Source organism: Aulostomus chinensis, chromosome 15 (genome assembly GCF_037954235.1).
Source record: "Aulostomus chinensis isolate RoL2024-O1b breed Wild chromosome 15, RoL_Achi_v1.0, whole genome shotgun sequence".
NCBI classification, from domain to species: domain Eukaryota; kingdom Metazoa; phylum Chordata; class Actinopteri; order Syngnathiformes; family Aulostomidae; genus Aulostomus; species Aulostomus chinensis.
Genome location: NC_141334.1, coordinates 23,885,166 through 23,957,254, shown reverse-complemented (window position 1 = coordinate 23,957,254; position 72,089 = coordinate 23,885,166). Strand labels below are relative to the sequence as shown.

The 72,089-nt window shown below is 42.4% G+C and overlaps 2 protein-coding genes and 1 long non-coding RNA gene across 3 annotated transcripts in view; all 3 read left to right on the top strand.

The window, feature by feature from the left end:
• Positions 1–21,001, top strand: part of LOC147249230 (uncharacterized) — a 24,593-nt gene extending 3,592 nt beyond the window's left edge. The window contains exons 2-3 of the long non-coding RNA XR_015109285.1: positions 7,617–7,821; positions 20,940–21,001. This is a non-coding gene — a long non-coding RNA (uncharacterized LOC147249230). The remainder of the gene's footprint in view (positions 1–7,616; positions 7,822–20,939) is intronic.
• A 5,312-nt stretch (positions 21,002–26,313) lies between these two features.
• zpld1a (zona pellucida-like domain containing 1a) lies at positions 26,314–37,103 on the top strand. The gene is made up of 10 exons (XM_086226712.1): positions 26,314–26,419; positions 26,799–27,019; positions 28,270–28,451; positions 28,820–28,892; positions 29,270–29,367; positions 31,283–31,363; positions 31,462–31,633; positions 35,237–35,339; positions 35,740–35,769; positions 36,845–37,103. Exons 1-10 carry the CDS (start codon positions 26,314–26,316, stop codon positions 37,018–37,020), a joined length of 1,242 nt encoding a protein of 413 aa, XP_086082838.1. The 3' UTR covers positions 37,021–37,103.
• Positions 37,104–46,003: 8,900 nt separating this feature from the next.
• LOC147249228 (zona pellucida-like domain-containing protein 1) lies at positions 46,004–50,371 on the top strand. The gene is made up of 10 exons (XM_086225762.1): positions 46,004–46,055; positions 46,262–46,482; positions 46,580–46,764; positions 47,922–47,994; positions 48,168–48,265; positions 48,395–48,475; positions 48,562–48,730; positions 48,820–48,922; positions 49,983–50,003; positions 50,262–50,371. Exons 1-10 carry the CDS (start codon positions 46,004–46,006, stop codon positions 50,369–50,371), a joined length of 1,113 nt encoding a protein of 370 aa, XP_086081888.1.
• The last annotated feature ends 21,718 nt before the right edge of the window (positions 50,372–72,089 follow it).

Sequence of the window (72,089 nt, the reverse complement as noted above, 5' to 3'; positions counted from 1 at the left end):
TATTATGAGCATATATGACATATATGTGCATATAAACACGCTATATAGGAGACCTACATGCCCTGTATGATGAGCATATATGACATATATGTGCAAATAAACACGCTATATAGGAGACCTACATGCCCTGTATTATGAGCATATATGACATATATGTGCATATAAACACGCTTTATAGGACACCTACATGCCCAGTATTATGAGTATATATGACATATATGTGGATATAAACACGCTATAGAGGAGACCTACATGCCCTGTATCATGAGTATATATGACATATATGTGGATATAAACAAGATATATAGGAGACATATGTGGCCTGTATATGGACATATATGCAACGGAATTGAACATGTAGTCAACCTATATGCGACATATTTGTAGCCTATTTGGGACCTATATGTGGCATATATGCGCACACATGCAGCATATAGGTTGCATACATGCAGCATATAGGTTGCATACATGCAGCATATAGGTGGTTGCATACATGCAGCATATAGGTGGTTGCATACATGCAGCATATAGGTTGCATACATGCAGCATATAGGTTCTTTCCATGTGGGGTGTCCTCCTCCTCCTGTAGCCTTGAACTGAGGTTAGGGTTGAATGAGGGGAGCGGCTAGAAGTGGTAAAAAGGCAAATCTTATTATTTATTGGCAAAATATCCTGCTTTGACTCGCTGTGTATGTTGATTTTTAATGCTACATTTAGCAGCATAATGTTTTGACAACATTTCAACAATTAACCTTAACATTTCAACCTTAAATTTGTACCTCAACATGAGTGAGGACTATTGGGACTGTTTGCCAGTTCACCACTTCAGTTGGTCTTCGTAGAATCGGCTGATTCAGGCTGTTATATGATGGATAACAACAACCGCTTCAAAAGCATTCAGTAGGCTACACAATTCAGGATATCAGAGCGCTCAGAATGCAGCTTGAGCTGAAAAATAAGAGAAATTGTAGAATTCAAAAGATGGGAAGACAACTGCCCTGAAAATAATAGCCAGCAGTCTCGGGGTCATTAAGCTGTCCAGAAAAGATGATCAGCTCATTCTGCTCACTATGTACAACTCTCCTTCCTTCCCTCTCTCTTGTTAACTTAAACTCCACTTTCATTTTTATTCTGGGGATTATTAAGAGAGAAGAGTAGAATTAAGGACCAAAAGTTCCGCCGTCATCAAAAACAAAACATGCAAGGCTGAACCAAAGTCATCTGCTCTCTTCCTCTCCTTGGCTGCGTTCAGGACGAGGCTTGATGCAAGTATTTTAAATGTATCTCTCCATCTCTGAGGCGTTAAACCACACTGCTTTGCTGTTTTGTTTTTTTTCAATACTGCTTGTGCAGTGGCAGAGGAAATCAGATCAAAAACCAAGCTTCAAAACTCTTGTAAGGGAAAAAAAAATCTAAAAGATGGTAGATCATCACGGTCATCCACATCAGAGGCAGTTGTTCTTTCACATTTGTGTCGCACTGAAGGGGCACCAGAGTGTGGGGTATTCTTTTTCTGGTGAATGTTACGTCTGCTGGACTTCCCCAGCTCATACTCAAACTGATTCGATTAATCAGATTCCAGAAGATAATCAGCACTCATTTTCTCTTGGGGTGAATCCCATCCCAGACTTTCCCTGGCCCTGCTGGGGAAGAGAGAACAGTAAGGGAACTGTTTCCTGTGTGAGAAGGTGGGACCTGTTGCCTCCTGTAGGTCGTGACTAAGTTGGAGGTGAGCAGGTCACCACCACTTCCTGCTTCAGACCAGTAGGCTCACCTCACGCAAAATACAAGAACGCCCCGTTGCTCAGGTGCCGCCTCAGAGCATCACATGGTGCCTCCAGTGCAGACCCAGGTGGAGAAGCCTTGTCACCTCCACTGATTGAGTGGCATTTCAACACCCATACCACTCTGTCCTTGCTCACCTTGTCCTAAGATTGCTTTACATTGCTATTGTAATTTATTAAAAAAAAAAGTGAGCCAGAGGTGGCACGGTGTTGCAGTGGTCAGCACTGTCGCCTCACAGCAAGAGGGGTCCGGGTTCGAGTCCCGGCTCAGGCACCGGATCTTTCTGTGTGAAGTTTGCATGTTCTCCCTGTGCCTGTGTGGGTTCTCTCCGGTCCTCCAGCTTCCCCCCACTGTCCAAAGACATGCAACTGGAGAAGAGGCTGATTGACTGTAGGTGTGGCTGTGAGTGTGAATGGTCGTCTGTCTCTATGTGTTCACCCTGTGATAGACTGCCGATCTGTCCAGGGTGAACCCCGCCTCTCACCCGTAACCACTGGGATAGGCTCCAGCCCCCCCCCCCCCCCCCCCCCCCCCGCAACCCTCAACAGGAATAAGCGGACGACAATGGATGGAAAAAGTGAGCCAGCCAACACTCCTTCCTGGTTCGGACCAGTTGGGATCACTACTGTACACTGCAAAGATGCTCCATTGCTGTCATGCATTACATGAGTGTGGGGTTCTTTTTTTGTTGTTGTCACCTTGCAGCCTCAAAAGTTCCAGGGCAAAGGGCCTTATATAAAGGCTCACTACCAGGGGAAACACGAGGAATCTTGGGGGCCCATGACAGGACAACCTGCTGGGCTCCCATCGCCAAACAGGCCACACAGGCCTGCACTGACACCTGTAGAACTCAGGTGACTCACTGAAAGCTTTAAACAACTACCTTCATAGGCCTCAGGCTTCTTTGCCCATCACTTAATGTGAGATATTTGTTTACACTGGACTGTGAAAATATTACACTGCAACAATCTGCATACCACAGAAGTTGCTGTTTGATTCAACAACCGTAAACGGTTGAAGATAAATACTCTGTGTGTGTGTGTGTAAATAAATAAATGTATATATATATATATATATATATATATATATATATATATATATATATATATATATATATATATATATACTTTAGAGCAAGGGAACATTATTAATGGTTATTTAATCCTTCATTAACTACTGTTAGTTATGTTGTTTAACAATTAACTAATGTGCCAAGTCATCATTTAATCTAGTAGTCTTTATGTTAACTTTCTGGATGGACAGAAAAAGTGGGGGAGGTCAGTGAAGAGTTACTCAAGATATTCTTGTTCCTCACATTACCAAGGGCAACCAAGTACAATAGCAATTGATTAATTATGCATAAGTAATACTTATTCAGTAAGCCTAAGCATTACTTAACCATTACTACTGCTAATTATTACACCATTATTACTACTTTATTGTGAAGAATTACCCAAATTCCATCCATGGATGGAATCTCAAGAGTCATACACAGTGTTCCCCACGTCTCTGTCAGTGAATAATGATGAGCTAAAGTTTTCTAACTTCATTGCCCACTTGTATTATAATGATCATACAGTAATGAAATATGGGTCAGTGTCTTCTTGTCGCAGCCTCTGTGTGTGCGTCTGTGTGTGTGTGTGTGTGTGTGTGTGTGTGTGTGTGTGTGTGTGTGTTCTCACAATAACAAGCCATGTTGATTTAATTAGTTCTGGCACATAAGAAAGTCTGAGCTTTTGGGACGCTCCTGCCTCCAGTCTCTGTCCTCTTCATCTTATTTTGTCTCTGGGGCAGCCCTGTCCCCACTTAACGTCTTCAGAATGAACGTGGCACTTCCAAAACAGTCTGTGAACATGATGGCGTCTGAGAAATAACCTTCAGCTGCTTGTGGTCCCCTCTCTCTCATAGGCAAGAGATCCTCCAGGCAAACTTTTATTTACTTCTCCGACTTGCATGAGACAACAAGACAGGTACTTCGACCTTCATATCTTTTTATGGCGATGATTGACATAGACGTAATGAAGAGAGTTTTTTTGGTGCAGGAAAGAAGATGAAAGGCCTATCTTCTTGTGATTTCAAGCTTTATATTATCACCAGATGTAATACATCTGGAGCGTTGTGTATAAAACTCCATGCTATGATTCACTATAGGATATGAAGCTATGATTTACTGTTGTCATGTTAGAAATGCCTTTTCCTTCCAAGCGATGGCTATACTGCTCAGAGAGATAATACAGCGTCCTCTGAAGAATGTATTTGTCATGTATATAATGGCGATGTCAACAGGGAAGACAAGCTTATACAGGGATACTCTCTAAGGGACACTGAAAATGATGCAAAGACTTGGCCACTTGTATGCACGCCAAGTGATGACATTTTAGCCAACAAAAGCCAGGAGACATGCCCTTTCATTTCGTCAAAGACGCAAAATTATTTGTGTGCCACTCAAACAGCTAGATTGATTTCAGTCTAGATAAAGGATGCTTAGATCTGTTTCCACGGAGTGAGATGATCATTGGTTTATTTGCAGTTTGAACCAAATACCACAGTTTTGAAAAACAAGCTGATTCATTGTACTCAGCGACCTTATTAAGTTGTAAATATCCATCATAACTGATGTCACGGATACATTTGACCTACTAGCAGGAATACTTTTTTAAACTAATTTTGACAAACACAAGGAACTTGAACTTTGAACCGTTTCTCTCCTCACACACCTTCTGTGTCAAACACAGGATTCAGCAGCTGCAAAAGCTTGAATCTCAAAGGGTATGGATTCACCCACTCCATATAAACCCAAGTCATACAATTAAAACAATTAATCCAAATCCATTTTAAACTAGAACAATTCAAAATTGTGTCATTTCTACTTAAAATAACTCATACCTGGTCTAAATGACTCGTTTTGGTTTATTCAGTGCTGTACTTAAGCAATTTATTGTCAGGACACCAACTGAAAGGAGCATTTCCCACAAATTTTCACACATCTTTTTTCATCCAACCAAAGTAGGAATGAGACAGGAAGAAAGGGAATGACAGCAAAAAGAGTTATCCAGCACCAACAGTACATGAATATTTGAAATCATGACCCAATCTTACTAAATTCTTCTTCTTCTGTGGATACAGCCATGATCCTATGTTTGCTGCACTTCCCATAAATCTTTCCTTGAACTTCCATTCTGAATCATAGACGCAGGCAGAATGTCGGAAGAAAATTTGGTCTCCGGGGAGCTGGGATGTAATGGTACTGTCAGTTTTGCAGTATCGCAGTGACAAATTTGGCTCTCTTTCATCTGGGACATGTAATGGTTTCAAACTATGGGTATTCCGGACAAAAACTGAAGTTTTGCTCTTCCACAACAGTGCTGAGTGAAGTAGGAAATACAGTTACCATCATGCTTCGCTCTCTGCTTTTAGTCATATAAGGAAAATGACAGATGTTGCTTTTGTTTCATTTTGGTTTGCAAGATTAGACTCTGGTGCATAATGCACCTCAATACCAGTTGCCACCTGCCATAGAAGAAGAAGAAGAAGAAGACGACGATGGATGCTGTGAGTGCAGAGGCAGAACAGATGATCAACTGCTAAAGTTGCAGACGCTCCAGAGAGTTTTTATTCTGATGTGTGGAAGCCTTTTGGTTTCTCTGTTTCAAGAAATGAGAGAGTAGAAAAGTCGACAGACAGGCTACAACTTGCATGCAGACACTGGCAGATGGGGGGTAAAAGTAATAGTAGGAGTTGCTTGGCAAGTCATCACCCTGAAAAGATTGTGATGGTGCAAGAATGGACCATGACGGTTTTAGAAGGTTAGAAAACACACTGGAGCCAAAGAACTAAATCCTTCATGATCTTATGACTTTGTGTTTACACAGTGCAGCTGGTGCAAATACTTTTTTCATAAGAGGGACTGTGAGGCCTCTCTACTCCATACATTTTCCTTTATCCTCTAACTCCCATTAGAGCATTTGTAATGTTCAATGTTAAATCATTGTTTAGCCTATAACCTGCCTATGGCACTTAACTGAACATATTGTAATGTTTAGTGTCATATTGTTTGTTTTATTTTGATAAATGCATACAGAATTCACTTTTTGTTTTTTAGTATTGCAATAAATTTTGTATCATGGACCTGATACCAAGGTTCTATCGTACTGTGAGATTTTGATATCATTCCATCCCTGGTAGGAAATCAGTCTAAATGTGAATGGTCCTAAGTTCAAATGCCATCAATGCTGCACATACTAAATCCGTTAGCCATGGAACTCCTCCTGTTGGATTATGAGGAGAAGGGGGAATGGCTGACAAAGAGTCTCTGACGAGGGCCTCTTAGCCCTCCCTGTCTGTCCACTCTGAAGGGCGATGGTGAGGTTCTCCTGCCTCTTGCTATTGAGTAAGAGCTTAGAAGTGCTCATTGATGGTCCACCTGCTTAGAGCTGCATGCTACGCCATACCATTTGACTGGGGAAAATGGGGTTGTGGACACCACATGCTAAATTAGCAGCGAACCTCTTGATCAACTCTGCAGAGCTTTACAGGTCATTGTCCCAGGCTTCTTCTGGTACCCTCTAATGGCTGGAGGTGCTTACACACTTAGGCAGATTCCAGCCATCTTGAGAGACAGTCTCCTATGATAAGGTCAGTATGATGTTTGAACTCAGAGAACAAGAGATGCATTTTTCTGTAATGGCAGCCCCAGCAGTGTGGTAGTGAGTGAGGGATCTCTGTTTTGGCTGGGTGGGTTGATGTTGCAGAGTTGACATGACTATCAACTGTCAGATTATCAGGCCTTATGATGACACTGTCGTTGCACTGTATTGTTGAGCTTTTCTTCAGCCTCGAGTGTTGCTGATGGATCTTTGGGATAATGGTATCGTGTGCTGAGTGGGACAAGCATTTGGTTGCCACGTCCTAGTATTCAGCTCCCTCAGCACTACACATTAATGAGTGAATTGTTTTGCTGGTAAAACAACGTTTTTCATACCATCAGTTCAGCAAGTCGTTATGGAGCTAAGAACACACCGCAAGTCATTATCCATTTTTGCCAGCTCTGGGTTCTGTTCTAAGACTCCTTTTCCAGATCCTCTGGTTCTTACTCTGAAAAGGGTGGTGTTATGGTGTGTTGGCACGACAGTAATGAGGTTCTTCATCACCACACACACACACACACACACACACACACACACACACACACACACACACACACACACACACACACACACAGAGGGTTTAACATCAATACTTGGATGCAGATGTGCTGGCAGTGGAGAGATGTTGCCTCTAATCCTTTTGAGTGATTAATTCAACCAAATGCTTATGGTGTGTGAAGACCCTGTATGACTCACTGACTGTAAGCCACACCAATACTGGTAAAAGCATTCTCATGCCTACACACCTGCCAGAATTCCTTATCAGTCTGGACTTATCTTCAGTCAGCATCAGCAGAGGTACAAGGACAGAAAGCCAGAGGCTTAAGTTTTTCAAGATCATGTCCCTGCATCAGTAATCCTTCAAGGCCATAAGTCCTAGCAATAGCACCAATGACACTGGGCCTCTGGGGGTGAAAGTAGGCCAGAGATGATACTGAGGTCAGTGACTTTACCTCATTGAAGTCCTTTTCTTGCTGAGGACACAAAGGACTTGAGCAGATCATACAATGACAAGATCAGATCCCAGAAGTTTCTGTTGTTCTGCAGTGTCTTTAAGGGTGCTTACGTGTACGATGGCAGCTCCTCTTTCTGGGCTTGGCCCAACACCATCTTTGTTTGTTGCTTGCCCACCAAAAAAGTCCAGCCCTGACTGAGAAAGCTTGCATTTCCTTTTATCACACTTAGGCCACTTAGGTTTTTCTGCTGCTGTGTTTCTCCAACAATGGACATCTCTTCCTCTATCAACTACGAACCATGGGATCAAGACACAACAAAGCCAGTGACTGGCCTAGCGTCAGATCACAGTTCCCCACCCGAACGCATCCTCAAGGACAGCGGACTGACACTGGAGGAGAGTGGCCAGCCAAACTTTGTGCAAACATCTTGCAAGGTAGGCCTGAAACCTTTTTTGTGTCTCACGTCAGGACAAATTGATTGGGGAATCGGTTGGGAAGTGGGGACAATGTCTAGAATTTTCCTATGTACCTGCAAACCCAAAAGAGGTGAACATTTACAACGGATTCAAAAAACATTTATTGAAATGTTCTTTAGTCTCTACAAGACAATACAGATAGTGGCTTCAGAGATTTCAGGAAAAGTGAAGTTGCTTTACCTTATACTTTTCTTTTAATTCTTGATACAGAATTATAAATGCAAGATGTTTGCTTTAGGTGTTTTTACATGGTGTACTTAATGTAATTAAGTAAAAGATACGAGTTCTTTTTCATTACTGCATTTCACAGATTATGATGTTTCACCAAATACCAAACTGCTAATTGGCTGTGATTGCATCTGAGGAGGATAGCAATGTTTCATCAGTCTTTGTGACAACTCGAGGAGAGTTTTGCACACAGAGGAAGATCAGCTGACAACAACAGCTGAGGAAGAGGAGGTGCATGATGGCAACATGAGGGCTTCCTGTTTTGAAGCTAAAATAATTTGTGATTGAACCAAATTCCTCAATATTATAAGGTGATGTTCATGCAGTTTCAATTTGGATATAAATTAGTTTTCATCTCAATGTATTTGTATAGGTAATGCTTTCTAAGTATCACTAAAACAGACAGGAAAGTTATGAACAAGATTATAGTGTACAGTATAGTGTATAGTTGATAAGATAGTGATGTTCTTTGACATTCAAAAACTACACAATCCAAGCACCTGTAGTAGATGGTCTTATCGCAACAATGCATTATTATAATAATGCATTGTTAGAGCCACATATTCTCTCAATATTTTAGTCCAAGAAGCAGTATTAACACATTAATATAGCACTAGTCAGGTCAAAAGCACATTATTGACATTGGCTGATCCCAGGACATGAGGGACAACTGACAAATATTGATGACATTTGTGCTCTGTGTCCCCGGATTTCATTTCAACACATGAATCCATCGTGAAACTGCAGTGTAGAATGCACCACTGCAGACACACGATGGAGACGGGTAAATTCTTTCTAATCCAAGATGTTTTCTACAGAGAGCAAAATCAGTCATGTCTCTTAGTCAGGGACACCTCTATAGATTGTCCTTGCAACACTTTAGGGGGCCATGAGGACCTAACCCCTACAGGGGAGCCATGCTGATCTCTGAACAGCTTTTAATGAATGCAGCTGATAAATATTTAACTTCCCTCCGTGCTGCCTGCAGCCAGAGCTTCCTGCTCATGTGCCAGCTAAAGCCCACTGGTGAAGCACCTTTATCTTGGCTATTAGTCAATCTTCCTCATCCTCAGCCCTGTTCCCAGTGTGTCTCATCCAATCTGCTCTTTCCTTGCCTTCATGTTCCGAATAGAATAGGCTAGAGTAGAGGCTGCACGGTGGTGCAGTGGTCAGCACTGTCGCCTCACAGCAAGAAGGTTCAGGGTTCAAGTCCCGGCTCAGGCACAGGATCTTTCTGTGTGAGTCTCCATGTTCTCCCAGTGCCTGTGTGGGTTCTCTCTGGTACTCCAGCTTCCTCCCACAGTCCAAAGACATGCAATTGGGGACTAGGCTGATTGGATACTCTAAATTGACCGTAGGTATGAGTGTGAGTGTGAATGGTTGGTGTTGGCCCTGCAATGGACTGGCGACCTGTCCAGGGTGAAGCTGGATACGATCCTCGCCCAAGCGGAAGAAAATGGATGGATGGAGAATAGAATAGAATCAAATAATTACAGTACATCGACATGGAAATTTGCCTTCAATTCACATAAAACACAATAGTAGACAATAATTTGTAAGAACAGAAAAACACGGGACAAGGCTCCATTTTACATGAAAGTTTATATCTGTGTGTTAGAACTTATTATTTACTTTGTTAAGTTAAACAGGGTGGTATGGAGGAAAAGCTCAAACTGGCCGAAGTATGGGAGCTATCCTCCACCTCCACTCTCTAAAGAGTTGAGACAGATGCTTTTTTTAGCTTTGCTGGTCATAGATACGATCCTAGACAACTAACTCTTGTAGCTCTTCTACAGTTAAGGTGACCGTTCCCAGACTGGGGGGTTGTGTTCAGGGATGCTCAACTGGGCATCTAGACTGGTTCCATGGGATTAAAATGTTTTGACATTTTCAATATGTTGTTGTCCTAAACTGAAAATGAAATTCTCCCACCTGTAGTTGCGTAAGTGACTGTGCTGGTTCACTTCATAGTTTAGTTTGGTTCTTGGGCTTGTTACTTCTGGATGGTCAGCTCACTTGGTGGTGCACTGACCTGCTCTGTCTCACTGAAACCTGGCTGCATGTTGATGAGTATGTTAGTCTAAATGAATGCACTCCTCCCAGTCACATTAATACTCATATTCCTCCAGGCTTTGGCCAAGGAGGTGGAGTTGCTGCCATTTTTGACAGACGTTTAGTAATAAATCCCAAACCCAAAATAAGTTTCAATTCATTTGAAAGCCTGATTCTTAGTTTGTCTCCTCCAGCCTGGAAAACAATACAGCCACTCTTATTTATGATTGTGTACCGCCCTCCTGGTCCTCACTCTGAATTCTCAAGCGTTTATATCCAGTTTAGTCCTCAAATCAGATAAAGCCATTGTTGTAGGTGACTTCAGTATTCATGTGGATGTTGATAACGACGGTCTGGGTGCTGCATTTCTCTCTCTTCTAGACTCAATTGGTTTCCATCAGTCTGTTCATGAACCGACTCACCGTCACAACCACACCCTCGACCTCGTCCTAACATATGGAATTGAAGCTGAACATCTAGTTGTATTTCCACAGAACGCGCTTTTATCAGACCATCAATTAATCACTTTTGAATTTGCACTAATCGACTACACTCCACTCAGGAAAACAGTAGTTTCCAGATGTTTATCTGATCAGGCTGTAGCTAGATTTAAGGAAGGGATTCCATTGGTGCTAAATTCAGTGTCATGTCCCATTGTTACAGAGGACACTGTTGTCAACCTTGGTCCCTCCCAAATTCATCATTTTATTGAGCAGCAGGCACCTTGGGAACGACTTTGGACTCGACTGCCCCACGAAAAAAGAGAACTATGAATCAAAGGAAACAAGCACTTTGGTGCAATTCTGAAACTCGACAGCTAAAACAAAAAACTCAAAAACTGGAGAGAATATGGTGTTGGTCCAAATTGAAGGGGTCACATATAGTCTGGCAAGATAGCCTTAAAACATAAAGGGAAGCCCTTCTTAGAACTAGTGCAGCCTACTAGTCAGCACTAATAGAGGAACACAAGAACAACCCCAGGTTACTCTTCAGTACTGTAGCCAGACTGACAGAGAGCCACAGCTCTATTGAACCAAGTGTGGTATATAGCGTTTGAAAAGACAGTAAAGTATTTGGCCCCCTTTAAATTTTGAACTGTGTTAGAGCTAAGGTCTGATAAAATTACTGTAATACTGCTTAAATTCTTTAATCACAGGGTATTTTGAGTGAATGTGCTTTGTATGTGTGTTATTCCTGCTTGAATCGGTTTGGTCAGCAGAGGGTGCTCTAAGCTTCACACTAGACTGGGTATCGGTAGCTGGCGCTAGTAGAGAAGAAGTCAGTACGAGATGAGCGAGGTCAAGTGTGCACTTGAGAAGAGAACCTGTGACCGTAAACTGTATTCTTATATTCCATACAAGAATAAAATATGATGCACAAAGAGTGAAAGTGCCTTCATTCGGAAAAGTGTAACACAAGCATTCCTGTTTCCCTGAGTGGCAATTTTTTTTTAATGACAAAATTCTACTTATTAGAGAGAAAGTTCATCCCCTCCTGTCGTCAGCTGACACCATATCATTTATAACCTCAGAAACCTTGGAGGCAGCTGTAGGACCAGACATACACTTTCTTAGTTTTTCTCCAATTGACCTTCATGGACTTGGAACAATAATTTCCTCCTCTAAACCCTCCACCTGTCTTCTAGACTCCATCCCAATTAAGCTGCTAAAGACTCTCTACCCCAAGTTAGCACTTCTCTCTTGGATATGATCAATGTGTCGCTGTTATCTGGTTACGTCCCACAGTCCTTTAAAGTAGCAGGAATTAAAACCCTTCTCAACCCCCCCCCCCCCCAAAAAAAACCCTAGATCCAGAAGTTTGGGCCAACTACAGACCAATAGCAAATCTTCCTTTTCTCTCCAAAATTCTGGAGAAAGCAGTTGCTGAACAGCTCTGTGACTTCTCCATAGCAACAGCTTATTGGAGGATTTCCAGTCAGGGTTCAGGGTTCATCATAGCACAGAAACAGCACAGTGCAGCTTTTGATACCACTGACCACCATATCCATCTACAGAGACTGGAAATTGTCATTGGCTTTAAAGGAACTGCACTGTAAGAAAAGAACAAATGAGAATATTAAAAAATTTAAAACAACCTTATGCAGTAAGAACTTCTAGTTCTCTCAATGATTTGCCATTTGATTGTTCTAAGTTTAATTTCATTGTTGTCACTGAAAGTCTGACCAAAAAATAAAACAAGTTATTACTTCAAAAACCTTTTTTTTTTTTAGTTACTGTAACTTTTGTGAGTGTTGCTAGAATTGACTGAAGGTCAGTTCACAAATTACCATATGTAGGGAGTCATCAGGTAAACATTTATTTGTAAACTTGGCTTACACTTACAGTTTCAACATTTTTTTTAAAACCCTGTCACTGTGAAATGCCACAATACAAAGAAGTAGCCAGGGAGGCTGTAAAAAAAGAACAAATATATGTGTGCAGTGGGGATATGTGTGCTGGCATTCTGGTGTATTTTCATCGATGTTGATTAATGTCGCACTCACAAGAAAAGATGAGGGAGATCTATAAATTCCTCCCAAGTGCAGAATGACCTATGACCCTCTGCTCATTACTTAAGCATTGAGGGACAGGTATGATTCAAGTTCTAGTATTAACATCATGGTTTCTGCTCATTACTTAAGCATTGAGGGACAGGTATGATTCAAGTTCTAGTATTAACATCATGGTTTCTGCTCGTTACTAAAACATTGAGGGACAGGTATGATTCAAGGACGAGTATTAACATCATGGTTTCTGCCCGTTACTTGAGCATTGAGGGACAGGTATGATTCAAGTTCTAGTATTAACATCATGGTTTCTGCTCGTTACTAAAGCATTGAGGGACAGGTATGATTCAAGTTCTAGTATTAACATCATGGTTTCTGCTCGTTACTTAAGCATTGAGGGACAGGTATGATTCAAGTTCTAGTATTAACATCATGGTTTCTGCCCATTACTTAAGCATTGAGGGACAGGTATGATTCAAGTTCTAGTATTAACATCATGGTTTCTGCTCGTTACTTAAGCATTGAGGGACAGGTATGATTCAAGTTCTAGTATTAACATCATGGTGTCTGCTCGTTACTTAAGCATTGAGGGACAGGTATGATTCAAGTTCTAGTATTAACATCATGGTTTCTGCTCATTACATAAGCATTGAGGGACAGGTATGATTCAAGTTCTAGTATTAACATCATGGTTTCTGCTCATTACTTAAGCATTGAGGGACAGGTATGATTCAAGTTCTAGTATTAACATCATGGTTTCTGCTCATTACTGAAGCATTGAGGGACAGGTATGATTCAAGGACGAGTATTAACATCATGGTTTCTGCCCGTTACTTAAGCATTGAGGGACAGGTATGATTCAAGTTCTAGTATTAACATCATGGTATCTGCCCGTTACTGAAGCGTTGAGGGACAAGTATGATTCAAGTTCTAGTATTAACATCATGGTTTCTGCTCATTACTTAAGCATTGAGGGACAGGTATGATTCAAGTTCTAGTATTAACATCATGGTTTCTGCTCGTTACTTAAGCATTGAGGGACAGGTATAATTCAAGGACGAGTATTAACATCATGGTTTCTGCCTGTTATTTAAGCATTGAGGGACAGGTATGATTCAAGTTCTAGTATTAACATCATGGTTTCTGCCCGTTACTTAAGCATTGAGGGACAGGTATGATTCAAGTTCTAGTATTAACATCATGGTTTCTGCTCGTTACTTAAGCATTGAGGGACAGGTATGATTCAAGTTCTAGTATTAACATCATGGTTTCTGCTCGTTACTTAAGCATTGAGGGACAGGTATGATTCAAGTTGTAGTATTAACATCATGGTTTCTGCCCGTTACTTAAGCATTGAGGGACAGGTATGATTCAAGGACGAGTATTAACATCATGGTTTCTGCTCGTTATTTAAGCATTGAGGGACAGGTATGATTCAAGGACGAGTATTAACATCATGGTTTCTGCTCGTTACTTAAGCATTGAGGGACAGGTATGATTCAAGTTCTAGTATTAACATCATGGTTTCTGCTCGTTACTTAAGCATTGAGGGACAGGTATGATTCAAGTTCTAGTATTAACATCATGGTTTCTGCTCGTTACTTAAGCATTGAGGGACAGGTATGATTCAAGTTCTAGTATTAACATCATGGTTTCTGCTCATTACTTAAGCATTGAGGGACAGGTATGATTCAAGTTCTAGTATTAACATCATGGTTTCTGCTAATTACTTAAGCATTGAGGGACAGGTATGATTCAAGTTCTAGTATTAACATCATGGTTTCTGCTCGTTACTAAAACATTGAGGGACAGGTATGATTCAAGGACGAGTATTAACATCATGGTTTCTGCCCGTTACTTGAGCATTGAGGGACAGGTATGATTCAAGTTCTAGTATTAACATCATGGTTTCTGCTCGTTACTAAAGCATTGAGGGACAGGTATGATTCAAGTTCTAGTATTAACATCATGGTTTCTGCTCGTTACTTAAGCATTGAGGGACAGGTATGATTCAAGTTCTAGTATTAACATCATGGTTTCTGCTCGTTACTTAAGCATTGAGGGACAGGTATGATTCAAGTTCTAGTATTAACATCATGGTTTCTGCTCGTTACTTAAGCATTGAGGGACAGGTATGATTCAAGTTCTAGTATTAACATCATGGTTTCTGCCCATTACTTAAGCATTGAGGGACAGGTATGATTCAAGTTCTAGTATTAACATCATGGTTTCTGCTCGTTACTTAAGCATTGAGGGACAGGTATGATTCAAGTTCTAGTATTAACATCATGGTTTCTGCCCATTACTTAAGCATTGAGGGACAGGTATGATTCAAGTTCTAGTATTAACATCATGGTTTCTGCTCGTTACTTAAGCATTGAGGGACAGGTATGATTCAAGTTCTAGTATTAACATCATGGTTTCTGCTCGTTACTTAAGCATTGAGGGACAGGTATGATTCAAGTTCTAGTATTAACATCATGGTTTCTGCTCATTACATAAGCATTGAGGGACAGGTATGATTCAAGTTCTAGTATTAACATCATGGTTTCTGCTCATTACTTAAGCATTGAGGGACAGGTATGATTCAAGTTCTAGTATTAACATCATGGTTTCTGCTCATTACTGAAGCATTGAGGGACAGGTATGATTCAAGGACGAGTATTAACATCATGGTTTCTGCCCGTTACTTAAGCATTGAGGGACAGGTATGATTCAAGTTCTAGTATTAACATCATGGTATCTGCCCGTTACTGAAGCGTTGAGGGACAAGTATGATTCAAGTTCTAGTATTAACATCATGGTTTCTGCTCATTACTTAAGCATTGAGGGACAGGTATGATTCAAGTTCTAGTATTAACATCATGGTTTCTGCTCGTTACTTAAGCATTGAGGGACAGGTATAATTCAAGGACGAGTATTAACATCATGGTTTCTGCCTGTTATTTAAGCATTGAGGGACAGGTATGATTCAAGTTCTAGTATTAACATCATGGTTTCTGCCCGTTACTTAAGCATTGAGGGACAGGTATGATTCAAGTTCTAGTATTAACATCATGGTTTCTGCTCGTTACTTAAGCATTGAGGGACAGGTATGATTCAAGTTCTAGTATTAACATCATGGTTTCTGCTCGTTACTTAAGCATTGAGGGACAGGTATGATTCAAGTTGTAGTATTAACATCATGGTTTCTGCCCGTTACTTAAGCATTGAGGGACAGGTATGATTCAAGGACGAGTATTAACATCATGGTTTCTGCTCGTTATTTAAGCATTGAGGGACAGGTATGATTCAAGGACGAGTATTAACATCATGGTTTCTGCTCGTTACTTAAGCATTGAGGGACAGGTATGATTCAAGTTCTAGTATTAACATCATGGTTTCTGCTCGTTACTTAAGCATTGAGGGACAGGTATGATTCAAGTTCTAGTATTAACATCATGGTTTCTGCTCGTTACTTAAGCATTGAGGGACAGGTATGATTCAAGTTCTAGTATTAACATCATGGTTTCTGCTCATTACTTAAGCATTGAGGGACAGGTATGATTCAAGTTCTAGTATTAACATCATGGTTTCTGCTCATGACTTAAGCATTGAGGGACAGGTATGATTCAAGTTCTAGTATTAACATCATGGTTTCTGCTCGTTACTAAAACATTGAGGGACAGGTATGATTCAAGGACGAGTATTAACATCATGGTTTCTGCCCGTTACTTGAGCATTGAGGGACAGGTATGATTCAAGTTCTAGTATTAACATCATGGTTTCTGCTCGTTACTAAAGCATTGAGGGACAGGTATGATTCAAGTTCTAGTATTAACATCATGGTTTCTGCTCGTTACTTAAGCATTGAGGGACAGGTATGATTCAAGTTCTAGTATTAACATCATGGTTTCTGCCCATTACTTAAGCATTGAGGGACAGGTATGATTCAAGTTCTAGTATTAACATCATGGTTTCTGCTCGTTACTTAAGCATTGAGGGACAGGTATGATTCAAGTTCTAGTATTAACATCATGGTTTCTGCTCGTTACTTAAGCATTGAGGGACAGGTATGATTCAAGTTCTAGTATTAACATCATGGTTTCTGCTCATTACATAAGCATTGAGGGACAGGTATGATTCAAGTTCTAGTATTAACATCATGGTTTCTGCTCATTACTTAAGCATTGAGGGACAGGTATGATTCAAGTTCTAGTATTAACATCATGGTTTCTGCTCGTTACTTAAGCATTGAGGGACAGGTATGATTCAAGTTCTAGTATTAACATCATGGTTTCTGCTCGTTACTTAAGCATTGAGGGACAGGTATGATTCAAGTTCTAGTATTAACATCATGGTTTCTGCTCATTACATAAGCATTGAGGGACAGGTATGATTCAAGTTCTAGTATTAACATCATGGTTTCTGCTCATTACTTAAGCATTGAGGGACAGGTATGATTCAAGTTCTAGTATTAACATCATGGTTTCTGCTCATTACTGAAGCATTGAGGGACAGGTATGATTCAAGGACGAGTATTAACATCATGGTTTCTGCCCGTTACTTAAGCATTGAGGGACAGGTATGATTCAAGTTCTAGTATTAACATCATGGTATCTGCCCGTTACTGAAGCGTTGAGGGACAAGTATGATTCAAGTTCTAGTATTAACATCATGGTTTCTGCTCATTACTTAAGCATTGAGGGACAGGTATGATTCAAGTTCTAGTATTAACATCATGGTTTCTGCTCGTTACTTAAGCATTGAGGGACAGGTATAATTCAAGGACGAGTATTAACATCATGGTTTCTGCCTGTTATTTAAGCATTGAGGGACAGGTATGATTCAAGTTCTAGTATTAACATCATGGTTTCTGCCCGTTACTTAAGCATTGAGGGACAGGTATGATTCAAGTTCTAGTATTAACATCATGGTTTCTGCTCGTTACTTAAGCATTGAGGGACAGGTATGATTCAAGTTCTAGTATTAACATCATGGTTTCTGCTCGTTACTTAAGCATTGAGGGACAGGTATGATTCAAGTTGTAGTATTAACATCATGGTTTCTGCCCGTTACTTAAGCATTGAGGGACAGGTATGATTCAAGGACGAGTATTAACATCATGGTTTCTGCTCGTTATTTAAGCATTGAGGGACAGGTATGATTCAAGGACGAGTATTAACATCATGGTTTCTGCTCGTTACTTAAGCATTGAGGGACAGGTATGATTCAAGTTCTAGTATTAACATCATGGTTTCTGCTCGTTACTTAAGCATTGAGGGACAGGTATGATTCAAGTTCTAGTATTAACATCATGGTTTCTGCTCGTTACTTAAGCATTGAGGGACAGGTATGATTCAAGTTCTAGTATTAACATCATGGTTTCTGCTCATTACTTAAGCATTGAGGGACAGGTATGATTCAAGTTCTAGTATTAACATCATGGTTTCCACTCATGACTTAAGCATTGAGGGACAGGTATGATTCAAGTTCTAGTATTAACATCATGGTTTCTGCCCGTTACTTAAGCATTGAGGGACAGGTATGATTCAAGGACGAGTATTAACATCATGGTTTCTGCCCGTTATTTAAGCATTGAGGGACAGGTATGATTCACGGACGAGTATTAACATCATGGTTTCCAGACTGCAAAAGAAAAAGTGACACTCAAAGTGCAAATTCAAATTCTTCATGCAACATCCATACATGCAACTATGGTATCCAGAATGACAACAGCAAGTCCCTTAAAGGAGTAAAGGAGTCAAATATTTTTGAACACCCTTGAAACAATCACAATGTAAGAGTCATCAACTACACAAGATAATACAAATCACTACAATTTGAGGCAGGCCAGTTGTACAGGCAAATTCCTCACAACTTCAGTTGAATAAAACAGGAAGAGACCATACACAATGTAGATTTTTTTTCATACCTCATATTGAGGTGCAAGAACTAGAATAATCATGAAAAAAAAGTGTGGTTTTGCCTCCATGAAAGTTGGCTGTGGCATAAATGTATCCTAAACTGGTGGCCACGTGATCGCCCCATCAAGAAAATGTGTTTTCAAAACACAACTATAAAATCGGTTTCAAATCACATACTTCAAAAGGGCATCCTATAAACTTTGACACTTAACTGCCACGCAGATTTACCAGCCACCAGAGTCGCTTTCTTAAGCCAGTAGCTTGCTCTTGAGGCTGTTCACTTTTAGGGACAGCTTGGAACCGTCAAGTTTGAGGAAAGATCGAAGCGAAGTAAAATCTGGTCAACTGGACGTAAGTTTATCTTGAAGATGTTTCACCTCTCATCCGAGAGGCTTCTTCAGTTCTAGTGAAGAGTGTGGAAACTCCAGCTTATAAACCTATGTGGGAGTGGTCAGTGCTATTGTGGTGGAAACGACCCTCCCGAGACTCACCTGGCCTCACCAAACGACAGTCGTTGTGCGGTGTCAGGGAGTTTCAGGGGTGGTCGTTAGGGAGTTTCACCGAAAAGGTAAAGGAAAGGAAAAGGTTTGAGGAAAGGTTTTTGAAAGGCTTCAGATGTGTAACGGAGCTCTTTGGGGTACGCAAGATTAACTGCATAAATCAAACCCATGAGCATGGTACAGGCTCTTGAAAAATTACCCAGCGCTGTCAAGACCATTATTCCGTCTGTCACTATGCCGACGTCCTCTGTACCTTCTGATGGATTCCCCTGGATGCTGTAGATTTTCATTGGTTGCACAGCAAGGTCCTGTGCCACACTTTCATCTGTACCCTAAGATAAAAAGAACATTTTTATATTAGACTGTACAGGTAAAGAAGATGGTCCTTAAGAAAGAGAGAGACAGGGCTTTCAACTTAAATCATACTCTTTTAAGACATGCTCAGCAGATTCTCCAAGGTAGATTGACAGACATCGGATGATAATGTCTCTGGTAATGGTAATATTAGGATGGCTCTGAGCCTGAAACAAAAGAAATAAATATTACTCACGGTCCTGGTTAGGTTTTTATGCTAGGAAGCTTAGACTTGTGCTACTTCAAGATAAAACAGTGTCAAGGATCATTTGTGCTTTTTGAAAGACCAGTTTTATGAAACACTTCCTGTCTTAAATTAGGTTTTTCCATGGACCAGCTGTGACTCCATAAAGCCACTCGTAATAGAAAAGAAAAAAGCTTCCATAAAGCCATAACACTGTAAATGTTATGTTGCTCATCGAAGTTATGCAGCGCTGGTAAGGTGATTTTTGTCATTTTTGGAAACTAGCTGATTCTTTGTTTATATGTTTTAGATGAGATATGCTGCTGCTTGTACCATCAAATTTACAGTTGAGAAAGTAAAGAGACATCATTTGATTATTTATCTCATAGAGAGACTGCAAAATTGGCTGTTTCCTAAAATGTTGACGTTAAAGCAGCTAAATGAGCTAAATAAGGGTGAGTGGCAGCTGGTGGTTAAAAAGGTCAAACGTTTTTTCGAAAAAACACTGGTCAGCGCAGAGTATATCAAATAAAGAGCACATTGTTTTTTAAGCACTGATAAATAAAAAAAACCACTTAGCATGAGCAAAATCAATGGTCACATTTTTCGAGAATGTGATAAACAATGTGTAATTCAGTGGCAAAATGCATCTAAACTGCTGTAATTAAAAAGAAATGCACTTATTAATACATATTTTAATAGATAGTCAAATGTTGTTTTTTTTGGTCCTGCAGATTTAATGGTAAATTAAAATAAAAAACAATAATATGGCAAAACTAAGGATACCTTCTGCCGGACAACCGCAACCTTGATCCCATGGTCCCACCCTTTGTGTGGAACAGTTTCAGAAGCCTGGTAGTGTATTCGTCTAGCTTCAACATGAACTTCGATTCCAGGTGTACCGTGGTGATATGTTGAAACTCATCCTGGATCTAAAAGACAAATTATAAAAATGGCAAAGCCACATTTGATCTTGAAAATACCTGAGCACATGATTAATGGGATGACACTAACTTAGCACATCTTGTATCAAATAGTTGACCCCCCAAAACTGTAAAGGAATGTTTCAAACTATCATAAACTTGTAACTCACATTAGATGCCTCAAATAGAGCTGGCCATCTGGCTGTGATGTCCTCTATGTTCAGTGATTGGTTTACAGGTTCCTTCAGACAAGGATATTTGTTGACAAGTGCCTCAGCTACATCACAAATTTGTGCACTTGATGGTTAAGTGGTATCCATATATACAGTTTCAGCCAGCTTCTCCAATATGTCTGCCTTGACCTTGGAGGCAGTCAAAAGTTTTCCATCATTTTTGTGCTCTTCTGTCGCTCTTTCAAGGCAGATTTCAGTCTCATAAGAAAACTGTGGAATGGGGAAATGGTTTTGCCATGGATGACATCGTTCAGAGGTGCTTCTCCATTTCGGCAGGATAATGGTGTCCTGTGAAGATGACGTTCCAGCAGAGGATTCCACATTGGATGCTGACGACTCTGCATTTGATGCAGATGACTCTGCACAAAATACTGAGTCAAAGTCTGCTAACTCTTGTCCAAAAGATGATGTCAGAAGCTGGATCAGTTTGCTCCAGAGTAGGAACAATTGGGCCAGAGTGAATAACCTTTATTGTGTTTTTGTGTTTAATGTGGTCAGTTCTGTGCAAAGTAAAATACTCTTCAAATTCTGTGTCCAAGTATTGAAAAGTGAAATCCTCTGAAATTCCAAAGTTCGTTGTCACAGTACTTTGCAGCTCATCCACGGTCTGTGGGATTCCTGATGGGAGCACCAACTTAATGATTACTCACAGCTTTTCCTCCATCTCTGCCAGCCTGGTGGTGACAACATTAACTGAAAGAAGATGTTTAGAACACACATAGTGAATAATACAATGAAGAGCTGAGTGTGCCACTAGGAAAAAACAAAACAAAACAAACTCTAAAAATGTTAATGTCAACAGTAACTTTGTCATCCCATCCCATTAAATCAATGGAAGTTTTGTGTCTTTTCATTACATATATTATTGTATGTCTAATGAAAAATAATGCAGCTACCATGTGTGTTGGATCACTTTGTATTATGAACTAAAAGCTGAAAAAAATATTCTTCTAAAAGAAAAAAAAATCCATTACATTTTGACATTAAATAACCATTCGTCTAAATATTTTTTTAATTATTTAACTTTTAAATTCATGGATTGATGTATTTATTTTTTAATCTAAGTATTTATTTATTATTTATTCATGTAGGCATTAACACCAAGAAATTAAATAATTATTAGGAGGACACGGGAATTACTGAATCCTTAAACTTGATTAATTTTAACTATAATGAAATAGCCCACAAAAATTACAATTCCATTTACATGGACAAGAATACATATAACATGATGCAAGTACAGATATAAAGTCAAGCATATAATGTCATTTACCTAAATCTAACAACAGATGTGACCTTTGAGGGTAACCAAGCGTTTTGCTCCGACACTTTATGCAGCAAAGGCACTGCCCCCGTGTCAACCAAGACAGCACCACCACATCCAGAGCCTTGAGAGGTTGGATGACCCCCCCCCCCCCCCAGTACTTCCCCAAGTTCTTCAAAGTATTCCTTCCACTGTCCAATTATCTCCCCAGTTGACATCAGCAGCCTCCTGTCCCCACTGTTAACTGTGTGGGCAAGTAGTTGCCTCCCCCTTTTAGGCAACTGACAGTTTGCCAGAACCTGTTCAGAGCCGACCGATAGTCATTCTCCATTGCCTGACTGAACTCCTCCCAGGCCAAGTTTTTGCCTTGGCTGGCTGCACACGGCTTGGCCTGCTGGTACCAGTCAGCTGCCTCTGGAGACCAACAGACCAGCCATGCCCTGTAAGCCTCCTTCTTCAGCTTGACAGTTCCCCTCACCTCTGGTGTCCACCAGCGCATTTGAGGATGACCGCTGCGACCGGCCCCAGCAGCCTTATGGCAACAGCTTACAACAGCTGCCTCGATGATGTCAGAGTGGAACATGGTCCATTCAGAATCAATGTCCCCCACTGCCCTTGGGATGCGGTCAAAACTGTGCCAGGGGTGGGAGTTGAAGATCATCCTGACAGATTCTTCTGCCAGGCATTCCCAGCAAACCCTCACTACTCGTTTGGGCCTACCAGGTCTGCGTGGCATCTTCCCCTGCCACCTGTCAGGGCACCATCCAGCACGCTTCCCAGGGACTACAAAATGGGTGGGTATTCCGAACTACTGTTCGGCGCATAAGTGCAGAAAACAGTCAGGACCAGTTCCCTGACCCAAAGGCACAGGGAAGCAACCCTTTCGTCCTACGGGGTAAACCCCAATGTACAGTGAGAGAGTCTGGAGGCTATCAAAAAGCCCACCCCAGCCCTCTGCCTCTCACCCGAAGCAACTCCAGCAAAGGAGAGAGTCCAACCCCTCTCAAGGACTTGGGTTGCCGGACCCAGAGCTGTGAGTCGAGGTGAGGCACACTATATTGAGCCGGTACCGCTCAACCTCTTCCACCAGCTCCGGCTCCCTCCCCACCAGAGAGGTGACATTCCATGTCTCAAAAGCCAGCTTCCATTTCTGGGGATCAGACAGCCAAGGCCCCCGCCTTGGTCTGCTGCCCAAACCACAATGCACCGGATCCCTCCGGTTCCTACTGCGGGTGGTGGGTCCACGGGCGGATGACTCCATGTAGCCATTTCAGGCTGGACCCAGCTGGAACCTATAGGCTAAGGCCCGACCACCAGCCGCTCGCCAACAGGCCCCTACCCTGGGCCTGGCCCCAGAATGGGGCCTCGGTACCCCTCCGGGTTGGGTACACAGACTCCTCGATGTTACTTCCATGAAGGGTCTTTTGAACAGTTTGTTGTCTGGCCCCTCGCCTAAGACCAGTCTGCCTTGGGTGACCCTACCAGGGGCAAAATGCCCCCGACTGCATAGCTCCTAGGGTCATTAGGGCACTCAAACTCCTGTGAGGAGGTGACGTTTCCTGGAGGAGCAACTGTATGGTGTTATTCACAAAAATATAGAAAAGCTAATTAAAGCTAATTAACCACACAGTAAATTTTTTCTGGTCAATTATTTTCATTGGTCAAAATTAGTCCATCCATCCATCCATTTTCTACCATTTATCCTGTTAAGGGTCACGGGGGGGGGGGGGGGGGGGGCTGGATATAGACAGACAACCATTCACATCCACACCCATACCTACAGCCAGACTTGTCCCCTCTTGCATGTCTTTGGACTGTGGGAGGAGCCCCCAAAATAAGGAACCCCATTGAGTCTGGATCTGTTTGACGTTCCTGCCTGTAAAAAGGAAGGTTTTTGTCACTGCTGTTGCAGGATGTGCTTGCTGATGGAGAATTGTTGGGTGTAAATTCATTGAAGGAGTGTGGTCCTGGACCTGCTCTGCTTGGAAAGTGTCATGAGATAACTTTTGTTGTGATTTGGCGCAATACAAATAAAATAGACTTGACTTGACTTTTACTGTCTATTTTTTTGCAAGTATTTTCTGATGAGTCGACTTCTGTCTGTTTAGTTTAGAAATGTTTTGATCGCCAACTAACAACAACAACAAAATTTCAAACAAATTCTTAGTATAATCTCAGTCTTCTTTGGTTTGAGTGAAAAACAAACAAACAAAATATATCTTCTCTGAAATTTCTCTAGTGCTCACACCAAACCAGAACTGATGAATGAGGGGTGGACAAGAACATCAAACTGAATGAAAGGATACTTGCAACTGAAAGTGATTCCATTTGCATCTAATCAAAGAATATTAGGTTCCATGTGTCTGTGCAGACAGTCTGAGCAGTCAGGATTGAGATCTGATTGTACTGTTCAATCTGTTGTTTTGTGCAAGGTGATGAAATGTTTCCTTCTCATCTTCATCTGATAAGACCAGCAGGACCAAAGCATCAGACTTATAGAGCGATGAAATGACCTGTGGATAGTGGAGGCACTCTAGATTGAAATCAGTGTGCAGTGAAGCTATCAACCATCTCTGGTCTTTGGCCAAGGTTCTAGTAATTACAATTTAGCAAAAATCCATTGAAATATAAAGTTGCCATTCCCCCCACAGTCTGGGATTAGTTCATAACCAGCAAAGGAACACCAGGGAACAGGTTGAGATACCAGGCTCGTATACAGGCAGCTTTAACCCGCGAAAGGATCACAGGATCACAAATGTCACCAGATCAAATTTGGACAATGGATTTTAATTTGTAAAAGGGCTCAAAGGACCATGAAATGTTGAAGAACCTATGAAAACGCTTTCTCTGAAGGATAGAAACTGCTCTTCATCGTGACTAAAAAGGTAAGGGCAGATTATACAGATTACCACTCTACTGATGAACACACATATAATATGTTTATGAGATAAACAAGAGAAACTAAACAGTGGCTGTTCTACAAGATCTAAACTGCCACCACCACAATGCCCCTTTGTTTCATCTTCCATATTCACCGGATCCCAGTTCGGGCTCTCGCCGTGGCCAGACAGCCTCAGATACTGAACTCCATAGGAAGACGGGACAGCAAGGACCAGCTAACCTCATGAAACTCCATGAACTTTGCTTTCTTTATCTGCGCTTTCTTTCTTGGGGTGGGAGTCCTGTGACTGGGAATCAGTGTTTTGCAGGCCTACTGAACAGCTTGCCTTCTGCTCTGCTGACTGAGGACTGCCACACACAAAGCATAGCAAGTGTGGATTCCCGGGGCCAAGGGCCTGCATAGTGAGCTCTGCACTCCCTGTCTGGCTCAAAATGGAACAGCTCAGTCAGCAGGCCAAGGCCACAGGAGCGATGAAAAGATAATTCTCCCCCCCACCGCTGCTGGACCTCATGCGGCGTCAAACCATTTGTGAGCAGTGACAGAGCCAGATTGGGCCGAAAGGATATGAGTGGGAATCTTCAAAACCTGCTCATGTTTCTGTGAATGTGAAAGGATTTGTATAACACATTCAGATTTGATGGACTTTCCCATGTTCACTCTGGACAGCCCTTTGTTGACATATTCAAATAACGAGTCTCTTATGTGTAGGATCCTTTTTCCTCCCCTGTTCCCAAGTCCTGTTTCTAGTTGTGTAGGGATGCTGTGTGGATCATTCCAGCGTCTGTCCAAAGCTTATGGAGAACCGCTGACTTGCCGGCTTCCAGGAACCAGGGTGAGTGGTCTCTCGCAGCTGTAAAGCAACAGTCCTGAGCAACAAGTCGTCAGGAACAACACGAGGACGGGAGAGAAAAAAAATCTTCATACTTGGTGCTATGACTTCTTAATTTAGCTGCTTCATCAGGACTAAGATTTGCATCTGTGACTGATTATGTGATAAGAGGGTTTCAGGGGACAATGAGATAAGCACACTTAGATAAGCCATTCTACTTCATGAAATGGGTATAGTTATCAACACATTATCTAGAACAATTTATTCTATCTTTGATGGCAAAGCTGCAGGTGCACCGGGATAATTCAATGTGACATTTGTCTGGTTTGATGCTGCTTGGCAGGCACTGGAGGATACTCTGAAGAAGATTCTGGAGATAACGGAACTCTTTTTGGGAGATAGAAGTGTCTTTCTTCCATGAAAAAAAACAATGCATATATGATCGATTTCTTTATCTGTTTTCATACATTTAAGGTCAAATTTTCTGAAATGTCAAATGACTAATAATGTCTGAAACTTTGTGCATCAACTGTTTTTGTTCAAACTCTTGCTTTGTTTCAGGTGCTGAAATGGAACATATATTTTTGATTCTATTACTGTTTAGTCAAGCTTTCTCAGCTGGTGCTCAATTCAATGGATACAACTGTGATGCCAACTTTCACAGTCGCTTTCCTGGTGAGGAACTCAAAAAATTGACACTTGTTTCAGAATTATAAGGTGGGATCTACAGGTAAATTTATGTCTCCATCTGTACATTTATGTCTATATATCTGTAGATCCCACCTTGATCCTATCTTGTTTTCATGAGGAAAGTTGCTGCATCTCTTCAGAGAGGAAAATTGTTCACCTACACACCAGTTCATTCACATATCTGATTTAAGATAAAACAATGCCTGTATTTCCTATAAATCTCTTAAATTTTACTTATTTGAAGAAGTCTTCCATCCTTTTTTATATCACCTATAAGACTCCTAAATCTTTACGTGCTCGGTGAAGTCCATTTCCATGTCAAATGAGAATCAGTCGTCTGTATTGGTGTGTGTGTGACTTGCAGCGGAGAGGGATATCAGTGTGTACTGTGGCGTGCAGACAATCACCCTCAAGATCAACTTCTGCCCTGTGCTCTTCTCCGGCTACACTGACACTGACCTGTCCCTCAACGGTCGCCATGGAGACTCTTTCTGCCGTGGATTCATCAATAACAACACCTTTCCTACGGTGGTCATCTTTACTATCAGCCTGGCCACACTGGAATCCTGTGGCAACTCTCTTGTGGTAAGAAGATCAGTGCAATTGATCATTGCCCACATTTGAAAGTGAGCCTGTCACTATTGTCACAGATTACGTTGGTGCTCTAAGTGTTACACTGGTGACACGAAACAGATACTTAAACTTAAAAGTGTATTTTGCCCCTGAAGTACTCTCAAATAGGAGTCTTGAGCTCACAGAGATGTACTTTTTCCCCACTGAATAACCAGAATACAGAAAAATCCAAGCAGAAAAAAGATTGTCAATTGACATTTATTAACATTTATGCTGTTTTTTTTTTTTTTTTGTAATTAGCTTTAAGCTTAGTACATGTGGCTGGCTTTTTCTACATTCCGGGGACACAAAGAAGTCATTCAGTAGGGAGAAAAAGAAACATCTTTGTAAGCTCAATGCACCTACTTTTGAGAACTTTAAAGGCAAAATACACTTTTTGGGTGAAGTATCGCTTCATTGTTTGTAATTGAGCTTCCTCATGAATTTAATGAAGATAAGATAGTTAAAGCTGTTTAAAACATATTAAATCGAGCTGCGGGTCTCGTTGGGGTTCTTTAAAAACTGGCCTTAAGACCAACTCATTTTTAATTGCAAATCTTTTATGTATTTAGGAAGTAGAGTTTTTGAATTAAGGCAGCTCAGTGGATCTAAGCTTGTTGAGGCCTCACAGGTAAAATATCTGAGTTCTCGTGGTGTGAAGTGGCAGGTTTCAGAGAGTTGGAGAGTGGTACACAACAAGTAGTTACGAGTTTCAGCTCGTCTCCTCCTTATACTTTGGTCTAAAGTGGCTGTCAGAAAGCTCTACAGAAATCTTATTCACGGGTTTTTTTGTACTGACTAATTCGGGCAGATCACACTTAAACTGAAGCTGTTCTTTTTAATTGCACTAGCAGCAAAGGAAGCATAAAAACAAAACAAGAGCTCCTCCAACCCACCGGAATCCGTCTTGCCTGAGAAAAATAAAGAGGAAAAAAGTAGAAAAAATAGACTGTTTTCTCGTCTTGACTTCCAACATCCTTGTTGAACTGTGGGACGGACCGGTGATCTGTCAGGATGATGGGGTGGAAACTAACTCTTGAAACCGTTAGAAGGGAATCATTGGTTTCTCTCCGTCATGTTTTGAGTTTGGTGGAGGTGTGGACGGTTTGAGTCCAGGGTGAGCGAGGTGCAGACAGACATGTCCAGCTTTTACTCTGAGATATTCATGGTTGGTGAACAGGCTCTGATAGTGGTGTCACCGATGTTGTTGTTCACTGTTTCAGGTCTCCACAGCCCAAGGACCCAATGCTTATGGGAACTTGTCTCTGGTGCAGATTGGAAACATATCAGGGTACATTGACACCCCCGACCCCCCCACCATCATCAGCTACCTGCCTGGTCTACTGTACAAGTTCAGCTGCAGCTATCCACTGGAATACCTGGTCAACAACACACAGCTGGCCTCGTACGTCTAAAGCCTTCCGCTTTAAACTGGTTGGTTAGCGCCATAAATAATAAACCGGGGTGCTCCAGAGGGCATGCATTGAAATTCATGTGAATAATGTAAGAGCTGGAATTCTGTCTGTCAACAAGCCGTATACAGGAGCTGCACAGAGCAAAGAGAGGGGGAAAGAGAGAAGTTCAGACATGGCTTTGAAGTGCAGCTCACATTTGCAGCTCTTTATTAATATCATGGATTTGATCCATAAACATGTATGGTTGGATTATCAGCTGAGAGTAATTAAGTTGACTCTGAAACCTATAGGACCGTATTAGAATCAGCCTTTAAAACAGTTTTCAGTTCCTTTGATCTATTTTTCATCTTTATTGCAGGTCAGCAGCTGCAATCTCAGTGAAAGACAGCAACGGTACATTCATCAGTACTCTGAATCTGCTGCTTTACAATGTAAGTTCATGCAGCAGCCACCTGAATGTTTGGAGATGCTGTTGTTATCTCAGAAGCTACAGCACAAACCCAAACTGTGCTTCCTCAGCTCCCCTGAGCAGCTTCCATAATTATAATGGCAATAAGGATTTTACCATTATGATTATGTATGAGACTTGGAGAGCTCACAAACTCTTTAATGGAATCCAAGTAGCCAGTTACCTCCTGCGATAAGAGAGCATTCTTTGTTTAGCTTCCATTCACACGTCAGTGGGAACCACACACACGTACACAGGATTCACTAAGTTCTGCGAAACTAAAAAAAAGAAAAAGCTCCCAACAAGATGATGGAACCGACCGTGGGAAAGGTGTTCACGTGGTTTTGTGTTGTACAACAGGACTCATCGTACGTTCAGCAGCTGTCCATCCCCATGGCAGGGCTGACCCTGAAGACGCGAGTGTTCGCTGCTGTCAAAGCCTCCAACCTGGACAGGAGGTATTCACCACCACACACACTGACAACACAAACAGAGGCCCGCAAATGATGTGTCTGGCTGCAACACAAGAAAGGCAAATATCTATCGATATTTATTCTGCCAGCATTAGCTTCAAAACATGACATGCATAGAACAAACAAGAGCAATAATATAAAGAGTTCATTTAGCTTTCACATCTCTTATGTCCCAGGTTAGAATGCTACACCTATATATTAAAACTAGTGAGGAAATATGAACAACACTACAGCTCCTGGATATGATTTTGGGTCCCATCAGACAAAAAGTGCACTTTTACGCTGCTGATAAGCATCAAACCTAAACTGAGATGAATAAAACACTTTATCTGTGAACAGCTTCTCTAATCTGCCTTTATCCGACAGAAACAGATCAGAACAGTCACTCGATAACTCAGCAGAAAGCCTGCATCTGAGATGATGGTTAGGAAGGAAAATAAGGTAATAAAAGGGCAGCGCATTTTCTCACACATTGCTCTCAAATCACATTGCACTCATTTTCTATTTTGCTGAGGAACTGGATGGTTGCGTCCAGTTTCAATAGAGAGGAAGGATACCACAGATTAACTGACAACGATCTCAATATCCTGACAACTCATGTCAGGCTCTGGTTCCTGGGTCAGTTTGATTGACCTGTGTGCTCTTCATTTAGGTTTGCATCAAATTTCCTTTGCCCACTTCCTTTTGAAATGATATTTTATCAATTTGCCTTTTCCTGCAAGGTAATTTGTTTATGTACTGTGTAAAATAAGTTCAGTAGTTTAGTTTTCAAGCTCTTTTTAATACTTGAAAAGATCTGTTTAGCAAGTCTGCTGTCTGGCACAGTAATTCATGTATTCTAATGTGTCAGCATGGCTCCCATCCCTGATCACCACAAACTGAGAGTTTAGGGGCCACTTTATGCACACCAAGAAAACAACGCTTGCTCGGTTGTGAACTGCCTCACATTGTGTTGGCTTGCAGTCACCTCAGACCCCTGCGCCAGAGTCCACAACAGGACAGACACAAGACTTACGCAGTTGAGTAGTCCTCTAGGTATGTAACCAAGATGTCTGCACAGCTTAGACGCCAACCTGCGGGATCTGAAAAGGGTTGGACTCCTTTTCCGAAAGTAAGACGATCATCTAAAATAAAGCCTAAATATATGAGAAGGAAATTTCATCAGATCCAGACAAAACCAAAACCCCACAGAACATTTAAACGACTCCGACGAAGGATGAAGCTGTGACTGTGTTCAGCTGAGAGGCAGCTTTGTGTTGAACAATCACTGCTCTATTGATGGTGACGTGTTTTTTTCGATCCATATTTCTCAGAATTCTGGCTAAAGTCTCATTAATACTCATAAATAATTAACGGACGGCATGAAAGTCAGTCAGCACAGTGCTGTGGCTCATATTTCATATATTCTCGAGGACTCCATCAATTCCCGGCTCTCCGCACTTTATTGTTGAAATACCACGATTCTGACCATTCTGACTAAATGACCATACACATTTTTTACAAATACCGATCCTGACAGGCAGCACCAGAATCTTAACTCACTCTATGATAGAGCCCAACTGTGTGGACACCAGCTGCATCCGTCCGCTCACAGCAAACATGGCGTGATTCAGCTTTGTGATTCTATGTAGGCCCACTCATAGTCCGACAAACATACATCTCCAGACACAAGTGACTACGTGGAATAATAGTTTTCCAGCAGCAAAGACATAAGTAATATTATAAAAACGTAATATAAATGTCATCCTTTTGACAGCAAATAGGAGGGAAATTCAAGTTTCCTTGAACGTGCGTCTTGTTATGCCAAATATAGACGTCACTAAATCATTTCACATGTTGAAAACGGAGAAGCCCTGTACATCAACATATCCCTGATCACCGGATCTTTGCCGTGTCATAGATGGAACGTTCTGATGGACTACTGTTACACCACACCCTCTGGGAACCCTAACGATGACCTCCGCTACGATCTTTTCTTTAGGTAACTCCCATTTGAAAATATAATCTGTGTTATTGTTGCCTCTCTTGCTCTTTTTTCATACGATAAGAAACACTCAACTTTCTAATGTAATTGTCCAGCTGTGAAAAAGACCCCCAGACCACTGTCTTTGAGAACGGCAAGAGCCAGATGGGACGCTTTGCCTTCGAAGTATTCCGCTTTGTAAAGCACAAGAACCAGAAGATGTCCACTGTCTTCCTGCACTGCGTCACCAAGTTGTGCCGAGCTGACGACTGCCCCATGCTCATGCCAGTGAGACATCTTACCCACACGCTGATTTATCTCTTGAATTCTTTCTTCTCTCCCATTATCACCATTTCATGAGTGAAGCCTATGAGGGAAATCAAACATGCGTGCTGCTCGCTCACTTTTCACGACAAGGAATTAACCTTTTCATATTAAAAAACAAACTCTGTGACTTGTACGCGCAGAGACAGGTTACATAAGCAGGGCCCAAAGGATTTCATGATGAATCGATGAAAAATCCCCACAAAACTGAAGCACGTAGTTGTTAGAAAATAATTACATTACTGGTACTATTGAACAAGACAGCTGGCACCATAATAGGAATATGACTGTTTTTTAATCAATTTTCACTCCTATTTCATACAGAAATTACTAGTGTTGTCAGGCGATTTAAAAAAAATTAATCTAATTAATCACGTTTTAATCTCATATCTGCTTAAGGTCCCCAAATAAAGAATTTGAATTCTAGGACGTTACCAAATTGAAGTGCACGACTAATCAAATGAATACACTAAGAAGAGAGGAAATCCACATTTTTATTGGTGATTGAATAAAACCTGAGTCAGGGCATCTTAAGGCGGAGTCTCAAACAGGCACTTTGAGTAGCGACGCACGTGTGAAGTGACCAGCCACTGCCCAGTACGGGTCCTTCAATGGGCCAAGTTTAAAATGCTTGTGTCTGGGTAAAATTCACATTGAATTGCCACTCAAGTGTGCTGTAATCAATCTTGCGTTAATTTTTTATAACGCGTTAATTTTTGGTGTACTGAATTTATCTAATTAATGCATGAAAATGACAGCCCTAGAAATTAGACATTTTGTCAGCCACCTCCACAGGCTGGTGTGTGTGTGTGTGTGTGTGTGTGTGTGTGTGTGTGTGTGTGTGTGTGTGTGTGTGTGTGTGTGTGTGAATGAGAACCTCCTCTTCCACTTCCTCTGCAGGCTACACCACCATACGTTCTATGTTACAGTTGCGTGGACTGAAGTCACAAGGTGTCACCATTTATACACTTCAGAAGGGCAAACTGTACTACTTTAACATAAAAGTATTTACCAAAATTACTTAGGCATATACTAGTAAATTTATATCTGTATACTTCCATCCATCCATCTATCCAACCATTTTCTACTGCTTAACCAGTTGAGGGTGGTGGGGGTGGAGCCTATCTCAGCAGCCTTCACCCTGGACAGGTCACCAGTCCATGGCAGGGCCAACACATAGAGACAGACAACCATTGGCTCTTCCAGCCACGCCTACGGTCAATTTAGAGTCTGGATTAACCTGGTCCCCTCTTGATGTCTTTGGACTGTGGAGGAAGCTGGAGTACCAGAGAGAACCCAGCAGGAACAGGGAGAACATGGAGACTCACACAGAAAGACCCCGTGCTCCAGCCGGGGCTGGAACCCGGAACCTTCTTGCTGGGGGGCCACAGTGCTGACCACTGCAGCACCGTGCCGCCCCTGCAAAGCTCCCTGATATGCTAATTGCTGGATTAAATGTAGCCTAAAGTCAGTGCTGAACTTTGTTACCGTTTTCATTCCGAGTGATGATGGGAACAGCTGAGGACAAAGTGGTGGCCTCGGAAACCCCCGTGGTGTCAACATCTCTTCTTCTTCTGCTGTTGCTACATTGCTGTTGATGAAGGAAGAGGAGTGGAACTAACGGGAGACTTGCCAGATTCAGACTTGAGATTCATATCCTCACTTTGACCCTTGACTGACCTTGAAGTCATTGCAGGTGCTGATCTCACACAGTCTGATGATGCAGTGCAGGTAGTAGGAGGACACGGCCTGGTTCTGCTGTTCAAGAAACCTGAAGGCCGGGAAGGAGAAGCGAGCGTGGTGACTGTCGCCGTTCTCGTGCATGGTGGTCATCTGGTCCTGAGAGCAGCTGGAAACAAAAGAAAACAAAAGGAGAACGGTGTTGGCTCATCGTGAACGTCGCCTGCCTCTTCAGAATGAGATTGGATGACTTACGAGACAAACAGGTTGAAGAAAGTGGAGTTGGTGGGAAGAGAAGAGATAGAAGCGTAGCAGCGATCCATGAGGACATGGTATCTGGTGGGGGGGGGACAACCGCATCAGAGCAGCACAAAAATACTCCTGGTACACTTATCACCATCCTCTTTATTAAGTCTGAGTGAGTAGAGCTTCACAAATGTGTGTGTGTGTGGTCTTGACTCTTACTGATCCGTCAGGTTGGCTGCCTTGACTTGGACATAGATGTCAGTCCTCAGCTCCAAGCCCAGTGCTGGTATGATCAGAGGCTTGGCGTAGTTGACGTCCTGTCAAGGGAAGGTTTTAGCTGGTTGGCTGTGACTGCTGCTTATTCACGTAACTGCATTTACAACCTCAACTCTCCTCAGATGAAAACGTTGTGGAGTATCAAAGCAAGCAGGTGTATGTGTTCATTGTCATGAATCCAAGCAGCATCGATGACCTCACCATCTCAACTTACACTGAAGAGCTCCATGCTCAACGTGCTGATGAAGCTTCCATTGTTGTCCTTCACTGCGATGGAGGATGCTGACCTAAATCACACAGGGCACGGCATCAGAAGCAGGGCGGAGTCACCTCAGTGAAACATGTCCGACTGTAGACTTGTTACTTTACACTGGGACATTATTTCCACCAGTATGAGAATAGGCTTCGTTTACAGGACGGGTCACCACACCACCGCAGGGCCAACACACATAGACAGACAACCATTGGCTCTCCCAGCCACGCCTACGGTCAATTTAGAGTCTGGATTAACCTGGTCCCTCTTGATGTCTTTGGACTGTGGAGGAAGCTGGAGTACCAGAGAGAACCCACAGGGACAGGGAGAACATGGAGACTCCACACAGAAAGACCCTGTGCTCAAACCTGGAACCTCCTTACTGTGAGGTGATGGTGCCGACCACTGCAGCACCGTGCAGCCCCATCTGTTTACGTGCTAAATGAAATATTTGAGAAATCCACTCAAAACTCAGTCTATAAACTGAACTTGAAGTGATCATGTCTGATAAGAAATAGTGCAAGAATTAATTGTTCAAGTGGATGCAAACTATTAATTTCTTCATAATTTAAATCATTATTTGTATAAAAATAAAAAAAAACCCCACCTCATTATTGTTTATCTGTTGATAAAAGGTAATTGCCCTGTTTTCAGCTGCGGGGTCTCAAATCAAAAGGGAGCCTATTTACCGGCTCATGAAGAAAAAAACGATATTCTCTTGCAATTACGTAGAAATAGTTGCTGTGCGAGCACATTTCCAAATAGCTCCAACGGCAAGATCTAACAGGTAATCAGGTTTTGTCAGTTCTCTCATCTCTCTTTCATTTATTTTCATCATAACTCATTAGATCTGAATATTTTATGGAGTGAAGCAAATGGAGAAGTGTACATGTTCTGTTGTCTTGTAGAATAACACTGAGTATCACTGCAACTTTCTACAGAGTCAAAACACGAGTGTATGGATGTGTCTCATGACATAAAATATAGCACAGAAAAGCACAAATACTCTCTGTAGATGCAGAGGGGCCTCTTTACTGTACAGGAGGGGAAAGTGGGACACATGAGAAGTGTTTAAATGTGCCATCACGTCTCTCTTTGCCATGTTGTCATAGATCTGTGGCAGCAGGAAGAAGAGAGACATCTCAGATGTCACGGAATCAAATGCAGCAGCTGGAAACGCCGTCCTGACTGCTGGGCCCATCATCACTCGCAGTGGTACAGTTGGATTCCTCTCCTCCTCCTCTGTTGTTCTTTCTCCTTCGAGTCTGTCTTCCACGATGCAGCCATCACCACCATTACTGTCTAAGACTGTTCCTCTAATCTCAAACACAGTCCTGAGGCAACAGTAACATACCTTCTTTTGAATCTCTCAGGGTGCACAAATCCACTCTCTCAATTTTACTCTGTTCCACTCGCAATACTTATTGTTACCTGGACCTATGAAAATGTGAAAGTCATGATTTGAGACTGGGATGTTGACTAGTGCTGAGAGCAAGGGGAACCAGACAGCCAGGGACAGGCTGAAGGCCTCCTGTTGACTTGTCTTCTTTCTGTAGCAGGAAAAAGTGTTGTGTACATAAGTGACTATCCTAAAATGGCTCCTTCTCTTTTGCAGATGAAACACCAACCAACAACTCTCAGCTAGGTAAGCCTCCCCGCTCCGTCTGTTGTGAGCCACTCACTCCCAGTGATATAAGAGGGAAGGAGACATTTAAATTCCCAAAACCTTCAAATGAAAGGAAAAGTTATCATGGGACATTGCATGAGTCAGCTGGCTAACCCTGCATTTCCACCCAAACCAAGAACTTTCCCTAAATCTGCAGTTACTTACCAGACCTATGAAGCTAGAAATGCCAATCTGTACGATTGATTGGGCAAATACTGGCCAATACTTACCAATATTGATATTATCTGTATGAAAACAATTGCTTTATTTAAAATTGTTAATGGTGAAAAACAAATTTGAAAGTCTTACATTTTACTTACCTCCAAAACATTTGGAAAAACTCATGAATTATATTTACTGCTCTGTTCCCTCATCATCTGTTGAGCAAAGAGGATCGCACCCACTTCTTAGAAAATGAGCGATATCTGATACTGACGATGTGACGATATTATGCTGCATCCCAACACAGAGCATAACGTTGACACAAAATATCGTCATGACTCTTCGTTAGAATGATTCAATGAAAAGTGACGTCAGCGGCTTTACTGGTGCATCTCATCCAGACACCTGAGGTCACCTGGTGTGTTGGTCCAGAATGAGACACACAAAAAAAACGAGTTCACGGTTTGAAAGTGTGGGATGAGAACTTGTGACATTTATTATTATTCTAGGATGTTCATCACAGAGACAAATGTCTCACTAAGTTTATTTTTGCGCTCAGTTTGCCTCTTTTAATGAGTTATGTTGCAGCACAACAAACCCAGCAACTATTGAGGATAGGGAGAGAACATGTTCCCCCTCTTGTTCTCGTGCTCCAAATGCAGCATGTATTACTCTCTGGTCTGAGAGACTCTGGAGGAACTGGATCACCTTCTGCCGTCGAGGCCTGCTGGAAAGATCTCTAGTATTAACGAAACCGACAATTTCTCCAGCAGCTCTTTTCACTCTGACAACAGCTTCATTTAAATGTGCATTTTGGAATCATCTTTTTTTTTGTTGTAAAGTTTGTAAAAATATTGACTCTATTTGTGTCTTTGTGTTTGTGCCGCTGTAGCCAGTCTGAAAGCTCCGGTGTTTCAGATGAACACAGTGACAAGCGCGCTCATCTCAGGTGTCATCGTTCTGGGAGTGATGAGTGTTTGCTTCTTCATCTTCTCCCTCACCCTCCTCAAAGGCAAGACTGCTACTGTCAGTTCACTGTCTGGAGTCCACAACACAGCGTTCAACTGACAGTCTCTCCACACACACACACACACACGCACTCACACACACTTGTCCTCGACTGACAACCACTGACGAGCAAACTACCGACGTGACAGCTTGTTCGTACATGTAGTTGTTTTCCTGCAGAGTAAAAGCGAAATGTTCATGTAGCTCATTAACAGGTGTGTGTGTTAGCGTAGAAGCTCAGCAGCTTGTGTAGTATGTTCTGAACTCACTTTGTGTTTCAACTTCATGGCAGGACAGGTTTCACACACCTTAAACCCACGTAGCTCTCGTACCTTAATTCAATACCTCAGCCACACAGCTCTCAGCTGCAGGGTGTAGCATCTATTTCACAGCTGTGTAGAATACCTGTGTATAACCTTTCATTGAAAATAGAACTGCAGTAAATGAGGGAAGCCACCGCACAAATAAAAAGTAAAACAGCAAATAAAAGTAAAATGAAGCTTTTCGATTAAGTTCATCATCTGACTGCTTCCACGTCACATCCAGGGCTGAGACTTTCTAGGAGCTCACTTAAAGTGACGTTTCACTATTATTATTTTTGTCTGCCTCTACGAGGCCTCTTGGTGAATGCAGAATTCAGATAACACCAGCGTCACAATTGTTGCTGCAGGCTACAGAAGACTGAAGATCAACAAGAACAAAAATACACAAAATGTCTTTTTACAAACTTGAAACCACAAATACTCCACGTTGCAGTTATCCAGCTGCGTCCTGAAACAGCTGCCGCTCTGCCACCAAGTCAAGCCAGTCAGCGAGCTGGGAGATGGAGCGCAGTCCTGAACTGTTTTCGGTGGATATTTTAGGCCAGACTTGAGTTACGACCTGAAAATATTTTGGTGGTCAAAGGTCGCTGTCACCTCCTATGAACACGATACCTCAGGAATGCTTGGAGAAAATTTGTTAAAAATATAGCAGAAACATCCACAAGGACGATCTGAAAACATTGTTGGGGTCAAAGGTCAGGGCTTATTTTGATAGGTACGCATTGCAGAGGTGTGGTGTGGCGGTACTAGATTTACACTGCATGTCCTGGGCTGGATAAGGCAGACTTGGACCGTACTGGACGATGCGTTGAGTGGCATCATTTAGTTTTGCTTTTTTCCCCCTATCAGCTCCCTTGAGCTTCCAGAAAAAATATGAGGTTGGTGTTTTTGAATTTCACACTCACCAAGACGTCATGCAGGGGAAAAAAAACCTTAATTAATTAAAGATATCCTCAGTGAGTAAGTGATGAACGCAACACTTTTCGGATGAATAAATGAATCCCACCGTTCCAAGTCAAAGTGCTGCACTGAAAACGTTATTTGTAAGTATAACAAGTAGAATGTCTTCAAGGTGTTGAGAGTGAAAACACATGACTGTTAGTGTACAACTATACATTTAGATTTCAGCTATTAGTGCTCCTGTATTAATGTCAAAGTAGGACTTTCATTATGTTTGGTTGATTTAATTTTTGTTATGGACTGATTTGCTGAAATATGAACCTCAGTCATTGACAGGTCATGTAAAATGTGAAAAGAAATTCTGAAAATGGAGAGAAAAGCTGTTATAACCTGGTGAGTTTACTCTGACCAACCAATAGTACATCATTTAAAGTGGTTATAATCAAATTAAAAGGATCATTAGCATGATGAACTTCTTTAATTGATTATTAAAAGATAAGACAGTGAAACCTCACATTTGTGAAGCTGGAACTTCACGGCTGGAACGAAAAGCTTTGGCATGACAGCAGTTCCTTCAACGATTATGACACAGATGCCTCGTATTTGTCTTTGGACGGACTAATGGATCCATCAACAGCCACTTTTGTGTGGACAGGCTGTTGGGATGTCCCACTTGTGCTTTGTATCTGTAAAGCAACTGGATGCTTAACTAACCTGGGGAAAGAAAAAAGTGAAGAACCTTACAGTACTTGAGTAAAAGTACTCAGATAAATTGCACCACTGATTATAATTGATATCACAGTCTTTAATTTATTTATGTTGCTACATAATAAAGTCGTTCTACTTAAATATGTAGGTCACACGCTCACTTTGATTTTATGCAATGTGGTGGCAATAAATGTTTGTGGAGCCTCGTTTGTATTTGTACCCACAACTTTACCCGTATGTGTTCCAAACATGTGTCCGAAGCTCAGAAAGCCTTTTTTTGCTGCTGTATCACGTCTTTGTGACTCCAGAATACCGAAGGAGCCTGCTACTTTCACCTGTGGTCAGAACTCACCTGGTGTCATTTTTGTCTGCTCAGTTTGAGCCATTGGTGTCTTGAGTATTGATACTTCACCCAAAACCTGTATTTCACCTCTCAAGTACTCACAAATATGTGTCTGAAGCTCATAAAGCTTTTTTAAAAAAAACTTTTTTTTACTGCTGTATCGCGTCTTTGTGACTCCAGAATACAGAGAGAGCCTGCTACTTTTATTTCAGAAAGAAACCTGGACCCTGGACATCCAAACACTGACAGCCATCTTATTGATCCAACTCCCACGTTTATTCAAGCTACAAGCAAACTAGAACTCATCCCCTAGAATGCTATCATGAGCAAGCACCATCCATGTGGTTCATCTGAATTTACCAGCTGGTTCATGGTGGGACTTCAGAAGAAATAAACATTCTGGGGTGAAGCATCACTTCAGCATTGTTTGTTGCTTTTTCTAAAATGAATTGGCATAAAATGGATGGCACAGTGGAGCAGTGGTCCTCACTGTGGCCTCAAGCAAGAAGGTTGTGGGTGGAGCCCCGGCTGGAGCACGGGGTCTTTCAGGGTGAGTCTCCATGTTCTCCCTGTTCCTGCTGGGTTCTCTCTGGTACTCCAGCTTCCTCCACAGTCCAAAGACATCAAGAGGGACCAGGTTAATCCAGACTCTAAATTGACCGTAGGTGTGGCTGGGAGAGCCAATGGTTGTCTGTCTCTATGTTGGCCCTGCCATGGACTGGTGACCTGTCCAGGGGGAAGGCTGCTGGGATAGGCTCCACCCCCCGCGACCCTTAACAGGATAAGTGGAAGAAAATGGATGGATGATAGATGGATGGAATTGGCATAAAGTGACATTCAAGGGCTGGAGGTGCAGTAGCAAGGCAAAGCCCTCCTCCTTCAGGTTGACTCTAGGCTGAAAGCCTCAGCAAAGCCACATCTGAGCACATTTTGGTTGTCCTCAGAGCCCTGGCATCACATGACTCGTGTTGTTTACACCACCATGTTGGCAGGGAATGCCTGGAGCACTGACCTCAAGCCATCATGGTTCATTGCACTCTAAATTCACAGAAATTGACAACGTATTGCACATTTCGATAGACTGAACATTATTGGCTCTTGCCATGGTGCGTTCATGAGTGACTGAACAGCTGGAACAGATCTGCAGTGTCCAGGCATCTACAGTTCCCTGATCAACTTCCCCCCGTCCTCCTTCTACAGAGAATATCTGAAACCCTACAAAAGCTTGAGGGGCACAAGTGGACACAATCTGGTTGATTGGCTGAACATAACAAAGTCATCACTGGAAGCGAAGAAGCTCTCAGTTAGGGTGGCGTAGCGGCCAGTGGGATGTAAGATTCCTAGGTTAGGAAGCACTTACTTCTGCATCCGATTTGAAGTTCCCGTTGGTCTCCGACACTCCTCCGCTCTCGTCTGACATGTTTTATTGCGGTGATCTTTTGTTTCTCAGGATCTTTCGAAATCGGCTCAAATGCTCCCTCTTCTGCATGTCTTGGACTGTTCCAGCGTCTGGGCGGCCAGCAGCTACCCACCAGAGTCAGTTTGTCTAAATGCGTAGGTGACGAGACCTGTTAGCTGGCTGGATCGTGTAGCTGCAGTCATTTGAACAGAGCGCTGTCCAACCTGTTCTGGCCTCGCCAAAGAGTCCCCTTCCTGAACTAGACAGACAGATTGATCAATTTGACGATGGATTTATTGTGCACCACCACCTCCATTGGCAGTATGAGAATCTGGTAAAACCAAAATGAAGAAGTAACATGAAATACACAATTAGTGGGATAAACATCATTAATATACATTTCCATTATCTGCCTCGCAAAGCTTTCTTGAAACATACGGCTAGCAAACATAGCTGTCTGAGCCTAACAGCCTAGCTTAGCAGAGGAAGTTAGGTAGTGGGCAATCAATAACACTTGCACAAAACATGGCCGACCCTTACCAGGGTCCACACAAGCTACACATACAAACACAAATATAAGATAAGGTCAACCTTTAATCGTCCCACAGTGGGGAAATTTACATCGTTACAGCAGCAAGAACAAAGGAGAATTTAACAGAAATAGAATTTGAAGATAAGTAGAAGAAGAAGAAGAAGATAAGAAGATAAATATAAGGGATGGTGCAAATGTCGTAAATAAGTGTGCAAATGTAAAGTAAAAATAAGTCATATATAAACGTAATACACAAAGTAAAAGAGGAAGAAGTATGTACGACAGTGTACAGTCTTAATAAGCGTCTTATTACAACGATACTTAGACGATGCTTCTGTAAGTCATTCCAGAAGAAGATGAATGTGACTTCTTTAACTGCTCAGTTCAAAATGTGCCTTCCATAGGGAGTGGAAACAAGATGGCTGTCTATCAGGTTCAACGGCAAGCCATGAGGCTCACATAAGGCTAACAAATCAAGCGCCACCGAGCGCCTGCAGAATGAACTCAATTATTTTGCTTATCCCTGACCAGAACACAACCTCTATGGCGGTGTTTTGATTATGACAGTTGCATGCTGGTATTTAGCACAGCATTGAACACAGGAGCTCTTCGGCAAGCTGGTGTCAAGCAAATTTCCCCTGCTTGCTGAAAACCGCACGCACATCACACCACACTTTACAAATGACGCCATCATCTCCCTGAGGTCCATCAGTGATGGTCAAGGAGCAAATGTCTACAAATTATGAGCATTAATGTCCCGTTTGCCTCTTAATGAGCTTTAAATATTCATAAAGGTCAACCACACACTGTGGAATGTGTGAATGCGTGCTGCAGAGGTGTTGACCTGTCTCACTCAGACGAGGTGTGTGTTACAGAGAGGGCATCCACACTATTGGATCAAAGCGTGGGTTAATGACTCCATTTTTATTAATGTTCAGAAATAAATAAATACATTTATCATAAATTTATAATCCAGTACAAAACAATTTTCATTTCAATAACACATGAACACATGGCCAGTAGATGAATGAGTGAGTAGGGACCTTCTCTGGCATTGTGATAATGGGTCATTTGTCACGTTTATTTCATTTTCCCCCCTGTTTTATTTAGAAATTGCATGTGGAGAATGCCATGGTGTTATGTTTGCATTGGAGGTGTACGATTCTTATGGGGCCACTGCAGAGAGGGACAACATGCATTGTTTGGGTTAATCTGCTGGAAAGGTTACTGACACACGGTAATCAATCAGAGAGCTCCACCCAACGATTATCTTCAACGGGAGAAATTGAGGGTCAAACCACTCAGTGTGTCTTCTAACGCTCACCTTTATGAAAACGCTGGCATTCACGTGTCTGACTGTTACAGGAATTGAGGTACGCCAGCACACACAGGTGGTTCTTGAAGTCAGTGTTTAAAGCTGATATTCTTTTGCTTGGTTACATTCAACATCTAATGCAACTCCAAATAATCAAAAACATTTGATTCTGTTATTTGAGTTGTACAACAAAGAAAAAGGAACTCTGTCATTTTTTGAACTGAGCCAATGATTAAGCTATTAATTAAAAAATGAATGCATTTATAAAGAAAATTAAAAAATACATTTTCCATCGAGACATTTGGAGTCTCCAGGTCACATGAAATAGAATCAGCTAGAAAAAAAACAGCCTTTAATTTGAATTCAAATAAAAAAAAAAGATGTCAGCAAAACTGTATAAAAGAGGACTTTCTGATTTTTCTGTAATATTGGGAGTCATTGATTGTCCAAGAGGAGCACTCGTCTATCGTCTGGCTTCTGCATCAGTTTGCAGCTCTGCAGGATGCTGTGGTAGCATGCTGATTCAGTGGGCCTTCAGTTTTGAATAAATCCCCAACAGCGTCACCAGCAAAGCCCCCCCACACACGTCACACTTCCTCCTCCATGCTTCACGGTGGGAACCATGCATGTAGAGACCATCTGTTCACCGTTCACCTTCTCTGCATTACACAAAGACGTGTCTGCTACTAGAATTCTGAGGCGTTTATCTGGGCTCTAATCTGAGGCGCTGTAAGCTTGTGATTTCTGAGGCTGGTGACTTGATGAACTCATCCTCAGCAGCAGAGGAGACTCTTGGTCTTCCTTTCCTGGGACGGTCCTCATGTGAGCCGGTTTCGTTTTAACGCTTGACGGTTTTTGCAACTGCACTTGGGAACACATTCAAAGTTTTTCCAGACTGACTGACCTTCCGTTCTCAAAGTAATGATGGACTGTTGTTTCTTTTTACTGAGCTGATTGGTTCTTCATAACATGAATCGTAATGGTTGTCAAACAGAGCTGTCAGCTGTGTACCAACCTGACTTCTGCACAACACAACTGATGCTCCCAACCCCGTTAAGGAGGCAAGAAATTCCACAAATGAACCCAGACAAGATAAACATGTAAAATAAAAACCATTTCAGGTGACGACATCATGAACCTCACTGGGAGAAGGCCAAGGGTTTGCAGCGCTGGCAACAAAGCAAAGGGGAATCTAAACAATTAAATGTATTTAGAGTTATTTAACATTTTTTTCTTTCCCACATAATTCCATACATCTTGCTTCATATATTTGATGTCTTCAGTATGAATCTACAATGAATAAAGAAGTAAAAATAAAAACAAAACATTGAATGAGAAGGTTCGTCCAAACTTTCAACTGGAAGAGTCCATCAACATTTTCTCATTAATTAAATTCTTACATCAGACCAAACTCCTGCTGCTAGTTTTGGTATCTGGTGATATGAAGGTGCAGCGCACCCTGCTGGCTTTCTCCATGACCACACGCAGATTCATGATTATTGTGGTACTGTTCATCAAAGGTCAAAGGTCCTGGAAGCTGAAAACATCCACTCGTTTCCAGACTCGCTATCTCTGAGCATGTTTGAGACGTTCTGTATCAGCATGTATGACACCATGAGCAAATTCCTGCCAACATCCAACCAGTGTCCACTTTCCACAGTCACAACCTGATCGAGTCAATATGTGTGAAGGAGATGCGATGCACTGCACGAGGCCAATGTGGGCAAAGCGGGTACTGACCCCAAACACTTCCTCTGCTTTGTGAGACGACCACAGCTCAGCGCCTCAGAGTTCTATTTCACTCTCAAATGGGTCTTTTTACAGCCACCAGTCTGAGACATGTCCTCAGCACGCCACACCTGTCAGGTGCAGGAACTTTCTAACGCTCACGCTCTTTAACAGATGTGTGAAACGATGTGAGAGAAACATTTTGTGTTTGTGATTAAAGTCCTACATCTTTTTGAACTTGTGAAAATGGGAGAAAAAAAAACAAAAGTGTTCATAAAATTGTATAAAAGCGTGTTCATATTCTTGTTGTGGGGAGGGTGATAATAACTGCCATCTGAAAATGTTGTCATGCTGCAGTGAAATCTGGCCTTATGAAACACCTCTGATCATCAGAATACACACTAACAAGATTCAAGATGCTGTGCTAACAGATTATGCAGGGCTGAATGCATCAGAGTTCCAAAAATATGGCATGATTGTTTCTCGTCCCGAGCTGACTTAAGCCAGTGCCAAATTTGTGTTCTGTGTAAGCACCCAGTCAGGCTTGGTCTTCCAGCTCTTTACACCCTTGCATCTATGAGTCTTTTTGCTAAGTAATGTAAGAGCCAAAACACCAACACGCTAAAAAATATGCCTTTTCTATGTGAAGAAGGCAGAAGTAGAGGGTGACATTGATTGTGCAGATTTTTTTTTTCCTCCATTTTGAAAATGATAATCTCTCCTTTGAGTCAGGATGTACAAATAAACTTCTGCTTCAATTCTAAATTAATTCCTTTCCTTAAATACCTGGAATTTGCTGCTCAGAAAATTGTCCCTGTTTAAAAAACAAACAAACAAAAAAAACAACCCATACTTTTTTCCTCCTGTTATGCTTTTGCATGTACAAGCTCCAGGGCACTCTTCAGAGAGCCCGTCACTGATCCACAGCAACTCAATGTGACAGCGTGGAAAAGCAAACCTCCACTGTGCGGACGCAGGCAGGGATCCGTAGAACCTCTCAGGTGTGCAGCATCACCGATAGCTTAAAGTCCAGGCAGTAGAAGCCGTTGTGTAATAGTGACCGCACAGCTGATCAACTGTGTGCTGTTGCTTGTTTAAAATGAATTAAATCCAGAGTGAAATACTGTGTCTGTGCCTGTGCTGCATATGAAGTATCTTTCTGCTCAAATGTGTTTCTGACCTCTAAGATTCACCAAGAGATTCCTCGTAGAAATGCAGCAGCCATCCTCTTCTTCAGAGATGTGACAGGGTAATCTTTAAGTCAGGATATTCATGTTTTTTTGTTAAAACAGACACTCTCACCTCCAAAGGGCATCAAAGTATAGTATATTATCCCCAGGGATTAACACTTCCTTCATGAAGTGTCATGTTGGCATTCTATAGGAATCGAAATTTTAAAGAAAAGGAGCCAGGTCATTGTCCCCAGCCCCTCGTAAAGTCTCTTGGTGGTTTGGGTTTCAAAAATAACCCTTAAGGTATAGTCCATGGAACACCCTTTACAAGAAGAATTGTTCCTATACAGGAATTTAAGGCTGACACAAAAACTATACTGACCTTGTTTCTGTCCAATCCAAAGGGAGGACCCACGCTATATATGCTTCTCCTACAACCCTACGCATTTTTCAAAACAGCAGAAGGAAGTGAAGGAGGTGCGATTCAGGTGGGTGCTGTTTAAGATGACATCAATGTAAACATTATGAATGCTTCAGATGATGGAGATACACACGTCTGCCTTCCTATTACAGATATGGCTACCACAAGAGCAAAAATGTTCCTTGCTGTCTTCTTGGCATCCATGGTGGCCAAAAGCAGACAGTTAACATGCCAAAATGACTTGCGGCGTCCAGGTATGGTATGACTGCCTCAGTTCTTTTCTGGTTTGTTTGTTCCACCTGTGCAGGTCCTGCAAAAAGACATTGGGGATTCATTGTAGTTTCATTTTAACCTCTGATTTCATCAGTGAACAACAGAACATGAGCGTAGAAAGAGCATTTCATCTCCATCCACAGTACGATTTCAAGAAAGGGCTAAAAGACTTCTCCCCCTCTGGTAGAGTACACCGACATATCGGTTGAATGCGGCACGTCGTCCATCAGCCTGGCCATCCTGGTCTGTCCCGTCATCTACACTGGCTTAAACGAGTCTCTGCTCATTCTCAACCACATCTTTGACAAACCGGAGTGTAAAGGGACCTTGGATGAGTCTGTCACTCCACCGGTTGTCCGGTTCACCTTCCCCCTCAACATGACCAATGCTTGTGGCAGCAACTTCATGGTTAGTAGAGACTGGAGGAAGAACCCTTGTGAGTTTTTTTTTTTTAAACACATTTTTTGTACTCTGTGCTTGACTTTACCGTAAATGTTGCCTCCAGACCACAAGTGCAGCTGGCACAGGGATCTTTGCTGACTTCTCCAACATCCAGACGGTTAATGTCTCTGGTGTGGTGCGCTCCAATGATCCGACCACGGGTGTGGTCACCTATAACGCTGAGCTCAAATATTATTACTCCTGTGCATACCCTCTGGAGTATCTCATCAACAACACCCAGGTGGAAGTGTAAGATCTCTGCTTGTATCCCTCTGATGACTTTTTATGGCATGCTTACGGTGCACAGCTGCTGGACATGTTTTCATATGAACATTAAGGACGTTTTTTGTCTTCTGTGACTATTCTGGTGGTAAATCATCTGGAGCGGTCGAATGCATTGTTTATGTGCTTGTTGTTTTCATTCTTTACACCGTAACAGGCGCAGGCGTAGCGATTCATGTTAAAACGTGATAACATTTTAACGTGAAGGTTTATTCACAACAGTTAATGCTGAATAAGTTTTACTGAAGCACAGTTAATTGGATTCGTCGACGCTCTTTGCAGCCGTTATAGTAAAGTGGGGAACATGCATCCCTAAAGAAGCCCTAAATATAAACACCATTAATTAATGATTACTTGACACATTAGTTAACCGTTTACTCATGTTAACTTATCATTACTACTGGTTAACTAGGTATTAACTAACCTCTAGTTACGTACCTTTCGTAGGAAGTGAAACCTATTCTGGTCGAAATTTTTGTCCGTCTAGATGCAGCTACATTGTAGATTAATTATGTTGGTGACATCTCGATTATTAAAGAAATCCAGAATTTTCAGTAACCAGGCAAAATTCAGATTTCTTTTTGTTGCGTGCAGCCCAAAGTCACAGAAACAGTTTGATGAGAGCATCCAAAGAATTCACCGCTGAGGAAGGTATTTATGGTTAAACGAAGCAATTCTAGGTAAAACATGAGCTAACTGTGTGAACGTGTTTAGTCAGCTTCATCTACACAGTGTCAAATCATAATAAGTTATCTCATAACACATGAACCACAGATTCGTTCTAGAACCACACACTAAAATGGTTTTGTCAAAAGAGACCCAAAAAACCCCAATGAACAAGCACATCTGCAGTGGAGATGAAAAACTGTCTTTTCACATGCAAACCTACAAGCAGACCCTGGTGGCCATCTGGCTGGACCAGTTGGGGTGAAAGTGGGACTTGACTTTGGTCAAATCTGCCTGTCTCGATCAAAGTTGTGGAGACAATAAGAACGGCTGTAAACGAAGCCTATTCTCATACTGGTGGAAATAATGTCCCAGTGTAAAGTAACAAGTCTACAGTCGGACATGTTTCACTGAGGTGACTCCGCCCTGCTTCTGATGCCGTGCCCTGTGTGATTTAGGTCAGCATCCTCCATCGCAGTGAAGGACAACAATGGAAGCTTCATCAGCACGTTGAGCATGGAGCTCTTCAGTGTAAGTTGAGATGGTGAGGTCATCGATGCTGCTTGGATTCATGACAATGAACACATACACCTGCTTGCTTTGATACTCCACAACGTTTTCATCTGAGGAGAGTTGAGGTTGTAAATGCAGTTACGTGAATAAGCAGCAGTCACAGCCAACCAGCTAAAACCTTCCCTTGACAGGACGTCAACTACGCCAAGCCTCTGATCATACCAGCACTGGGCTTGGAGCTGAGGACCGACATCTATGTCCAAGTCAAGGCAGCCAACCTGACGGATCAGTAAGAGTCAAGACCACACACACACACATTTGTGAAGCTCTACTCACTCAGACTTAATAAAGAGGATGGTGATAAGTGTACCAGGAGTATTTTTGTGCTGCTCTGATGCGGTTGTCCCCCCCCCACCAGATACCATGTCCTCATGGATCGCTGCTACGCTTCTATCTCTTCTCTTCCCACCAACTCCACTTTCTTCAACCTGTTTGTCTCGTAAGTCATCCAATCTCATTCTGAAGAGGCAGGCGACGTTCACGATGAGCCAACACCGTTCTCCTTTTGTTTTCTTTTGTTTCCAGCTGCTCTCAGGACCAGATGACCACCATGCACGAGAACGGCGACAGTCACCACGCTCGCTTCTCCTTCCCGGCCTTCAGGTTTCTTGAACAGCAGAACCAGGCCGTGTCCTCCTACTACCTGCACTGCATCATCAGACTGTGTGAGATCAGCACCTGCAATGACTTCAAGGTCAGTCAAGGGTCAAAGTGAGGATATGAATCTCAAGTCTGAATCTGGCAAGTCTCCCGTTAGTTCCACTCCTCTTCCTTCATCAACAGCAATGTAGCAACAGCAGAAGAAGAAGAGATGTTGACACCACGGGGGTTTCCGAGGCCACCACTTTGTCCTCAGCTGTTCCCATCATCACTCGGAATGAAAACGGTAACAAAGTTCAGCACTGACTTTAGACTACATTTAATCCAGCAATTAGCATATCAGGGAGCTTTGCAGGGGCGGCACGGTGCTGCAGTGGTCAGCACTGTGGCCCCCCAGCAAGAAGGTTCCGGGTTCCAGCCCCGGCTGCAGCACGGGGTCTTTCTGTGTGAGTCTGCATGTTCTCCCTGTTCCTGCTGGGTTCTCTCTGGTACTCCAGCTTCCTCCACAGTCCAAAGACATCAAGAGGGACCAGGTTAATCCAGACTCTAAATTGACCGTAGGTGTGGCTGGGAGAGCCAATGGTTGTCTGTCTCTGTGTGTTGGCCCTGCCATGGACTGGTGACCCGTCCTGTCTATAAATTAAGCGCCACATTTGAGAAATGCATTCTCAAAGCACTGTAAATGTAACGTGACATCATTTCAAAATATATTTTTATGTTTAAAGTTAAAAGATAATTACTGTGTTTTTCAACTTGGGCCAAATTCTTTTCCAACCATTTGCGATTGAGTTGGGACACAATTGTTTGAATTGGTCCGGTATTGTGAAAAAAACCCATACAGACTTTGACTGCAGCTCTCACGTTCCCACCGGCAGTTTCCCTCGCTCTGTGAGTCAGACTCCTTCGCCCTTGTCTCTACATCTCTCGCTCCTCTGAACACATAGATGGCCATCGCCTTCAACGGCCTCGTCCACGTTCACACTTCAGTCTGTGTTCATCTTTGATTTCAGAGAGACTCGACTGCAACAGTTGCCATATCGCAAGCTACTAAATGCTGCGCGATGATGAAAATGAAAATAAAAGTAACACAAAACCACCAGCACACAGGTTTGGTGTGAAAACCATAAAATTGTGTGCTCCAAGCACACATGTACAATATAATACTGTATATGTTGTGATGTTATTTGGTTTGTACATTTCTGGACTAAGTTTGGATTTCATCAAGAAAAACATAGATTCTCTAAATTTGACATCTTAAAAATGTTTTAAAATGTGAATATTTTTGGCAGGCTCTAATATTTAATTAGAACTAACTTTGACTTTCTTGTGTCACCTTTGTCTTTCAGCACCGACATCGAGGGAGGAAGGTATGATATCGATTGATTCCACACTATGTCTCATCAATTCAGCAAATTGATAAACACTGAAACTCTCCAAGGAAAACAAATGCAAACATTTATGAATTCAGTTCATCCAAGTGCTGCTTCTATGCCACTTTTGGGTGTAATTCAACCACTGCATTGAGGCTTTGCCTACCAGATTGTAATCCAATCATGCTGATGCGTGGTACGATGATTCCTTCACTGAACTGTCGTGTGTATGTACTCTGGCTGTCTCGTGAGCAGCTACGTCCACCCGGATGGGTCTTGGGATCGCAGTGGGTGTCCTCACGCTTGGCGTCATTGTGATTCTTGTGGCAGCAGCTGTGCTCTACAGGAGGCTCAGGCCCTTTTGAAGGAGGAAGACACCGGGATGCGTCGCTGCTGCTGTGGGATGAAGTTGTCATGGAAACCTTTCTTTTAAGACTTGCAGTGTGGTGGAACTGAGCTGGGTGTATTCATGCGTTGTTTTAGCTAGCACAGGTGTGGATTTGGGGTCTTGTGATTGTAGCTGTACCAGAAATTGATGCTAAATATTCTGAGTAGACTAACTGGACAAAGCAGATTTTGTTAGATTTAGTGGGAATGCTACATTAGATTATGAGAAGTTTAAGTGTTACGCACTCATGCGCTTTGGCTTTGACAAGCACAAAAAACACTTGACTGTTGTGAGGTTTTTTTATCAGCAGATGTACTGATACACAGAGAATGCAGTGAAATGTTTACATGTCGCAAACGAGTAAAGTTTGAGAAAAGCCAATGTTGTGAGGTTTGACATGAAAAATCTACCATCTCTAATCCCTTTTTATGAATAATTAGTTACAATAACTGAAGAACAAAATAGAAAATGTTTACAAAGATGAATGTAAAGTTTAAAGTTGTTCCCTGCTGTTACGGTGATACTGACAGTTATCAATTCTCCATGACTCCATCCTGATTATTCGTAAGGCTTTACGCTTGGAGTGTATTCATAGTGATGATATCAAATGCATACTTAGTTAGGCATTAGTAAAGCTCAGTTAACAATTAACTGATGTGCCTCGTAATGATTTGCTAAAGATGAATGGGGGGCAGTTGGCAATAAAGCACAGCGCGTTATTAAATGGTGAACTACGCTGAGGTATTAATGATTCAGAACTCAAACGACACATAAGCATGTTTTTGATGTACCGTTACTGTTTGATGCGTATTTGAATATCTATGAGGCAGCAAAGGAGGTCCACACGCCACTGAAACCAGACTCTGTCCATTCCCGTGCCAGCTGGTCTTTAACCTGGACTTATTAACTCTACACATTCAACATGTTAACACCTAAGTCATTCATCTTTTTGGGGAGGGGGGTGTGGGTGGGGGGTGGAACTTGAATATCCGTCTGTCCAGGTCACAGTCAACAGCAGGCTAAAGAAATGAAGTGGGAGAGATATCAGTTTTCAAATATTTTCTATTCACGAGAAAAAAGAATCCAAGCGATATGTTTGTTGCCCTCTTCCTCTACCTTGCCTCACAACCTTGGTAAATCAAAGAGAACAGGACAAAACAAAAGGACAGGAAAAAAAAGAAATGAAGTGGACAAAACAAAAATAAATAGGAAGAAAGTCAATAAATAAAATGAAGTGGCTGTTCAGTTTGTCTTATGTCATATCATGGTGTTGTCTTGCTTCGTGATTGAAGCTGTGCTGTGGATGCTTCCAAATAAATCACATCAATGAAACTAAGGCACCAGCGTGAGATGTTGACTTGGTGTGCCAGGCGGTTTCCATCTTACTGTTATTAGCTCTTTTACTGCCGTCAGCCAGAAAGTAGTTGACAGTGTGAGATCTTTATTGTGGATAAATTATTTTAGATGAAGATAGAAGGGTTTGCCAGTGTAGTTTGTGCTAAAATTGGGAACGGTGCGGTTGTCACTTCTTGCCAGAAGGTGGCCACAGGCCAACAACGCGTCACGTTCCCAGATCGATTCGGATGGTGTCAAAGTTATAATATAATTTGAGACTGAGCCCCATGGAACTTCGGGGTGAAGACCCTTCTGTTTTTGCAATGTTTGTTTCTTTTTCTTCCGCCTCTTTGAACCTTAATTTGACCCTCTAAACACGCTTAAAAATTCACCAAATTTGGCACGCACATCCGGTCTGGCGGAACACTTTTTATAAAATGTAAAAATTAACCCCCAAAGTGCCAAAAAAGTGCTCCACAGCGCCACCCACACCTCAAAAAATGCGTTCTATGGCCCACCTCTGCTTCTAGGAATGTCATAGCAACATGGAACCAAAACTCAACAATTCGTCTCATCAAGACCCACAAATGATATGGAGACACTTATGACCTCAATCCAACAGGAAGTACACAATATGGAGATGAAAGGACAATTTTGTCCCCATTTTCTCCTCCTCCTCCTCCTGGGGCGCTCATGGCATCAACTTCAAAATTGAATACAGGACTCATGACACTGTGCTGAACAAAAGCTAAGAAAAACTTTGTAATAACTCAAACAGTTGGGATTTTATCAGCCCTAAAATTGGGGTGACACATCTCACTTATGATGGAAACCAATGAGGGGGTTGTCTCCTCAAAAACTGCAGTCTCAAAAAGCCGCTTCTCACATCTAATCTATAACTTGCACCACTTCACAAATAACAATAACAGTCCTGACAAAAATCCCTACAAATATATGTTGTATCCCACTTTAGTCCAGGATCTGGGGGGTCATTTTTCACGGGAAAAACTCTCGAACATTCCTCCTCTCCTCTCCACTCAGGCACAGGTGGCAGAGAGCAGCGGGGGAGGGATTCTTAAAGGCCCAGCTCTCAGCTCGGCTCTCACACTTCCGTGAGGCTTTCATCTCCTCAACTAAAACGCTCACCACTTTCCGAACCTACATCTTGGATTCAGGACAATTTCTCATCAGCCCAGCGGACGCGAGGAGGCAAAAGGCTTGCATCCCTGCTGTGTGTCAAACTATTTTACATAACATTTGACACACCTGTGGCACAGTGAGGACAGACCATGCAGGGTTTCCCTCCTGTCCACTAGGGGGCAGTGCAGTATCAATTCAGTATGTGGTTACTTCATCCATGTATGTACATTCATCCTACTATGTTCATGTAGAGTTAGGGATATTAATTTAATATTAACAGTATCCGTTTTTGTTGTTGTGCCTGCAGGGCTTCTACATTGCTGTCATTGAAGCAAGTAAAGTGACATCAAGGAGTCTTTCTTCAATCCACATTATTGACCGAAGTCGGCGCCATTCTACCCTGCCACTGAGGTCACCAACATGTGCTTGAGTTGGGAGTCTTGAACTGAACCTGGTATCACAGCAACGCCTCCTGCTGCAGAATGGAACAGCAACATTTCACCCAAGGGTTTGAGGGAGACCTACGGTGGCTGGTTGGGTTTTCAAAAAACAAGGAGGCTGTGGGTTCAAATTGGATTCCCAGAAACAATTTCCCCAACCTCAACACTGTCATCTAGTCACATGCCTGGAGTCAACCATGACTGGAGTCAACCAGTCACGGGACTGGAGTCATCCAGTCATGTCAGTGATGTCACTTGTCAGTTATGTCATTGCCATCCCATTTTATAGAAGAATTCAGACTCCACATTTATTGAGCAGTTCTGGTCTAAAAAAAAACTTGACAGTTACAGGAGATTCATCTTAAGTCAGACTTAATGATGGCTCAATATCTTCAAATCAGCACTGGACAGAAGGCTATGACTCCACTGGGTTGTTTAGTTGGAGCATTCAAAGATCTGGTGCATCTTGGTACCAGCTGTATTTATGCACTCAACGATCCTGGTGAATGGGATTCTGCTCCTCCATCTCTAAGGCTGACAGAGCAGGAGGAACTGACTGAGAGGAAAGCTGCCCTTGAGCAGCTTCAGTCCCTGTGTGAGGACACACAGGCAGAAAATGAGGATTTGAGGGAACAAGTTTCTGCTCTTGAATGTGAGAATAGAAGTGCAGTCCAGGAGCTACAGAACCTCACTGCTGTGGTGGCCAACCTCAAAAAAGTCCAAGACAAGAACCAGGCTCAGATCGAGGATCTGAACGCAACAGTCCACAGGCTTCTGCATGAAGGGAGGATCCCTCAGGAGGAGAACAATGAGCTCAGAAAAGAGCTGACCCTCATTCAGTCTCTGAGGGAGAGTGAACAGGTGGAGATGAGATGTATCAAGGACAACCTGAATGAGAAGAATACTGAACTTGAGCAGCTCCAATCTCTGTGTGACAAGAGATGGACAGAAAATCAGAATTTGTGTGGACAAGTTTCTTGTCTTGGACAAGAGAAGATCATTTCATATCAGGTGGTAGAGAACCTGTCTGCCATGGTGGGCAACCTTGAGTCTGTGAGGGAGGAGAACCAGACTCAGATTAGAAACCTGAACTCACAAGTCCACAATCTTCAGCTTGAGGTGAAGACGGTTTGCAAGGAGAAGTGTGACCTCAAGTGTGAGCTCAAATTCATCCAGGCAGAGATGAACAAAATCAGAGACAAACTCACTGAGAAGAACAGGAAACTTAAACAGCTGAAATCCAGGAATGAGGAGAGAGAGGCAGAAAAAGGATATTTGAGGAGCCGAGTCTCTACTGCATCTCAGGAGACAGAGACCTTCTCTGCTGAATTGGCCCACCTTGACTCAAGGAAGGACAAGGACTCCACAAAGACTGACAGTCTGAATGGTGAAGTTCAGATTGCTCAGAAGGAAATCCTGGGAAATCGTAATGATTTAAAAAGCTGTGTGCAAGAAGAAAATCAGGACCTTCAACCAAAGGTTCCAGCAAACTTCTGAAGAGCAAACACACTCTCCCATATGTCCAGCCAGGGAAGAGCAACCGGATGCTCCCATATGTGCTTCTGCCATGGAGCCATGGGATTCTGCCCCATGTCCTGCAACTGAAAAGCAGAATGATGGGGGCACCCTGGAGACTGGACCTGCTACGGGTCAAACCAGAGGTTTACTGAGCCGTATGGCATCTGGTGTAAAAAAACCTCTGCGTTATTTGTTTTACTTTTATAATGTTTTATTTTATATATTTGTTTGGTTTTATTTGGTTACTTTACATGATCCTGATCACAACAACAGTTGATCCCAGCTTGATTAGCTGTGTGCTTTGCAGTTTAAAGCACTTCAGCAATACCTGTGGGGTCCCTTATCCTCACTGACCGCAGGTATTCAACCTCACAGAGGGAGATTTTACCTTCCAGGTTGCAGCTCCTAGACTCTGGAACGCTCTCCCATTGGACATGAGGACACTGTGGACAACTTTAGAAGAAGCTAAAGACCCATTTGTTTGGTAATATTATTGTTCGTGATGGAATCGTCCCTCTGCACCTGCCCACAAAGATCAAAGGGGCGACAAAAATAACGCAGTGCGAATTTCGCATATTCGCATCTACGATCGCGACAAATTCAGGTGACATTGTGTCAAGGGGATCAATCAGTGTTGAGAGTCCCCAGGTGTCAGTGAAATGACTCTCCAGTGACCTCACCGACAGGCCACAGTTCGTCAGGCTGAAGGACATCACGTCTGACTCTGTGGTCAGCAGCATCGGTGCTCTGCAGGAGACTGTACTGTCCCCTATCCTCTTCACCCTGTACACCGCGGACTTCTGTTACAACTGAACTGTGTCACATCCAGAAGTTCGCAGATGACACAGCCATCGTGGGGTGTATCAGGGACAATGAAGAGGAGGAGTACAGGTGCCTGGTGAGGAACTTTGTTGCCTGGTGCCACAACAACAGCCTGCAGCTCAACACCTCCAAAACTAAGGAGCTGGTCATTGACCTTGGGAGGGCCAGACCCAGACCTAGACCAGTTCTAATAGGAATGGAGGAGGTCGAGGTCATACAGACCTATAAATATCTTGGGCTGTGGCTGGACAACAGGCTGGACTGGACAAGCAACACGAGGCAGCTGTACAAGAAGGCTCAGAGCAGGATGTACTTCCTGAGGAGGCTGAGAGCCTTCAACATCTGTAGGAGGCTCCTGTGGATGTTCTATCAATCTGTGGTCTTCAACGTCCTGTCCTACGCTGTGGTGTCCTGGGGGGGAGGGGGGTGACGAAGGTAGACCTCTCCAGGCTGGAGAAGCTGATCAGAGGGCCAGCTCTGTGGTTGGGTTGAAGCTGGACCCTCTGGCAACAATAGCAAAGAAGAGAACTCTGGACAAACTGCTGGACATCGTGGACAATGTCAGCCACCCTCTGCACACTGTCACCACCAGCCAGAGAAGCCTGTTCAGCCAGAGGCTGCTCCTCCCCAAGTGCAGGACCAACAGACTGAAGAACTCCTTCATCCCCGAGCCATCAAACTGTTAAACTCCTCACTGGAGGGGGGGAGGGCCAAAGAAGGACTGTAGGAGAGGGCTGAGCACCAATAATCTGCCCCGATAACAACCAGACACTCATGTGCAATAAAAGAGAATGTATATTATTATCATTATTATTATTACTATTGTTACTACTGCTGCTGTTATTATTATTATTATATCATCATATTTATTGTTATTACTTCTGCTATTATTATTATTATTATTATTGTATTATCATTATATCATATTATATCATCTTTATTATTATTATTGTTATTATAATAATTAATATTATAATTATTATTATTCCTGTTACTATGCACACATACAAAATCACATTCAGGTACACACAGGCACACGCACATGTATATGACACAGCCATCGTGGGTTGTGTAGATATATTTATTTATTTATTCTTTTTACTTTTTACCTTTATGGTAATAGTGCTATGAATGTATAGGAGATTGCAATTTCCCTGGTGGAAAGTCCAAAAGGGATTAATAAAGTAATCTGTCTGTCTGTCTGTCTGTCACGTCAATGGCCTGTATTTGGTGTCCATCCATGATATCCTGGCACCGATCCTCACCAACAGGTCATCCAACTGGTCCCTCGTCAGCCTGAAGTACCGCTGGAATAAACCCTCAAAGTCGGGGTGACACATTTCACCTACAATGGAAACCAGTGGGGAGGCTGTCTCCTCAAAAACGACATAGTCTCAAACTTCAAACCAGCCTCTCACATCCAACCCTTGTGCGATCTTAATATTCTGTTTACTCCCCTTGTCCTATTTATCAATTCAACTCCATTTAATTCATTTTTTTATCATGTTTTTTTGTTACACAATACAAAAAGACGACCACAAGTGAACAGTATTACACTTTTTTTTTTAACCACAAACCAACTGTCACAACTGTTTTCTTTTACACAGTAAAGGTTTATTATTGCTATTATATAAATGTGAAGTAATTACTTCTGAATTAATTATATTGAAAGGGAAAAAACAGTCAACAATCTGGAACTTTTTTCAACAGAACTTTTATATTTTTTGGGAAGTGAATTAAAAAAATACTTTTCTCGTAACACAACAAAACGACAAAATGTTGCTTGATTTTATGAGCAACAACATCACCTCTACTTAGCACATGTAGGACAGTTTGTGCCAACATGAGAAAGGGCTTTGCAAATGTATCTCACATGTGCAGCACGCAGTTTTTGTCTTGTGTCTGTTTCTTCCGGGGGCAGAACTGGCACCTTTTGCTTTTGGCTGACCCAGATGCAGCTTCAGGTGGATCAGGGCAAGATTCAGCTCCCTGAACAGCTTCCACAGTGGCTGCAGAGGCTTCTGTGCGGGGCAGGCGCTCCCTTCGCTCAATGCACGGGTGGACAAGAGCCTTTCCCAACTGCTCAAGGAACATCCTCTTCTTTTTCTTCCCTAACATCCAGGTCGGGTTGATCTCCCGCCATATCACAAAGGCATTATATGACAACACATCAATGATGTCATGGAAGATGACCAGGGGCCAGCATGCAGTCATCCTTTCCAGCTACACATTCCACTAACCTTGTCGAGGTTGTCCACGCCTCCTTTGTTGGAGTTATAGTCAAGGATGATGGCTGGCTTCCTGTCCTTACGATCACTGATTTCAGCCGTCTTGTGCAGTGTGCTCAGCAGGACCACGTTCTGGTTCCTTTTTGGTACAGTGCCAACCATGGTCATCTTCCTTTTCAGGAGCTGCTGGCCGAGTTCATCGGAGGTGAAAAAATTGTCATGAGAAGAATAGGAAACTTGAACAGCTGAAATCTCAGAATGAGGAGAGAGAGGCAGAAAAAGGATATTTGAGGAGCCGAGTCTCTACTGCATCTCAGGAGACAGAGACCTTCACTGCTGAATTGGCCCACCTTGACTCAAGGAAGGACAAGGACTCCACAAAGACTGATAGTCAGGAGCTGCTGGCCGAGTTCATAGGAGGTGAAAAAATTGTCATGTGACATTGTGCCCCCTCAGTCCAACTGTCAATTCAAGCACAACCCGCATCCCCTGGTTCTTCTGTGGTGCTCCATGTGGCAGTTTCCCTGTGTACACTTGCATATTCCATGGATAGCTGGATTTTGAATCACAGGCCACCCATATTTTGATGCCATATTTTGCTGGCTTGCTTGGCATATACTGCCGGAAAGGACAGCGACCTGTTGATTAAAAAACAGAGATTACAATCACTGAGTGTCACAGAAAACTGCATGTATCAAGGATGTTACATTACAATGAAATAAAATAAAAATATTTCAGGTAAGTACCACTGCATATATGAAAATAAAAGATTACCTTTGAATGGAAGACACTGCTCATTTACTGTGACTTCAGGCCCAGAGTTGTAACGGTATAGTCGACGCTCAACCCATTTGTCCCAGACCTCTCTGATGGCTGCCAGTTTGTCCGTCACACGCCTTACTGGTCTTGACTCACGGTTGTCAAATCTCAGCATTCATGAGAAAGTGTGAAAGGTTTTTAGTGGCATTGTGGCATGAAAAATTGCCCTTCCACTCTCTGCATCCCAGAGAGGACATGTAGCCTCGCCACTGGACCTACAGTATATACACCAAATTAATCTTTCCTTAGTCACAAGTTACGTGCCACACGCCTTTAAGGTGTCATTAACCCCTTACTTAAAAAAAACCTTCTCTTGACCCAGATGTGTTAGCCAACTATAGGCCGATATTTAACCTCCCCTACATCTCCAAGATCCTTGAGAAGGTTGTCCTGGAGCACCTACATGAACATCTGCATAGCAACGAGCTCTTTGAAGCCTTCCAGTCTGGATTCAGGGAACACCATAGCACTGGAACAGCACTGGTCAGAGTCTCTAATGATCTTCTTATAGCTTCAGACAGACAGACAGGTCTCGTCTCTGTACTTGTCCTTTTGGACCTCAGTGCTGCATTTGACACCATCGACCACAGCATCCTACTTCAGAGACTAGACCATGACATTGGGATTAAAGGAACTGCCCTAAAATGGTTTAAGTCCTACTTATCAGATAGGTTTCAGTTTGTTAATGTTAATAATGACTATTCAGACTACAGCAGAGTTACATATGATGGACCACAGGGTTCAGTTTTAGGACCGATTCTCTTCAGTCTTTACATGCTCCCATTAGGTGACATAATACGGAAGCACTCGATCAACTTCCACTGTTATGCAGATGACACACAACTTTACTTGTCGATGGAGCCAGACGACACAAGCCAGCTTACTAATCTGCCAGACTGCCTGAAAAACATTAAATCCTGGATGTCCTCTAACTTCTTAATGCTAAATTCAGATAAAACTGAGGTCATCGTGTTTGGACCTAAACACCTCAGTGACACGCTCTCTAATCGGATCACTACTCTAGATGGCATCACCCTGACCCTGAGGACAACTGCAAGGAACCTTGGAGTCATTTTTGACCAGGACCTTTCCTTCAGCTCCCACATAAAGCATGTGCCTCGGACCGCCTTCTTCCATCTGCAGTATCACTAAGATTAGGAATATCCTTTCCCAGAGTGATGCTGAGAAACTGGTGCATGCATTTATCACTTCTAGGCTGGACCACTGCAACTCTCTCCTGTCAGGATGTCCTAAATACTCCTTAAAGAGTCTCCAGCTGCAGTGAGGGTTTTGACAGGAGTTAAGAAGAGAGAACACATCTCTCCACTTTAGCTTCTCTCCACTGGCTTCCTGTAGGATCTAGAATCGACTTCAAAGTCCTTCTGCTAACTTATAAGGCTCTCAATGATAAAGCTCCATCCTATTTGAAAGAACTCATTAGTCCCTACTGTCCCACCAGAGCACTCCGCTCCCAGAATGCAGGTCTTTTAGTGACTCCCAGTATCTCTAAAAACAGACTGGGAGGTAGAGCCTTCAGTTACCGGGCTCCTTTACTGTGGAACCAGCATCTCTCCATGGGTCAGAGAGGCAGACACTCTAACTACTTTTAAGTCCAGGCTTAAGACTTTCCTTTATGACAGAGCCTTCAGTTAGGACTGGTTCAGGTAGCTCTGAACCATTGATAGCCTGCTTGGGGACACATCAGGTTACATGGAGCCCTTCCCTCCTCTCCTCTCCTCCTCTCCTCTCTCCATCCTGCACATTTTGGAACTGTCATTACCATTACTTGTTGCACTTTGTAGTTTGGCCTCAGTTTCCTCCACATCTTCCTCTTCAGATACATCTTCATCCTCTTGTTCCTCCTGAGCTCCTGAAAATATCTCGTCCAGGACGTGTTGGACAGTGAAATGTCTACTAATGGCTTCAGCAAGGAACCAATGAGGGGTACTTTGATTCTTTTTTTTTTTTGGTTTTGGAACTTGTGTGATGTGAGGGGTCCATTTTTGACCAAAATCTGGGGATTTATGTGCGTTTTTCACACGACAAACTGAGGCGTCCATCTCCAAAACTAAAACTGTCACCACTTTCATACCTACATCGTTGGATGCAGGACAGCTTCTCATTCACCCCTGTGGACTCGAGGAGATGGAGGCCCGTAAAAAAACGCTGCTTTTAGCTTTAGTTGGTGATGATTTTTGTCGACGATGAAATGATGTTCAAGCTCATATTGTCAAAGACTTTGTCCAGCTCTGGTTTATCCTTTTTCCATACTGCATCAGGGGCTAAAGGGTTGGATGAGCTTGTGGAACAGATTCTTTTTTCTTCCCATCGACTCTATCATCCCAAGCAGAGTGTTTGGACAAAATGAACTGACTGGGGACACCTTGACACCTTGTTCATACAAACTAATATTCTTAAATGCCAGTGATAATTCTGCAGTTTCTCAACACCTCACACCACTTTGAGATCAAACTGCAATTTGCCCTTTTTTGTTAAACAGAGTTCATGCCAAATGTTTTCTTCAAAAATGTGTCTATATTCTCAACAAACAGTACGTCCAATGCATACAAGGCAATGGAATGCTGTGTATTATGTAATGGAATTGGATGAATATCTTGGCTTGACATGCCACTTGAGCTAAAGTGATGTGCCGAATAATGAGGGTAACCTTGGTGTGAGCTGCTACAGAGAGTCATAACTCGCCTGTGATAACCACTGCAGTTCCATTGGTGTGCACTTCTTTGGAGTTGAGCCCTTCACCAAAGCCTGATTTGTCCAGAACTGACCATATGACCGTGCTTTCATGGCATCCAACACTGCTGCTGGTGAATCACTGATTCCACAATACGTAGCAGCAGTTGAGGAGTTAGAGTGACAGTTTAATTAAGCCGGTTTGATCAGAGTGAACAAGTATTGTCATGTGAGCCTTTGGTCTGCTGGCAAAGACCTTGGCATACATCTTGATGTTTCTGTTTAACAATAATGGAGGTCTATAATGGCCTCAGTAGGGTCTTCAACAGTGACATCAAAGCAATCCCAATATTCTTATTCAAAGATCTAACATCTATCATGTCTTAAAGCAATGGGCCTATGAGAGGCCTCAGAGAAGTTATTTGGGTGGGATCCAACTGGCATCTCTCTCTCTCAGCTTGCTCTAGCTTTTACACGGATGTGTTTGCAGCCAAGTCCTTAGTTTCTGTTGAGAAAAGCAATGATGTTCTGATTATTTATGGGATGTAATCAGGGGTGGAAGTGGCTTAAAAGTCTTGCCGGTGGCTGATTAAAATCCCACACAGGAGCAGGCCCATCTTTAGGGTCCAGCTGAGCAGGTATGCGATCCATCCATCCACCCACCCAACAACCCTGTCCCCCAGAATGGTGTTATGGTGCATTAAAAAAAGGGCGCGCATCGCCGACAAAATTCTTCGGTTTTTAATCGGTTTTGGGTGATTTTTATTACAGTTTGTGGGTGTCTGTTCCCCACACAGCTGCAGCCCCCATAGCCCCACCCTTCCCGCTCTACCCCTGGAAATGCTTTGAAAACTGCTTTTTACAGTAATTGCCCACTACAGTGCTAACAACAGGGAACAGGCAGACATGCATACATGAAAAAACAGATCATCAATATACACTTACACTTTACAGTGAGTGACACAACACAAAACGTGGAAAATTTCACGAACAATTACTTTACTGTCATGCCAATGGAGAGAGAGAGAGAGAGAGAGAGAGAGAGAGAGAGAGAGAGAGAGAGAGAGAGAGAGAGAGAGAGAGAAATTAACCAGAACTGTGTAAATGTATGTCTGCAGTCTGTTTCTTGGGACATTAAAGGCTACAGTCAAAAACAATAGCGAATAGGACAAACGTGTCACTAAGCCACAAGAACACACACAAGGGGGACAACAAAAGCCCAGTAACTCGGTCGCAATGCGCATGCTTGCGCCCCACCCCGCACAGCGCGCCACATCTGCCGCGTTCAGTGTGAAACCGCCTTCAGACGTTGTTTTCTTTATTTAATATGGGATTTTGACAGCTCCCTTCTCCTTATTTTACCGGAACTGCATTCCAGCTCACTTTCACCCCTGGATGTAATTAGTTTTCCCAATTTCAGAGTAAAAGTTTGACATCTAGCTGTGCTCTACAGTGACAACTTCATGACTTAATTTGTGCTCGTAATGATGTTTGTACCCCAGTCACAAGGATGCAGTGTAGGACAGCACTGATTGGCTGTTCCAGTGTTCACAGGTTGGCAAACAGTGTGTAAATGATACAGGTATTAAAACCTGTGAGGAAGGCGGGGAAACAAATGCATAATGATGTGTAGTTTTACAGTGTGTGTCGGGTGCAGGTACCTTTAAAGAGAGGGGGGACGATTGTGAAAGTGGGACACGCATGACTGCCAATTTGGTCATGAATGGAGAAGACACAGCTGCATGCTCCTCTGCACTACAAAGGAACGTTTCACAAGCTCTAAATTTAATCACCCTGTCATTTTCTGTTGAATCTCAGTTTTAGGAATGACTGCACATTTTTTATTGAATTGTACATTGAAATAATTTGATGACAAGGTCGCCCAAAAACAAATAATCAGATGGAAGTGGGGCACGCATGTCAGTTTAGAGGAATTAGGTCATGTATGTTTTCTCTGTATTGCGAAACAATTAATAATAGATCTGGTCCCCTCACACAATAAACCTATCTTCTTACAGACTGAATCACCAAGAGGAGCTGCAAATGATAAGTTTAAATCATTTTTATGTCATCTCAGACCCTCAGACCCCCTCTCAATGTTGTGCATTATTTCAGTGTCATTGGTCCTGTCAACACAAACCCTGAGACCCTCAGATGTCACCCTCGGCACAGCACTCCATGAGGGTGCCAGCAAAGCACACACCAAGTTTGAACGGTTGTTGATAGCTGAGTCAAAAATAAACTTATATTATCACATGTAATGAACCTCAAACCTAACATATACACAGGAGGGTGAAAATCCTCTGCTTTAATCATTTTTAAAACTTGCCATGAATGTAATAAATCACTCACTTCATCTTAAACTGCAGCTTACAGATGCTGCAAACTAAATGTCTCCACCAGTCCCTGAAATTTATGCTCGTGCCAGATGTTTTTGACTGTAACTTCTTGCCTGTGTTTATTACGTTTGACCATCCCTGCACTAACGTCAGGCATCACAGATGGATCTGCAGTATTTATGGCCTAAGGAGCAAAGTAACTACAATTTTCTAAATGCAATATTATAATGGAAGAGAGAAGTTATTTTAAAGAGAAACAAGATTGTCGTAAATAATTCCAGTGAGGTGATATTTTGGTTTTACTGCAGTGACACCCCTGCCACCACCACCAAAAGTTCTTTTTGAAGGAGGTGCTACTTGTTATTTTCAAGTAAAATAGTAACAAAATGTTCTTTTAATGTCTCAAATATATTGATTTTTTTGGACAAATGACCTGTACCCACATTTGCATATCTACTCCATTGAAAGAAATGTATCTTTAAGTAGAATCTCATCTGCTCGGATGCATCAACTTTCCTCTTAAACTCTTCGTTTCAAATCAGATACTTTTTATGCACACATTCAAAAAGAAAAATAAGGCACAGTTGCTGGCACTAACAACCAAAGACTGGAGGATCTGAGGAGGATTGGCTGGGTGTGTGTCAGTTTGACACCTGGGTGAGTGACGATCGGTTAGCAGGACACAATGCGTTGTGGTAAGGTTTGTCTCAGGTGTGTCATCCAGCGGTAAAAATGGCCCACGCGAGTGGTTAATAAACGAAGGGCATATGCACCTAATGACCAGTGTGTTATAGTTTTGGAGTCATTGCTTCACCACCAGTCCAATTTGCTGAATGTGAAACAGAGACAGTGGACGGTTAAGTCATCCTCTCTGGGAATATAAAAATACCAAGTTGAGACATTAAACGTGATTATTGACAGTTTCTCTCAGGAGCGAACAAAAGTCTGGGTGAATACAGAGAGACACAACTTGTCGCTTTGGTGTCTTATCTGACATGCAGTGTGATGACATTGATCTCCTCTAACCACTCTCTGGATTTTAATGAATATATTCACTCTGACTTTGCAAATAGAAGACAAGAAAGATAAAAGAAACAACCACTCTGCTGTCTGGGTATTGAGGAGAAGTGTGCGAGGCTGCCTGGCCCTTATCTTGGAGCCTGCATTCATCTGGGCTGTGTGATTACCTCAGGATGAAATTGTTGGAATCCAAGTCACATGTATCAGTAACAACTGTGTACTGTCTGCTTGGGTGTTTTTTAGTGAAGAAATGTTACCACGGTCTTGAGCCCAACTCTGCTTTGAGATGATTGAATTATACTGTACGTTGAATCCCTGTCTTGTGATTTGTGAGTGAAACGACAGCACTTTGTTAATGTAACTGTAGAGACATATCTGCTTCTGCATGACGGTCTGAAGCCATGGTTCTCAGCAGGAAAACAGTCCACTTCAGGTAAGGAATTAGTCCCCACCCCTAAAGATCAAGTATCTTAGGGTCTTGATCTTGAGTGAGGGGACATGATGGAGCGGGAGATGGGCCAGGGTGTCGGAGTAGTAGGAGCAGTTTTACATTCTCTCTGCCACACCAGTGTGACAAAAAGTGAGCGGACTTGGAAGGTAAAACCCTCAATGTACCGGTCAAGTCTTTGTTCCTACACCACTGGAAGAATGGGAGCACAAGCAAAAGAAATGGATTTCATTAGGAGGGTGGTTGGCGTGTCCCAGCTCAGCATCTAGTTAGGATGCCACCGGTGTGTGTCCCTTGGGAAGTGTTCCAGGCACGTCCATTCAGGGGGACAGGGTTGTTGGGTGGGTGGATGGATGGATAGCATACCTGCTCAGCTGGACCCTAAAGATGGGCCTGCTCCTGTATGGGATTTTAATCAGCCACCACTCTGACATTCTGCAAACACTGGAACATCAAACAAGAGGAAAAAACCACCCTGGACCTAATTTTCACTAATCTGACATCACTTTCCAGCAGCCCAAACACCCAGCCTGTTTCTGAGCCTGAAAAGAAAAACAATAGATGAGAGGTTGTTTAGAAAAATTAAATTTTAAAAGGAGTTTTTTGAAGCAAGTATGGCTGTAACTCACTGGTGTGCTGTTTATTTACCTGAGGATTTGAACTCCAAGGTGGAAACCTTTCTGAACTAAGACTTCCATGAATGTGTGCATGCCAGTGAGACTGGACAAAATAACAACGCTGGCTAAACCGTGGAGAACAGAGAAACTGAAGCTCACAATCCCAAAAAAACAAGAGGCTAACAAAAATGTAGGGAGAAGAATGGAAGAAAATCATACATTTAGTCCAGTGACTCAAACAGACCGCAAAGGCAAAATATTACAAGAGTGAACTGCAGGACCTGAAGGAAAAGAACCCCGAGGGATGTTGGGATTGTGTTGTACATCGATGTGGGATGAGCTTAATCATCCATCCATTTTCTATACCACTTATACATTCAGGGTCTTTGGGGGGGGGGGGGGTTGCTGGAGGAGCCTATCCCAACTGACTTTGGGGGAGAGGCGGGGTTCACCCTGAACGGGTCACCAGTCCGGGCCAACACATACAGACAGACAATCATTCACACTCACTGGACTGTGGGAGGAAGCCGGAGTACCGGAGAGAACCCACACAGGTACAGGGAGAACATGGATGTTCCACACAAAACCCACCCAGCCTCAGCCAGGGCTCGAAGTCAGAACCTTCTTGCTGTGAGTTGACAATGCTAACCACTGTGCCATCCAAGCCTGATCACCTGACTGAGAAATAAAAACAAAGTTTCATAAGTCTTAAGGTGTTTGTTTGCAGAAACTTGGACCAAAACTACACATCAGCCTGGTTCTTCGTTATCTCAGATCCCTGCACAGAGTAATGATCTCTGCAGGATCAGACAAGTGAAGCAGGCACTCATTTGTCTTGACGTGTAAAACTAGCAGGCCTGACAGCATTCCAAACTGATACTCCTGGTGCATGCAGAAGATCTTGCGCCTGTCATTGCACATCTGATAAACATGTTTCATCATCAGGGAGATTATGCTGAGGCTTGGGAACAGTCAAATGAATTCTCCGTACGTAGAATCAAGAACCCTGGCTCAGTCTTTGTGTGGGGGAACATCCAAGATGTGCCATGAAGTAGCTGATGCCCAGCACCAGGACACTAATCTACTTTGCAGTTGTGTAGAGCTGCAGCACAGGTCGGGGCAACCCACACTCGGCTCTCTGAAACTGATGCTGAACCAACAGTGGTGAGGGAAGCTTGTGCTCCTATGTCCCAGACATTAGATGGAGTGGATCACACAAAACTGATGAAGGACATGTTCGACTTCCAACTGAATCCTGCCTTGATGGCTTCGCTACATAGTTACATCACAGGAGGGTACAAAAGGTTCATGGAGATCGCAGCCTTTGGATTGATGTGAAATCTGGAGCACCACAAGGGGGTGTCGTCTCCCCTTACCTGGTGATGCTGTGTTTGAGGACACACACAGGGCAGTGAAAGAAATCCCCCTATCCAGCACCACTCAGGACACATATATCCCAGCTCAACCTCCTCCTCCATAACCGGGGGGCCTGGGGGTGTTTTTAACCGGTCTATCACCTCGACTCACACACTGAAGACACGATAAAGGACAAACGCTTCCAAACAGCTACATTTTGTCACAGTCATGCCTGACAGCCTCCTGATGACCTTAGTGACCATCACCCTTCTCTCACATATCCATGTCTAGAATATGGCACGACACAAAGAAACAACAAGCTGAACAGCAAAATTATAGATTTAAAAACAAATGTTTGCGTGCAAACATATCTGCTTATGAGAATGCAACATGTTTATATCAATGGCTGTGTATGACCAGGTAAATATGGTTGGTGTGAACTCCTTCCCGTGCTGTATATTCACTTTAATCCCCCTGGAAAGTTTCTAACTTTAAAATCTAACTCTAAAATTCCCAGAGTTCTTCAGTTGTACTCCAGCTGTCTCCTCCTCTATTCCTCTTGGAATTGCCAAGGAATGAACACTGCATGCATGAATGAGAATCACTAAAAGTTGTTATTATATTAGACAGTTTATTTGTTTTTGTTTATTTTTTTCCAAAAAAAAAAAAAAAAAAGACATGGCCCACCCCTCAATTTCATACAGCCTTCCACATGATATAAAATGACGAAATCCAGCCTGGAAGTTCAGTAATTATTATTCACATTCCACTCAAAATTAGAAAAAAGAAATAATAAATAGCAAGATCAACTCAAAAGAGAGAAGAATCATGGCAGACAAACATCCTCACCCGTCTGTGATATTTCTGAGTTGTGGATAAACAAGTAGGACAGTGAGGTTAACATTATCTTTAGTTCTGATGTGCATCTTGCTATTGTATTTTTCATTAAAAAGCCCGGACACTGCCTATTTGAAGCTGACTTTATGATGGAACGCTCATCATGGCTCTCTGTGACTTACCCCACTGATCAGCAGCCTCCATTTATTTTGAGTTTGAGAACTCTGACCCAACGAGGACCCTCTGAAGGTGAGCAGCTGTCGAACATCGATCACTTCAGCCCAGATACTCATTGCCATATTCATGTTCTTCACTTCTGGTTGGCCAACCTGTTGCCCTTTCCCTTACCAGTAATAACTGACATACAAAGCAGAATAAACACAGCAGTCTTAAGTACCTATTTACCTTCCATCCCCCTTGCATACCTGTTTTTTAAAGCTGGTTTGGTTACTTCGCCATCCAGGTACAAGCACACACACTGTTTGCCATCGACTTTCATCCACATGAAAAGCTTTGTTTGACTTTGCCTGAAATAATAGGATGGAATTTCTTTTTCAGCTCTGCTGAAAACTGCCACATGGAATCAAAGGGAAGCTCCATCAGCAAGATGCTCAGTTGTGTGTGTGTGTGTGTGTGGGGGGGGGGGGGGGTTGCTGGGGGGAGACAAGTGTGGTGGTGTAAGAAAGGTTGACAAGAGAATCATTGAGACTTTGAACTTGCCAGAAAGCCTTCAAAGTAGAATGCGCCTCTTTTTCCTTAACCTCTCTCTCTCTCTCTCTCTCTCTCTCTCTCTCTCTCACTCACACACACACACACACACACACACACACACACACACACACACACACTGCTTCTACTCCGACTAGTGCTACTACAACACTGGATGTGGACAAATACATGTGTGTATGAGAAGTCAATATTTGAGATTTTGCAGGCACACACACACACACACACACACACACACACACACACACACACACACACACACACACACACACACACACACACACCAGTAGGAGGCCCTTTGATCACATGTCTGTTCATAAATAGTTTATAGTTCCTCACCTGAGTTCATTCATTACTCATTACATTTGAAAGTGAAATTCAGACCTTTAATTAAGGCAGTCTGCTCACGGTTCTAATTTAAAGTGAAAATCATTGCTCCCCAGCTTCATCGCTCACTTAGAAGTCTAACCCACAGTGGGTCTCACAGCACAGCAAACAAAGAATGTTAAGATTTCAATATAATTCAATTTAAAATTTAATCTAATCCCAAATGCGGAGAGGCAAAACTGCAACACTCAAAGGAATTTACCAAGTCTGTATTGTTATTAATGTTCTTTCGTCTGCTCTTTTGAATTCCAAATAATTACTAAAAACTCTATTTCAAAAACTTTCCAGTGCTCCGGGCACAAATGTACAAACGGATTGTTTCCCTTGTGAGTGAGGTTCCAGGCAGTTTCAGCCTCACTGCAGATTATTGTTTGCTCCTGCTGACTATCTGAAGTGTTACAGGTAACATGTGGAAGGCACATGGAATGTGACACCAACCTTTACGCAATCTTGTGGCAAGTATGCAGTCCAACATGGTGCACAATTTGAAACTGCAGCTTTCCGGTCCTGATTCGTTCAACTCAGAGGGAGTTGCTAATTAGTCAGCAGAAAAGCATTTGGCTTTATCTCCTGTATTATACTTCAACTCATCTCAACCTCGGACATGTCACTGTCTTAATATACACACCTCAATTGCCAGAAACAGCTGAAAAGCACAAGCTGGTTGCAGGAGTGTCGTATCACCCACATCTCTGGAATGAGCTTTTTCCTGTACAGATCAATTTACGGTCACACAGAGTGTGTACGAAATTATTCTTACAAATAATCAGTTAAATATGAATATTGCAATTCGACAAAATGTTTCCTGTTTTCTCTTTTCTGTTTACGTATTCACATCCAAATCAGATATGGTAACACTCATAAATGTGCAATGAGCATTACTTCAAAATTCCCAGCAACAATTTTCACACTGTAACTCCTTCTCAAGGTGCCTGATCGAACCGGGGTCTGTTCAGAATAATCTGATCTATTTGAAAATATGGGATACGTTTTAGAACTGACGAATTTCATGAAAAAATTTGAATGAATTAAAGGCTTGCACAGAAATGTGTTTTTATTCATGTCTCCTGAAGGTGTAAATGTGTTTACCTCCTTCAAGTCAGCTGCCTTTTCTGAGATGTTTCTCAGATCAAATCCAAACTTTCGGACTTGGAGAGGAAAAAACAGCAATCAAATATATTCTTTATTCAACTTTTTTTTTTTAACCCGTGTCTTATTTCTACTCTCTTTAATTACACATGTGAATAAATCAAATTCGCTGATGATGATCTGCCCTTGACAGTGTCTGGAGTTGATACTGCTTATGAATAGGAGACTTCAAGACAGTGTGTAATGTTTTCATGTCGTATGAGATCGCAGGAGTCGTCAAAGACTGTAGCAAAGATTTTTTATTGAATCTATTGTTTTTTTTTCAATGTGAAGAAACAGCCAAAGGTAGCGCTAATATTTGCTGATGTAGCATGAGCTAACCTACCATCACGAGTCCACCAGCCTAACAGTTATGTCAGGAATTCAATCTTGGGGACTGAACCTTCACCTGGTATGCAGGGTGGCCATGCCTTCCCCAAGGCCCTGTGATTGCAGCTGCCTTCTGCCTCCTTGAACTTGCTGCACACCCCCCGCTGTGATAATGAGGATTATACCACTCTACTTTCTTTCTCTACTCCACCAATCCAGACACACTGATCCTCACCCTGAGTACAGAGGTTTGTTCCTGTTGGGGGGGGGGGGGGGGTTGTTCTTGCCAAAGCAAGAGACTTGCTCATTTGGGGGATTTATCAGGAGAGCAGATCTCCTCTGTATCATAATTGCCCGGAGCTAATTCTATAATTATTTTGTGCTTTATAAATAAGTTGACGTTTGAATTGTGTTTAATTGATTTGATTGACAGATCAGGATGAAAGTCACTTGTATTTTCTCAACAGACTCAGATTTTTGACATCTGCAGAGCCCGGCAGCAGCTGTTCTGTCACGATCTGCTATGGTCCCCGTCTTCGCTGCACTGAGCTGGGGCAGCAGGCTCAAGGCAGCTGACCCAACAGACCAAGTAAAGTTATCAGGAAAGCTTGTTCTGGGTCCAAGTCATAGTGGAGTTGTCAATATCATGGATAATGCCCCCCCCCCCCCACCACACACACACACACACACACACACACACACACACACACACACACACACACTCCGAGATCAGACCTCCTTCAATCATAGTCTGAGACGACCGAGGAGACACACAGGGCCAAAGCAAATATGAAAGTTAATTTGTTTTCATCATCAATTATATGTTATCATGACCAACATAAAAATTATGAGTTTATTGTGTATTTTTACCAGTGAAATATTTACACTACATGTTATATTATGTTGTTCACATGTGCAATATTTACATCACATGCAGTATTGTGTTGTTTACCAATGAAATATTTACATGACATGTTATATTATGTTGTTTACATGTGCAATATTAACATCACATGCAGTATTGTGTTGTTTACCAGTGAAATATTTACATGACATGTTATATTATGTTGTTTACATGTGCAATATTTACATCACATGCTGTGTTATGTTGTTTACATGTGCAATATTTACATCACATGCTGTATTGTGTTGTTTACCAGTGAAATATTTACATGACATGTTATATTATGTTGTCTACATGTGCAATATTTACATCACATGCTGTATTGTGTTGTTTACCAGTGAAATATTTACACGACATGTTACATTATGTTGTTCACATGTGAAATATTTACATCACATGCTGTGTTATGTTGTTTACATGTGCAATATTTACATGACATGTTATATTATGTTGTTTACATGTGCAATATTTACATCACATGCTGTGTTATGTTGTTTACATGTGCAATATTTACATGACATGTTATATCATGTTGTTTACATGTGCAATATTTACATCACATGCTGTATTGTGTTGTTTACCAGTGAAATATTTACACTACATGTTATAT

Coding starts and splice junctions, on each gene's coding strand:
- LOC147249228 (XM_086225762.1), top strand. CDS start 46,004: ATGGTGGCCAAAAGCAGACAGTTAACATGCCAAAATGACTTGCGGCGT. Junction 46,765..47,921: donor AACAACACCCAGGTGGAAGT/GTAAGATCTCTG, acceptor TGTGTGATTTAG/GTCAGCATCCTCCATCGCAG. Junction 48,266..48,394: donor GCAGCCAACCTGACGGATCA/GTAAGAGTCAAG, acceptor CCCCCCCACCAG/ATACCATGTCCTCATGGATC.
- zpld1a (XM_086226712.1), top strand. CDS start 26,314: ATGGAACATATATTTTTGATTCTATTACTGTTTAGTCAAGCTTTCTCA. Junction 27,020..28,269: donor CCTGTGGCAACTCTCTTGTG/GTAAGAAGATCA, acceptor TCACTGTTTCAG/GTCTCCACAGCCCAAGGACC. Junction 31,634..35,236: donor ACTGCCCCATGCTCATGCCA/GTGAGACATCTT, acceptor ATGTTGTCATAG/ATCTGTGGCAGCAGGAAGAA.